General features: G+C 43.7%; 1 protein-coding gene and 1 pseudogene across 1 annotated transcript; both read left to right on the forward strand.

Moving 5' to 3' along the window:
* Positions 1 to 5,280: 5,280 nt before the first annotated feature.
* LOC147611954 (uncharacterized) lies at positions 5,281 to 6,743 on the forward strand (annotated as a pseudogene).
* A 15,182-nt stretch (positions 6,744 to 21,925) lies between these two features.
* Positions 21,926 to 23,880, forward strand: LOC147611955 (uncharacterized). The gene has a single exon (XM_086784240.1). The coding sequence runs from the start codon at positions 22,025 to 22,027 to the stop codon at positions 23,711 to 23,713; it is 1,689 nt and encodes a 562-aa protein (XP_086640366.1). The 5' UTR covers positions 21,926 to 22,024; the 3' UTR covers positions 23,714 to 23,880.
* The last annotated feature ends 48,209 nt before the right edge of the window (positions 23,881 to 72,089 follow it).

The following is a 72,089-nucleotide window of genomic DNA, read 5'->3' on the forward strand; positions in this document are numbered from 1 at the left end:
GCATCGATCCCCCCCGCATCCCAAATCGCAGTACAACTTCATCCAAGCTTATTCCATCTACTACTGCTGAGTCTCCTTGTGCCAGCTCCAAGGACAGATGTGAATTAGGAAGGGGGTATGCTACTCACACTGGTTAACATCATTTCTAAGAATGATTATACTTCTTCTAACTCATTTTTATGTAGCCACGCTAAGCGCTTCATGTAAAAGATATATGGGATGACTAAGCTTACGACTTGTGTAATGTCAACCACAAGAATAAGCCTAGGTGTACATAGAGCTCGGAAATCAGTTTTGGGCCCCCAATTGTTAAATGGGCGACCAACCATTGTAAAAAGAGAGATCATGTATATAGGTGGCTTATGAAATATGAAAAGAGACAATCCCCTTATCACAATTGAGTTTGCCTTCTCTCTCTCTTGTGGCTATGGTGGTAGGCTTGTGTTTCTTTATGCTTGCTTGCTTGATTGTGGTTGTGCACATGTAGGCGATGATTCTTATATGGCTTCCTCTTCTCCCTCTTCTTGTCTTCTCCTTGATATCACTCTTGCACAGAAAGGCATAGAGTATAGGTTGAGCTCTCCATAGCTCTCTTCCTCTTTGTTCACTACCTTGCTTGTGGAAGCTCCATTTGAGTGACACAAGTGGAGGTGGAGTGAGCCCCTAGCGGCCTCACATAGGGGACTTAACCCTCATTAGGGTTGGCTAAGTGCTAGCCCCCCAGAACCTACCCTTGCATGTTCTTCCTTCTCTTCTTCTCTCCCTCTCTTGTGTAAGGTAGCATGTTTGATTTGGTGAACAGTTGTCCTCGTCATCGTCCCTACATTGCTCTTCCTCATCTTTGTATATAAACATTCGGGGGGATAAAAGATAGCAAATCTTGCACAAGATTGAAGCCAAACATAGTTTTCATTACTTATCATTGACGAAGTATATCTCGAACTATGGCAACAAAAAGTAATCCCTTATCATAGGCAAAAACAACTAAACCCTTATTATAGGCAAAACACAAGGATAACAAAATAAAAGTCCAGGGAGAGTTGGCATTGAATCAAGATCCTCATCATCATCTTTGCTAAATACTCTCACAAATTCTGATTATTGTCACCCCTTTGCGCCTTTAGTTGCCTCTACTCTCACATTTCCATTGTGTTTTGGTTGCACATGAACACGCTTTTTTGTAGTAACTTAATCCTATTATACAATTTAGAAAAAACAAAGATTAATGGGTTTAGGAATATATTTAATTGCCATACTAACCAACAAGGTCCTCCAAAAATAATAATAAATCCTTCTTCTTACACCCTTTCAAAGAGAGCTTGTATACCCCATTGTAATGCAAAATCGTATTCATCTTGTGTAGGGGAGTGGTCCACTGTTTCAAACAAATAGACATTGATTTAATGTTATTATAAGGTAATCTTTATTTCTTAAAATATAAGATGCAATTTAAGGTAGAATACTTACAAAGACTCTTGGGATATCTACTGCACATCGTGCTGCAAATTGTTTGCCATCTATCCATGCATAAACATAAAAACTTACAAAGACTCTTGCAAGTTGTTTGCCATCTACCCATGCATAAACATAAAAACTTAAAACTCATATGCATAAGACTATATGTCGTAGAGCTCTGTTTATGAATTAGCCTAAACTATGCATAGAGTTCTCTTTATGCATAAGCCTAAACTATGCACATAGCTCTCTTTATGCATAAGCCCAAACTCCTATGCATAAGACTATCTGTCATAGAGCTCTCTTTGTGCATAAGCCTAAAACCGGTTGCAAGCTCTTTGCTCTATGCTCTATGCTCTATGCTCTATGCTCTATGCTCTATTCTCTATGCATGCATATCATTATGCATTCTCTCATTATGCACAAGAACCATTACGTATAAAGCCTAATCCCATAGAGCATAGAGCATAGAGCATAGATCTTGCATACTCTATGCATGCATACTCTATACTCTATGTATGCATAGATCTTTCATACTCCATGCATAAGCCTAAAATCCTATGTATTAAACTTGTGTCTTAGAGCTATGTTTATGCATAAGCCTACATTGAGTCTCTCTCTCTCTCTCTCTCTCTCTCTCACACACACACACACACACACACACACATGCATGCACATGCAAGTGTAGGTGCATGTGCACACATATACACACACACATGGGACACATGTTTGTATGCACATGCACACATACACATAGTAAACTCTCTTCATATACACTATAAAGCAAGATTAGAGAAGCCACAGAGAACGTGAGGGTAGAATGTAAGAATGGAAAGTGGACAGCCCTTCGTGAACGGTAGCCTCAATCATGAGTTTCAAACCTCAAAATTGAAAAACCCTCAATCTTTGAATGATGAATCTCCGAGCCATGACAATCCCTTGAGTCCCTAACTCTCAATCTTTGATTGATGAATATCCGAGCCATGACAATCCCTTAAACAACTAGTAGGATTTTCATTTTGCTTATGAACACTGAGTCCCTAACTAATGTATTACTAATGACTTATACGTGATCCCAGAGGTCATATTTGAACTCCGTGGACATTTAACAAATCCCTCTCTCACTTTTTGTTTGTTTGTCTATCTCTCTCTCAGCGCGCAGAGACACCCACACACACAAAGAGACACACACAAAAGGAAGACATTACAAAGTTTTAAAATACCAAAAAATCCTTAAGGGCTACACATTAAAAAAACAAATAAAAGTAAAGATAGCTAGATGTGGATGCCCAACTTTAGATGTGAAATTTTTTTTTTTTTTTAAAGATGTGGATGTACATAATGCTCAGCAGGGTTACATATTTTGTGCCAAGGATGCACAAGGCAGACCAAGGTGTTTCAATTGCAACAAGTATGGACATGTTGCCAAGTATTGCAGGTCTCCCAAACGTCCCCGCCCAAATGTACAAAATGTTCTGGTCGTCGGGGGTTTGGATGCGGCGGCCATGTTAGGCGCAATTCTGGAAAATTAATGAGCGATTGGGTTCTGGAAGAGGCCCGCCTGCATGTCCAAGCCACTCAAGCCTCCAAAACTTTAGTTTGAACAGTTTTAGCTCTAATTTACAATACAGATGTTGAGGTTTTGCTGGATACATGTAGGTCATTTTCCTCCATCAGCAATCAATTGGTGGAGCAGTAGTTGCAGGTGCCAATTACTTCATCTCCAAAGAGATCTTTGTTCTTTTTGGTGATCACACACAGGTATACAAATCGAGTGTCGTGGTTGATGTTCCTTTGCAGATGGTGTATACTATGTTCTACCAGAAGTGTTATGTCTTGCCAAGGAAATTATTCAAAGCCAAGCTTCTATAACAAATGCACTGAGTCCAGCATGTGATCAGAACAGGGGATTAGAAACCGCGGTCCCCGAAGGAGAACCAACTGAAAGAGGAGGCTGTGCAAGATATGCTCCAAAGAGGTGTCATCAAACCGTTTCAAAGCCCTTGGGCATCACAGCTCCATTTAGTGAAAAAGCCAAATGAAGATTATTGGTTTTTTTGCATCAATTTTCATCCCTTAAGTAAATTCACTATACATGATGTTTATCCGATGCCCAGATTGGATGATTTATTGGATGAGTTGGGCCAATTTGTGTACTTCACATCTTTAGAAATTTAGCCTCAAGCTACTGGCAGATACCACTTGATCCCCGAGATGCACAGAAAATAGCTTTTCGGGCATCCAATGATTGTTTGAATTCGTGGTCATGCCATTTGGGTTGTCATATGCTCCCAACACATTCCAGAGGTTAGTTAATACAATATTTTTAGACCTAGCCAGTAGAAAAGTGTTAGTGGTGTATTTGGATGATATCATGATTCATACCAAGACATGCGTGGAACGCGTTGAGGTGATCATGGAAGTGTTGAAGAGAATGCAAAAGTTCAATTTAAAGCTATAGTTCAAGAAGTGCATATGGACAAGAACAAAGTTGAAATTTTGGGTCTCATTATTTCTCATCAAGGGGTACAAATTGATCCAGAAAAGATCTTAGTTATTCAAGGGTTTCCTCAGCCCAAAAATTTTAAACAGTTACAAAGGTTCATTAGGATGTTGAATTTCTCCTATAACTACGTAGTGTATTGAAAACACTCAAATAGCTATTGTGTTCATTACATAAGCTGTCATTATATTGTCATGGTCTGGAATTAGCGATCCATGATTCCTAATATGTAAAAAGTCTTGAATGCATCATGAGCTAACTATAGAAAGGCTGGGGCTGTTCAAGGCTGATTCTAACGCTAGAAATAGAGCAAAGAGAGGCGGACCTCGGTATAATGGTGACGACGATGAGGCTTTCTTCACTTGTCAAATTCAAGCGACCTACGATGGGATGCAAGCCGGAGAGACATGTGGATCTGGTTGGCGATGGTAGAATTACTCACAAACTGTGGGAGTATTGAGAAAGAGCCTGCATATTCTGCACATCCAAGAGTAGTGAGCTCATCTGCAGTTGGCAAATTGACAAACACATCAAACCTAGCTTCCATGCCCCGTTCCTTGAATCCCCTCAAACACAAGAGTTTCATGGCCACCCCTTAATGATGCCTCTGTCAATAAGCTTGATTTTGCCTGAACTGGTCTGATCACCACTAAAGAGCATGGTTGAGAGAGAATCTCTCCTTGTCTGCACAAATTGGCTCCCTCAGGGAGCACAGCTGTAGAGGCTCGGGTACTGCATTCGCTCATGGATTATCCACTTGTTCATAGGTATAACCAAGCTTTGCACTGTCAAGAGAGTCTCTCACCCTCACATGAACAAGCCGAGCATCCTCATTGTAGAAAGAGAATCCAGAGTCTAAGTAGTCAGGGTCATCAATGTCTGTGTTGTTTGGGGTTTTTCAGAAATTTAGTTATATGCCCTTCCAATCTCTTCATAAAGAAAAGCTAGTTAAAGAAAATTCTTTCATCAAAAGAAAAAATAGGCATACCCTTCAAATTCTAGGCCTGCATTGAATCCTTCAAATTCTTGGCAGCTTGGTCCTGACCACTGTTTTTTTCCAATGCGTCCGTTTCACATTCCATACTCCTACCCACGTCTGCGTCCGTACATGTCCGTTTGGATATTCCGTACGGTGCCCTAAATGTTGGGTCGTTTGGGTTTTTGGTCTGCCCGGCGCGCTGACAATGATTTGACGCTTTCCCTGCACGGCTGCGTGTACCCGACGGTGGACTATTGTGACCTGTCTCGCCTCAGGCCTGTACCCGGTTGCTTTGGTGGATGATATGGGTGGAGATGTATCTCAGGGTGCAGGGTCCGCATCAATGGGCACACAGGGAAGTGCACAAGTTAGTGGTAGTGCAAATGTTGGGTCATCATGTAAGAAGAGAAAGATGTCTAAAGGGAAGGGGGAGTTGGCAAATGCATGGAATGTACAAGCAAGAAAGCAAGCAACCATTGCAGTGCGCAGATTCTTTTATGTAGAGGACATTCCCCATTGGAAAGTGAGGAGTTCTTACTTTTTGGAGATGGTGAAGGCAATTGGACATGCTGGTCCTTCTTATGTGCCTCCATCTTACCATTGCTTGCGCACCACTAAGTTAGTGGATGAGGTCAAATGCATTGATCATGAGATCATGGGTGTGCGCGAGAAATGGAAAAAATATGGATGCACCATTGTTTCTAATGGATGGTCAGACACTAGGCGCAAGCCTATCATAAATTTTCTTGCATGCTCCATTCATGGCACTGCATTTTTGAAATCTGTGGACACATCTGGGGAGTTCAAGTCAGGGGAGTTTATTTTTCAGCATTTAAAGCAGATTATCATTGAGGTTGGCCCAGCAAATGTTGTGCAAGTATGCATGGATAATGTATCGAATTGCGTTCGGGCTGGGGAATTGGTTGAGCAAGAGTGGCCGACCATTTTCTACACTAGATGTGCATGCCATTGCTTGGACCTCTTGTTTGAGGACATTGGCAAAATTTCTTGGGTTGCAAAAGTGCTAAACCAAGCAACTCAAGTTATCACATTTGTCACAAGGAAGTCCACAGTGTTGGCATTGTTTAGAAAACTCAGCAACAAGAAGGACTTGGTGAAGCCTTCTACAACTCGGTTTGCCTACTTTTTTATTATGCTAGTTACTCTCTTGGATGAAGATGTATGCAGGGTGTGCGCAAGCTAATGATTGATGATAAATTTATAAAAATGAAGGCATCAAAGACCCCTCAGGCAATTGAGGTGTCAGACATTGTGTTCTCTGCATCTTTTTGGCAAGAGGCAAGAACCATTGTCAAGATATGTGCTCCCATTTTGAAGATTCTCCGCTTGGCTGACAGGGAAGGAGCCACCATGGGCCTCATGTATGAGCTTATAGATCGTATGGTAGAGAAAGTGCAAAACATGCAAGGCATTGAGGCCAATAAGATAAAAGAGATCAAAGATCTATGCATTGGTAGATGGGGAATGATGCACACACCATTGCATGCTGTGGACTATATCTTGCACCCTGTATGGAAGGGAAAAGAGCAAGATAGTGACTCAGAGGTGCATGATGGATGGATGACATTGTTGGAAAAATACACTAAGGGTGATTTGGCCTTGCAAGGAGATCTCATTGATGAGCTGGACAAGTATAAGCAAGAAAGCGGCACGTTTGCTCTTCCCATTGCAAAAGATGAGAAAAGAATGCAAGAGGGTGTGAAATGGTGGGAGACATTTGGGACTTGTACACCCAAATTACAAGCTCTTGCACTTAGGGTGCTTTCTCAAGGCACTAGAATTTGAAGGTTGGAGGACCATTCCAAGGGGGTCAAAACCTTCATAAGAAGGGTAAAAATAAAATTAACCTTCAAAAGAAGGGAAGGGTTTTCGGAAATTTAGTTATATGCCCTTCCAATCTCTTCATAAAGAAAAGCTAGTTAAAGAAAAGTCTTTCAAAAGAAAAAATAGGCGTACCCTTCAAATTCTAGGCCTGCATTGAATCCTTTGAGCCATGAGTCCTGTCCTACACTCCTGAAATTTGAATGCTCGTAACATTTTTTTTCGCAGTACTCCTATCCTGAGTGTACTCTTGAATCAAATTGAAACATTTTATAACTAAAATATATAGCAAATGAATCCATAAAATAAGGGCAATGAAAAATCTTAGGCATTTTTTCAAAATTCTACCCGATAAAAATACACTAAGTTCCCTTTTTTTATCCGATTCCATTAATTTCCTCTATTTTTCAGTACAATTGCTGGCTATGATTTACAATCCAAATATTTACTCTCTTTTTTATTAAAAAAATTCTCGCTACAATTTGAGCATTGACCATTCATTCGGAAACGTGTTTGAGCACTCCTCCAAAAAAGTCTTAAATTTCATGACGTAGGTACTAGGTAGGTAGTCCCAAAGAAATATTTAAAATATTTTTTTTGCAGGCTTTGATGTTGTTGGTTCCTTTATGCTACTGTATTTGGAACTTTATGACTTATATATTATTTATCTATATATATATATAACTCTTTTCAAGTTATTAGTAAAACGAATCCATCAATCTCTCTCTTGACTCATGAGACTGGTGTATGGTAAAATCAAACCATCAATCTCTTTCTCTCTCTCTCTCTCTCCACACACACACACACATTTACAAGGTGGGAGCAGAGGTAGTGTTGGAAAACTTATTTATAAACTTTACATGAATCCTTTTCACCATGCATGCATTAAAAAGACAATCATAATTATATCACCCCCATGCATGATATAGGACAAAGTTGGATAGTCAGGTGCTGGGGGTGATACATGATGTATTTTTTTAACACTATTGGTTTTATACTCAATACATGCATAAAGTGCTTTATGCACGCTCTCTTTGAGAATGCATAGAGTATAAAGCATGCTTTATGCATGCATAGAGCTTGCATACTCTATGCATACATAAAGAGAGCATGCATAGAGTATGCAAGCTCTATACTCTCTTTATGCATGCATAGAATATAGAGTATGCATGCTCTCTAGACTAGGCTTTATCTATAATGGCTATTATGCATAATGAGAAGAGCTTTATGCATGTATAAAGCGTATGTATGCTCTACACATGCATAGAGTATGCAAGCTCTAAGCTCTATGCTCTATGCTCTATGCTCTATGCTCTATGCTCTATGCTCTATGCTCCATGTTCCATGCTCTATGCTCTATGCTCTATGCATGCTCTCTAGATTAGGCTTTATACATAATGGTTGTTATGCATAATGATATGTATGCATAGAGCATATTTATTGTGTGAGAGTGATATCGAGAGAGAGAGAGAGAGAGAGAGAGAGTATGTGTGAGAGGAAGAAAGATGAGACAAAGTTGTGTGTGTGTGAGTGAGTGAGAGACAGAGAGAGAGAGAGAGGTTAGTTGGTGACTTGGTGTGTGAGCTAGAGAGTAATAGAGATATAGGTGCTTTAATGTGTGTGTGTGTGTGTGTGTGTGTGTGTGTGTGTAGAGTCTAGACCAGGTCGTTCTCTAATAATATGGAATCGATAGGATATTAAGTGACATAGGTTGTGTGTGTGTAAGGTAGATATGAGTTGTGTGTTTAAGCTAGAGATGGGTTGTGTGTGTAAGATAGAGATGGGTGTGTGAGGCATAGGACATGGAAGATAGGTTTGATGTGTTTGTCAACTTGCCAAACTACAGATGACATCACTACTCTTGCATGTGTAGAATATCTAGGCTCTTTTTCCATACTTCCATAGTTTGTGAGCAATTCTACCATCACCAACCTGATCTCCATGTCTCTCTGGCTTGCATCTCTTGATCCCATCATATGTCACTTTAAATTTGAGAAGTGAAGACCGAATAAGAAATCCTCATCATCACCATAATATCGAGATCTACCTCTTTTTCCTCAATTTCTAGCATTAGAATCAACCTTGAATAGACCTAACCTTTCTATATAAGTTAGCTCATACATTGTTATGTGGGTGAACTTTCTTGAGAATTTAAAATTGTACCCAATCTAGCATCAACAAGGGGGAGCATTGAAATGAGTGATGCTAGAGTGCCAAGTCACCTAGTTATCCCACATGAGCTAACATAGCTTTGTTGTACTCTCCTCATATAAAAGGGGTTCATTTCAAGCAATGAAAAATATAGCAAGCTCTCAAGCCTCTCTCTATGAGTACAAGTATCAATCTTTTAACCTAATTGTGCTTGAGTCTTAAGCTAAATTAGCTTAGTTCATTCATTATGTTTGAGTTGAAGGGATAGATGCTTTGTCTGAGTTGGCCATTGACACAGATGGTAGATTTTTGTGTAGAGGGGCTTCCGAGAGGAAGAGGCTTGTAGCATTTTGTGTTCAACATCATAGAAATCCCTTAGGTTTGGATCCTCTTTCTTGTAATATGTTATAGTCAACTTTATGTCATTGACCATCATGATGACCCTGTCGTTAGCAAAGCATAGTGGTGCTTGGGCTACAATAGTCCATTTATACCTCAAGATCAAATTTGCTTCCAACACATACTCAACTACAAAAAACTTACAAGTAAGGGGGTTAGATTATTTATACATTGTTTGTTCAAAGTACCCCAAACATGGCATGTTCATGTCTTTTGTGAATCGAATTCTTTCAAGATGAGCCTTTTGTGTTGATTGACCTAACAAATCCCATAAGTCGAGGGTCATGAGATTGTGTTCTCATCGTATTATAAATTTCAAATCCAACCATAACTCTTGGGATATTCTGAGTAAGATATGTTAGGAGTTCTAGCTCCTCTAAGGTCTCTTCCTCTTGTAAGAGCAATTTCACAATGCCTGTAGGAGTGTTCAAGGTGACTGTTTGCATGGCTTCATCAATTGAATACCACGAGTCACGTGCCCAAGTTCCACCAAGGATGACATCATATTCAAGAAAATTTGGGGTTACATGGAGGTCAAATTCTATAATTTGACCGACTGTTTGAGTAGCATAGCTAAAGCAACCTGGAACTTCAATGTTTTCTCCATTGGCACCTACTGCAAAAGAATTTTCTTTAGGGATGATTGTAGGTTGACCCAATGATACCCAAGTGCCTATTGTCACAAGGTTATGTCTTGCTCGAGGGCTAATCAAGGTGAGTTTGCGCTTAACCTTATTTCCCATATAGGGAAATCCAACCATACCATGATAGAATCCTCAAGCAGAACCATGTATGTTTCAATTTTTGTTCCAGCTTCGATATCCGTTTTAGTTTCGTATTCCCATCCACACTTTCATCCTCTTTTTGTGACTCTTAGTTTTTTCAAGAGTTCCCAATGTGTACAATGGTACCTTAGGTCCACTAACCATTTTAAATGAGGTCTATTTGGAAACTTGCAAATCTTGATAGTCATGTTCTATGTAGCTCTTGAGATCTTGGTATAACTCATGTGGTTAGACTTTAAAGGTGCAAGGGTTGAAGCTATGCTAGCCTCACCTCGAGAGAAGAGTAGTCCTCCAAATGAGGATTTGAGAGACTACTTAAATTTTGTAAGGGATTCATCAAATTTCTCACGTGCTTTTTTCAACTACATCATTCATGCAATCTTCCTCTGTTGACTCTTCTTAGCTTGATGACTACGTCTTCCTCTTGAAAGGGAAAGCGATACTTCTCCGATTTTTATATTTTGGTTACTTTTTTAGGTCTGACATTATGAGGTTCAATCACAACCAGTGATCCTGGTGACACTCAACAATGCTAAGCATGCTCTCTTGAGCTTGCTTTTTTCATTCCTCATATGTCAAGTGATCATGGTTGTTTAATTTGGTGTGGTTAGATGGGTTCTAGTTTCTTGATTGGACTGTGAGGTGCATTGAGTGACAAATCAAAACTTATTTCATCCTCACTAAGTGACGTACTAGAACTTGTTTCATCTTTTGACTTTCTTTAATTGTCAGGTTTTCATTATGTTTGCCCATGCAATGAGAACGAGCTTTCTTTCTGGCTTTTGTATCATGTGTAGCACATGTGGGTTTTATGATTTCAGGGGTAGCTTTTGCGTTGGATGCATTGGCATCATGTGTAGGTTTTGGCTCTTTTGGGGTTAAGTCTTCCATAAGCTCCTTTTTCTTATCTTTTATTTTAACCTTGGTTTCAATAGTTTGTTGGCCCTTGTTCTTCTTGTGTTTAGAAGATTTTGTTTCATCTTTTGGTTTCTGTTTTAAAACATGATCCTCTAGCCATTTTAAAGTGTGTTCTTTTTCATTTTCTTTTACTATTTCTCGTGCCTTGGCTTGCAAAGCATGTAAGCACATTCAAGGGCACCGTAGACAATTGCCCATTTTGCACACTCAAGATGTTAAATGTTGTACCTTGCGAGGTAGGTTGCACTAAATGTGATCGAAATAAATGTTGCAAAGTACTTTTCTTGGAACATGTGATCGATGCAACAATATTTACATATGGGTTGCAAAGTGTCAGCAGTGACTGTGGGAATGGAAGTATTCCAAACTGTGTTGTTTGCCACTTTGTAGATTGGGTCCCAACGTCCCCCCCCCCCCCCCCCCAAGCATGTGCCAAAAGCATCTCCACTTGAGTATTTTTATTCCATCAAAAATAGATTACATGGCTATTTTAACCCAAGCTTCTCTACAAGCTTTCTTTTTACAAAAATTGGATAGTAAAATATTTTAAAAATCTCACCCATATGACAAAAACTCATGAGAAAATCCATCTTATGCTCCTGGACTACACTAACATGCATCCTATTGCATAGTTGGATGTATCGGTGGGTACATTGAAAGATTATACTATAGTTGGTATGCATTAACATGTACTAGATTTACTAGAAATTGAAACATGTCAAAGTATACTCTAAAGCCACACACACACACACGCACACACGCACGCACGCATGTACGCATGCATGCATAATGAGAGAGAGAGAAAGAGAGAGAGAGAGAGAGAGAGAGAGAGAGAGAGAGAGAGAGAGAGTAAACACATTGGACGCCCCCACATCTTCTACAAAACATCTCTCTAATAAGAAAGTAGATGCCAAGTGTTTTGAGTGGAGCCCGGCATGCCCCACAATAGAAAGGTAGGCACCTGAAATGGATTCCAAGCTGGATCCTAGCATGCCCTTCTTTTTTACTGTTACAGGAGCCCTTTTGGTTTCCCTAGTCAAGAAGGGGTGTTTTCTTATCTTTCATAGGAAAGGGCATTCTTATTGCCAGTGGCTCGTCATGTGAAGACGCGGGGAAGAACTATTGCCCCTTTCCCTTGCAAGGAGGAAGGTCTTTTTTAGAATATAGTGGCCCCAAGAGTGATACAAATAAAGAAAGCATGCCATCTTTCTCTCTCTCTCTCTCTCTCACACAAACACACACACACACACGCATGTACGGATGCATGCATGCACACACACACACACACACTAGTAGGGGGCTGTTCACACGAAAGTAGTTGGCATCCCTCTAGTGGGTGGCTAGCAGGGAGGTGATAGGGGGAGTTCAGGCCACGCATGCCTTATTCCCCAGCTAGTCACCTCTAGTGTGGGTGACATTTTATTTAGTCTTTTTTAAATTTGAATGGTCACGTTTAGAAGGTGAAAGCGAGAAGATGAAGGCGAGAAGGTGAAGGGTCTTGATGAGCGAACTGCCTTTAGCTGGTTTTGCTGGCTGATGGTAGATGTAACTACTCGTTTCAAACTGGAGTTCAGTACATGCATCCGTGTTAAACAATAGCTGGCATCGTGAACTATTAATAGGACCCCCACAGTGGACGACCAGTTAGCCTCTGTTAACCCAATTCTAGGGTAAAAAGATCTACCGCCATTATCTTACATCAAGGAGTTACGATAGATACACCAAAGGGTCATACATTCAAGATATGAAGCAATAGTGTCCAAAGCTACAACTTGGATGGACACCCGTAATGGTGTGACAGAGTATTATGGCAATTCCTGCTTCAAGAGAGTGTGGTAGCAAGTTAGGATAAAGTCCTAAGTGATGTACTTTCTGGTTATATTTTCTGGTTATGTTATGAAAGTAGTCATTGTAATAGCATTATGCCTCTTATAAGCCTAAAGTGCCCGATCGGTCATAGTTTAAGTGAGTGTGAACACTTATGGCCATGTATATAAGTGAATATCTCTCATAATACAATATACTCTCCCGTTGTGCAATTGAGTCTTGCTCTTGCTAATCTCTCGTGTGTGTGATTGAAGTGAGGTGAGAGGAGAGACGAGTACCCGTAGTGCAACGCGTCGGTGTGACAAAGCTCGCGAGAGGCACGGTGGAATTACTTCTGAAGGAGTTGTAGAGCTTGGAGACCTCAAGGGTTACGAGCTCGGCCATTGGAAAGATCCTCACAACAGTTGCGGTTCACTAGGTAATCTCTTTTTGGATGTGTTTCAAGGAGGGTTACAGTGAGCCATAACATTTTTGGCGCCGCTATCGGGGAACCATACCTTGGCTTAATCTACGTATTACCCATTGCCCATTATCTTGATTAATGGTTTTCCATGAAAAAGATGTGGATTTGGTGATTTGGTGTAGAATAGCTATCTTTTTTGTTTTTGAAAAGAATGTTTTTTGCTTAATTTTTAGCTTAATTTATTGTTTTGGTTGTTGTTATTGTGATTTTTCATGTTCTTAGGGCTTGCACATAGATTGTATTAGGCTTAGTTTGCATCCATTGCATCAAACAATACAATAGAATGCAATTTTTAGTGAATGTCAGCTCTCTTTAGTGTTAAACATAGAACTAAGATCATTAATTTTAGTTTAATTGTGTGTTTGTTGTTGAAATTGTTTAGATTAGAGTGTTAGCAAGCATTAAGAATAGCTTAATCTTTCAAAAAATTTCTTAAAACCATAAAAAAACCCTTGAATTTGACTAATTTCTCTTAATAGAGTGGTTTTTGTCATTAAGGGTGATTAATCTTGTTCAAGAGGCAAAAAAAAAAAAAAAGAAAATGTGTTAATTGGAGTCTAAATTGATCATATGAGTAGTCGAAATTGGTGTTTTTGAGCTTTTTAAGAGCATCAAAACACTTAATTACATCAATTTTTCATTAATTGAAGAAATTTGACTCTCTTTGCTTAATTTTTCCTTAAAAGGGGAGACCATAATTAAGAGTCTAATTAATCTCCTATTTTAGATTAATTTACACAGTTGTTGATGCACAAAGATTAGTATTCCCTTGCTCTATCCAATGATGTGCTCAATTGTTTGAATTAATTAGAGATTAGTGGTTAATTAGAGTCCTTGATTAGTGTAAAAGAGTGAAAGAATTAATCTTGGATTAATTTTTAATCACTTTTTTACATAACTCATTAAGGATAATGAGCATTCAATGAGTAGATGCTCATGAATTGTCAAATTATCCAGGGGTGTCATTAAAGGTTGACTTTTTTTATTCCCACTTACCTTTTTGGAAAAATGCCCATATCTCTTTCATTTTAAATTCAAAAAATATTTCTCCCAAAAAGAAAAATTCGTATTTCCTACTATAAAAAATAAAATAAAATTGAATTTAATATTTTCGTGAAGTCCATCCGGTTCACGGAGTGAACTATTTTCTACAACTTCACAGCCCGAGGATTCATGCCCTTGGAAATCGTGCCAAAAAAATCGAATTTAATATTTCCGTGAAGTCTGGTTCACAACGTGAACCATTTTCTATAACTTCACGGCCTAAGGATTCACGCCCTTGCGAACCGTATCCAAAAAAATCTAATTTAATATTTTTGTGAAGTCCGATTCACGACGTGAACTATTTTCTAAAACTTCACGGCCTAAGGGTTCATGCCCTCGAGAACCGTGCCCCAAAAAAATAAATCGAATTTAATATTTCTGTGAAGTCCGGTTCACGGCGTGAACCATTTTCTACAACTTCACGGCCTAAGGATTCACACCCTCGAGAACCGCAGAAAAGAAAAACAAATTTGATTTTTTCGTGAAGTCCGGTTTATGGCGTGAACTGATAAGGGTTCACGATGTGAGACCCTTCGTTTACGCGACAAAAAAAAAAACGAATTTAACCTTTTCATGAAATCTGATTCATGGCATGAATCAAGAAGGGTTTACGACACGAGACCCTTTGTTCACGCAACCCAAAAAAAATCAGTTAAAATTTATAAAATCTGTGAAGTTCGCTTCACAGCGTAAAAAGGGGTCCGTCGGCCAAAAAAACAAACACCCCTGTTTGGAGGCCCGTGGGCCATATCTCCTAAACCGTATATCCGATGAAAGCACTCTAGGGCTCATCAAAAATTTGACATTGAGCTCTTCGACTTTAGATGTGGCCGTCCAAAGTCAAAATCAGTCATTTTGGCCTCCGACAGCCAGCAGCCTCAAAATTTGACTCGAAAGTTCAGGCAAAAACAGCCCAAAAATCACAAAATTCACAAAAAATAGCGCGAAAATAACGACGAGCCGTATTCGGGTTACTTTTTGAGGGTCCAAACGACAAAATCATGGACAACTCAGGAAAACAAAGTTGTAGTACTCCAAAAATACTATAACTCCTCCATATAGAGTTTTTCAAAATTCCTTTTGGAATACCCTCAAAAACATGTTGCGAAATAGGGAAACAATTCTCGAAATTTTTTCCGTCTTGAGACTGATGGAAAATAGGTTTTAGGATCTCCTCTTCCATCTGGGAAGTTAGCATATGCTTTTTTCAAAAAATTATCTCTAAGGTCGTTCACATACGTATAGCGCCTAAGTTATTTAGGGTGAACGGATACCCATTTGACCCAACGAAGAGTACGCCAAGCCTCTTGAGGCTATAATGGGCTTTGGGAGAATATAAAAAGCAAAAAAAAAAACATGTGGTTGCTCATTAAGGAGCATTTAGGCACTCTAACATGGCCACGATAGAGGGATTGCCGGGGATCACACAAGGCCTGAACCCAATGGCTGTCATCTTCGAGCCATTGAGATCTATGTCGCAAATGCACCTCCCGATACCATTGGCTATTCCTATAGCTGGTGTGTCATCGGGTTTTACACTCCCTATCACTTCGATCCCACCAGGCTTTGGTCCCTTAACATTCCTGCAAATGCTATAAGTACCAACCCTTTCCTAGATGCCCACACCCTGGACATACTAACTAGTCTAAGAAGGGGGGTAGCCCAAGGACTCAGTGAGTCTCTCCCAACAACAAGAGCACTCACATACGGCCTTATAGTGACTCATACAGAAATACGACCGTACAAATTTCTAAAATTATGGGCAAATACGACGGAACAACAGACCCTATTTAATTCATTCAAATGTTTGAACAGAGATGTGAAGCCTTTGGAAATCCAGACTGTCCCACCAAGGTACATGCGTCGAACCTGTGCTTAGAGGGAAAAGCTTTTCGATGTTTCATCACATTGATGCCTGCGAGCGATCAAGACCAACTTCAAAACCTTGAAATCAGTCTTTATACATTGCTTTTCTCCAGACAAGGTGATCGGTGGAGTGCAGCAATAGAACTCTATTCAATTGAGCATTAACCAAATGAATCCATTAGAGATTTTATCCTTCGGATAAAACTCTTGAACTCACGTTGTGAGTCATGGGAAAAATTAAACGATGTTCAATTGAACAGATGTTTCATGATGGGCTTGAAGAATAACATCTTACACAACTTGATCATTGTATCCAATCCGGAAACATTCGATCAATGTTGTAAAGAAGCAATACGTTTAGATAACAACATGCTGGAAGAAGATGATCATGCTATGAGGTGTTCCTCATTTAAAACAAGTGAAGCAATGGCAAAAGAAACTTGGAATTGACATTCCCCGAACTCTATGTAGCCTTGCTTAAAACCTTCCAATCAACATCTCTAAGAGAGGATGAGAACCTTCAAAACTAGACATCCTTAATGCCTCTACAAGAAGTGAGGAATGAAATGCCTTGTGTTGAGTGCAATCACTATACGACCATCCCAATCCCCATTATGCATACAAGGCACCTGTTCTTCTATACTGCATATATTGTAAGACCTTTGACCACGATACTAAAAAGTGTCCCGCTTCATCTACAATTCACTCAAAACCTCCATCTCTCATGCACCAAACAGAAACAATACAAAGGGTAGAAACTTCACAGGAAGCAATTAATCGAACTTTAGTGTTTCTATTCTTGTGGACCTCACAAGGTGGCAGACTGCACAGTTTGGAATACTTCCATGCTGCCCATAGTCACTGGCACCTTGCGATCCATGTGTGAATGATGTGGCATTGGACACATGTTCCAGGATTGCCCAAGACGAGTTGCGTCAATGTAACTTGTCTCGCAAAATACAACTCTTAATATCTTAAGTGTACAAAACAGGCAATTGTCCATGGTGCCCTTGAATGTGCTTACACGTTTACAAGCCAAGGCACGAGAAACAGTAAAAAGGAATGCAAAAGACAATACCTCAACATGGGTAGAAGAACATGCTTTAAAACAAAATCTAAAACAGAAAACAAAACCTTCTAAAACCAAGAAAAACAAGGGACAACAAACTATCGAAACCAAGGTTGAATTAGGCAGGGAAAAGGAGCCTATAGAGGACATAATCCCAAAAGAGCTAAAATCTATACATGATGTAGAAGTATCCATCTCGAAGACCACCACACAAACCACAAAACCCATATGTGCAACACAGGATACAAAAGCCTGAAAGAAAATTTGATCTCATCGCATGGATAAACATAATGAAAAACTGACAAACCAAAGAAAGTCATAAAATGAAACAAGTTCTAGTACGTCACTAAGTGAGGATGAAACAAGTTCTTACTCTTCACTCAGTGTACCACATAGACCAATCAAGAAACTAGAACCCACCCAACCACCCCAAATGTATAATAATGATCACATGACATATGTGGAACACAAAAAGCAAGCTCAAGAGAGCATGCTTAGCTTGGTTGAATGTCTTACAGGGTCACGCCGATTGTGATTGAGCCTCATAATGCCAATCCTAAAACAGCAACCAAAATACAAAGCCCAGAGGAATATCGCTTTTCCTTTCAAGAGGAAGACATACTCTCTACAAAAGAGTCATTGGAGACAGATTGCACAAACTATATACTTGTGAAGTACGTGAGAAATTCGATAATTCCCTTACAAGATTAAAAAAGTCTCTCAAAACCTCATTTGGAGAAATGCTCTTCTCTCATGGTGAAGCTAGCATAACATCCGCACTAGCACCTTTAATTGCTCTACCTGGGTTAGTGGAGAAGCAGCTACTTGTAGCTCAAGGCTACTATGAAGGTGCCAATCAAATTTGGGTGCATTGATAGTCAAAGCCTCTTTCTCAATGCAACACTCGGAGGCCAAGGAAGAAGAAAAGTACTCTCCACAACACGTCCACAAAAACCTATACGAGTTCCTCAAAGAACTCAACCAAGTCAACAAGTGTGGGTACCAAAAACACTACCGCCGCACGCACAAGGATACTACCAAAGAAATACCAAAGCTTGGGTACCCAAGCGCATAACAAAGTCCCCTAAGCTTGCACAAAGAAGGAAGCCTCAGCACAAAGCACATCGGCCACTAGTTTATAATGTTCATCAAAGATGGGTGCCTGTGCATGTGCTTCAACAACAAGGATACTATCATGGTAATTCCATCATATGGTTGCCAAAATCTCATCACTGCCAAAATCGAACAATGTGAAGAAAACCTCATCACTCACTGACTTCAACCCTAATAGCTTCACCTAAAGTTTGACAAGAATGGAGGCCTAAGAAACAACAAGCAAATCACTCAACCACTCTCGTGCATTGAGCACCAATACAAGAGCTTGTGTGTTCAAGCAAACAATCAGCAGTCTTCTCTACTGCCTCGACAACATTTGAGCAATAAATTCAAGAATTAATACCCATGCCTACAATAGAGACTTATGAGTGCATCAAGAACAAAATAACAATGCTCTTATCACCCCTCTGGATGTGAGAAATAAGTGCACAAGAACCTGTTGCTCACAAGTCATGACCTAGCTGTCCCATAAAATCAATTAAAATAAAAAAACCTTCGAGGTCAAAACCTGCAACTTCACGAGATCAGGGCCTGTGGCTTCACAGAATTCCATCTCACGGCGTGCACTTTCATGGAAACACCATTTCACGGGATTAACTTTCATGGGTTTAGGCCATTTCACGAAATATCCCTTAACGGCCAAAAATTGGAGAACAATTGCACCAAAGCCTCACCATCAACAACTTCCAAGTATATCTTTGAATGAGGGGTGCCATGGTGAGCAAAAGCCCGATCAATGGTACAACCCATCGCCTGGAATTTTCCTTCAAATTACAAACCTCTCCAAATGACGCCACCATCTTCACAAATCAATGATCTTCAATCTTTAGTGAAGATATCTATATTAGCCTCGCAAGTCGATGTAATTTTTCCAATTCTTACCAACAAATGGCTAATTCAACACAAAGCAGTTCAATAAGAGTCTATATGACTCAATTCTTGTACTTCATGTAAATATGCTTCATAAGAGCACTTAAATATATATAAAAATATAAAAAGCACATGGACAGAAGAAGACAGGAACAAGTCCTACTCAACAACATTTGACAAGAACCCTGTCACACAAAGGAACATCATCAAAGGCCAGTTTTCTCAAATGATGAATGTCACAATGAATCAAATGAGGAACTGAGAATCACCATCTCGTTCTGATGATTAAGTCTGCGTTCCTCTCTCGTCTCTCCCATTATTAACATCTCTTAACATCCCCACTAACATAAATTCCATGTAACATTGCTTATGATTACCAAAAACAAAGTGAGCAAACAATTTAAAAAAAACATGCTCACACAAATATAAAAATGTAATCATTCGCAAAAAACCCCACCCCCCACCTCGTTAGGAATTCCTAATAAATCACTAACCTCTTCATTCATTAACTAGCTTTTCTTATTCCTTCCTCTCCGGAGGAACAAAGACCATTGAATGTCACTCAACATCAAAACCATCAACAAAGCTTGATCATTCTCCCCACACAAAGGTCTGCAACGCGATCACGAGGATGCGATGGCCATTAGGAAGGGAGGAATATTAACCCAATTCTAGGGTTAACAAGATCTACCGCCATTATCTTACATCAAGGAGTTACGATAGATACACCAAAGGGTCATACATTCAAGATATGAAGCAATAGTGTCCAAAGCTATAACTTGGACAGGTACCCGTATAATGGTGTGACGGAGTATTATAGCAATTTTCACTTCAAGAGTGTGTGGTAACAAGTTAGGATGAAGTCCTAAGTGATGTACCTCATGGTTATATTATGAGAGTAGTCATTATAATAGCATTAGACCTCTTATGAACCTAAAGTGCCCGGCCAGTTACAATTTAAGTGAGTGTGAACACTTATGGCCATGTATAAGCGAATTTCTCTCATAATACAATATACTCTCCCATTGTGCAATTGAGTCTTGCTCTTGCTAATCCTCTTACTAATCTCTCTCCCTAATGCATGCTAGTGAGTGTGTGATTGAAAGGAGGTGAGAGGAGGGACGAGTACCCATAGTGCAACGCGACGGTGTGGCAATGCTTACGGGAGGCACGGTAGAATTGCTTCTCAAAGAGTTGTAGAGTTTGGAGACCTCAAGGGTCACGAGCTCCACCATTGGAAAGATCCTCCTCATCACGACAATTGCAATTCACCAGGTAATCTCTTTTTGGATGTGTTTCAAGGAAGATTAGGGTGAGCTATAACAGCCTCACTCTTTCTCATGTGAACAAACCCTAGGATGGTAGAGAACAAGGTCAAAGAGCCATATGTGGCTATTTATAAGGACCAAACGTGGACATTGCTCCAAACTAATGTCTTTTTTAACTCTTTTAGTTTGACCAAGCAAAAGGAGTGTGATGAAAGAAACAAACCTCAGGCCAAAAAAAGAAGAAGAAACTCTTTTTTTGTTTGATCGAGCAAAGGATGTATTGTGCCAAGGAATGGTGACAGCAGAAAGAAAGGGAAATGGTGAGGGAACCTCGGCAAGGAAGTGGAGTGAACACTAAATAAGGTAAATATATATTAAAAATCCCCTCTTATCCCTTGGACTCACCAACTTGTTTCAATAGTTGGGGACTTGGCAGTTGGGAATTGTGGGGGCAACACTCATTGAGGCTATAAGCAAATCCCAAAACAAAAAGAGAATATATATACATTTTTATTTTTCCTTGAAGCTTGAAAAATTGGGTGCACGTTTTTGTTTAGGGAGAGAGCTGTAAAGTAGAGAGAGATTGAAAAGAATCCTGTGAATGAGAGAGACAGAGAGAGAACTCTGTGTGTTAAGAGCTGTGAACTAGAGAGAGAGAGAGAGGATCTACTGTAAACTAGAGAGAGAGAGATTGCATGTGAACTAAGAGGGTCAAGAGCTGTAAACTAGAGAGAGAGAGAGAGAGAGGATCTACTGTAAACTAGCGAGAGAGAGAGAGAGAGAGAGAGAGAGAGAGAGAGATTGCACGCAGCTGCAACGAAAGCATCATTCAATTGTAAAAAATCTTAACTCAACCCGAAGAAACGGAGTTGCCGGAGCCTGCTTTGCCTTTGATTTCGCTTCTCTTTAGACGCCATAGCTGCAGCTCAAAAACGGTGTTTATCTCACACCAACACAATCCAGTTGAGATTCTCTCTCTCCCTCTCTCTCTCTCTCTCTCTCTCTCCCCGTTTGTTGCCACCGAAATTTCTGCAAGAGGAAACTGTGCATGAATTGAAACACGCCTTCTGTGCCCACAACGGGGAAGTGTCTTCCCTTGTTGCTGCTCAGAGTTTCCTCAAGGGGAAAGTATTGCGCTTGGCTTTTCTTGTTGCACTAACAGATTTTCACAAAGTCCAGCCTGACATAAACGATGGCTTTCTTCAGAGTTTTGAAAGGGAAACTCTGCAAGGCCCTAACGCAGCCCTTCTTGTTGCCTCAGTAGTTTCCATTACAGGAAAGTTTGCATGACCAGCTTCTAGAAAGAAGCCTTTTGCCTAACTGACTGAATGTTGATACAAAACAGCTTGGCCTCTCTCTTCCCTCCGCAAGAAGCTTTTCTGCCTTCCATTTTCTGCAAAGTATTTCTCCTCATCTTGTTGTCATTACAGCACATTTATACTTTAGCTTGTCGTGGCTCTATCAAAGCTATGGTGGACCTGCAAGATGGCAATGGTAGAAGCGTTGTTTCCGGCTGCAAAACTAGGCTCAAACAAGTGCAGGAGTTGGTAACTTTGGCCACTTCCGATGCGGCCAAGGTGAAGGTCTTCACCGGTAGATGGAGCACCATACGCAGGAAACTGGAACAGCTTCCATCACTGCTCTTAAAGCTTGAAGACAGCTCCGGCTCCATCAACAATGACCTGTGCAACGAGCTCCTGCAGAACATTGTCAAAGGCTTGGTAGAAACAAGGGATCTGGCCGAAAGATGCATTGAAGAAGCTTTTGGAGGCAAACTTCAGATGCAGAGCAGCCTTGATGCCCTCGCCATGAAGCTTGGGTTGCATGTGCAGGAGTGTGAGCTCCTTGTAAAGAGCGGGGTCGGGAGGGATTGTCCTCCAGCCCGGACATTCTCGGGTGGAGCCAGCAAAGAAAGTGTCAAATGGACTGTAAGGGATTTGCTGGCCCGTGTGCAGATTGGGAGCTTAGAGTCCAAGCAGAAGGCTTTGGAGGCCCTTGTGGAGCTCATGGATGAAGATGACAAAAATGTGTTGGTTGTAGCAGGTGAAGAGGGAGGGGTACCAACCCTGGTGCACCTGCTAGATGCTGGGGTGACTAGGTTAAGAGAGAAGGCCACAGCTGCGGTGCATCGGCTTGCACAAACCGACAGCGCCTGTGCGCAGCTTCTTGCCACGGAGGGCGCCCTTGCACCTCTTGTACGGCTTTTGGAGTCAGGGAGCCCATTTGCAAAGGAGAAAGCGGCCTCAGTGCTCAAGAACCTCACCTGCACCTCAGAGAATGCTCGCCTGGTCTCGGGGCATGGTGGAATTCCGGCATTGCTTGCAATCTGCCAAACTGGAACCCCTGCTGCACAGGCAGCAGCTGCAGGTGCTGTTAGGAACCTTTCCAGCTTACCAGAAGTCAGACAAATTGTGGCAGAGGAAGGCACAATACCTGTGCTGATTGGGCTTATCAATTCCGGAACAGTCTTTGCACAAGAGTATGCATGTGATGGGCTCCAGATCTTGTCTTCCTCAGATGAACACCTCAGACAGGAGATTATAAGAGAAGGTGCCATTCAATCTCTACTCGTGTACTATGATACGACACGATCTCCGAAGGGTAAGGAAGTTTCCATGGGAGCTCTCAGCAACCTTGCGGCCTCGGGAGCCAATGTGAAAGAGTTGCTAACTGCTGGCTTCCTTCCTAGGCTTGTAGCAGCCCTCAGAAATGGCCTCTTGACCGAGCAACAATCAGCTGCCTCTGCAGTTTGTCATCTTGCAAGATCAGTAGACCTCCGGAAAACTCTCTGTGAGGCAGGCTGTGTTCCACCGCTTGTTAGGATGCTGGAAGGCAAGACAAGTAATGCCCAAGATTTGGCTGCACAGGCTATTTTCCATCTTATTCTTGTGGACAGCAATCGCAGGGCTTTCTGCGAGGAGGAGAGAAGCATCTGGAGGATGGTTCAGCTGCTGGATCCGAGCAACCAGAGAGTTGCCAAGAAGTACCCCATCTCTGCTCTCGTGTGTCTGGTGGGGAAGAAGAAGTGCAGAAAGCAAATGGTTGCTGCAGGCGCTTGTGGCTACCTCACAAAACTGGCTGAACTCGAAACTCCTGGTGCCAAGGAACTCCTGGAACGGCTTGAAGGCAGCAAAATGTGGAGCCTGTTCAGGGTTTAGAACCCCCACGCATCAAGAGAACGTCTCTGTTCAAGAGGCATAATTTCTTTCATAGCCATGTCCACCTCCCAAGACATGACTGATCTCGTGGTAGCTGGTTCAACGTTCATCTCTCTCTGCACATCTCTCTGTTGTATTATGTCACGCATTAATCTTTTAAATAATCTAGAATTTAAGTGTGAATAAATCTTTTATAAGCCATTGCTCACAACTATCTTTTCATACATTATCCAAAGTCTTTGCATTATCATTCAAAGTTATTTACTTATTTATTTTTCGTCATGGCATCCTCACATACTCTATGGAAACTTGAAAGACTAACTTGCACAAGCCATAGTACATGGGCCGTATGGATGGACTCATCCATTGTTCTGAGTTGTGAAAATATGTGGACTGATCTACTCCATGTTCCGTACCTGATATACTACCAAATTCACTTGCACGCACCTCCCTTGGAATCTTAACGATTCTAAAGCTCGCTCAAATATAATTCTTAATCTTGGGGATACACATTAGGCAAATTTATGCAAGTATTGAGGAAGAAGAGGAGAAAATAGTCCAAAAAAAAAAAGAACAGGAGAAAATAGAAGAAGAAGAAACCAATGACAATGATGACAATCACTTCGATTATTTTAAGCTCTAAATTATTCTCATGTAGGCAAAATGGACTAAGGTGAAGACCTTGGGATTGTAGCTAGCCACTATGCAAGTGTAAAGACCAATAAAGTGCTCGTGGCCCAAGAATTTGTGTTGCAGTCCATGATGAAGCATTAACCTATGGGAATGTTAGAGAGCTCTATGTGAGCACACAACTAACCAAGCTAGTGATCCAAGGATGACAAAGCTTCGCATGAGAGTGTGGATAGAGTTGTTGAGATATCGAGCTCAACTAGGGTTACGAGACGAGTGGCGGACATTGATGAGTCATGACCCACTTGGGTGATAGCCTCCACACTTATACCATTGGAATGGTTGGTGAGATTATGGTTGATATGTTGCCTTGTGAATGACAAGTTGTGTAACAGCCACTTTGGAGTACTAGAGTATGGCATAGTTATAGCATCGGTTCATATAGTTGGGTTCACAATATGGACCGACCATTGCATGTTATTGTAGGAGAGTACTTTCCCTTTATGTATGAACTCTTATCTTTTAGTTATATGGTTATAAAGAAGAGAAGAAGATAGAATAAAATTCAACCATCCATCTGTCTCTTGTGTCTTGCACTCTCTTGTGTGTGTGTTTTCTTGTTGCAAGGAACTTAAGCTCTCCCTCTCCTCTGTATTCTCTTTATTGTATTAGACCTCTAGTTCGTGTGAGAGATAAGGAGGCAAGAACAAGCAAGGAAGGAAGCGGTACATGGGTAAGAGCATCATCATCTCTTCCCTTTCTTGTTTAGGTACAAAACCCCCTTGATAGCTTCGAGAGCTACACATCTCTGATTGAGGAGATGTCTTCATAGGCTTGGAGATGTCTGTGTGGTGTGCAGTATTTTGTATTACAGTTTTATACTTTGCACTGAAGTTTTGCGACGAGCTTTGCTTTTCGGGCACGTTTCGATCTTCGTTCTGTCTCACTGTAAGGTATTTTCGGCAGTTTCAAGAAGTTATGGCACTTAACTATCTCTGGTCGAAATCTGGTTATTGTAATGCAATAGTGCATTTTGGGAGTGTAGACAATGTTTGCACATGTATTATTGATATTGGGTGTATATACATGTACTCTGGTCAGATCTGGTGACATACAGGTTGTGCTGGAGTACCGACAGTCACAGAAGATACTGTTGTATTACAGATTGCATACAGAAATTGTCTGTTTATTATAGGTTTATGATTGTTGTAGGCAAATATGTCTGACGGACTCAATCAGATTGTTAATAAGAGAAGTTAGACAAGAACAACTTCCATGCTTGGAAGTTCAGAATGACCAATTTCTTAATGGGTAAAGGATTTTGGGACTATGTCGAAGGAGACAATGAGGAGCCTCCAAAGTTGTCTGAAGAGAATGCCACTCCAGTATATATAAAGGTATTCAAGGATTGGAATGAGGGTGGAAGAAAAGTCATGTATTGGCTTTCTATTAGTGTCACAAACATAATGATAGGACACATACATGATGTAGAATGACATTAAAAGTGGAAAGTTATAGTAAGGCAACTATACATCATCTAGTAAATAGGGCGGTGATGATAGAAGTGAGCAATTGTTTGTGATGCAGCACATGCTCAGTTTCATAACAGGAGATATGTCAAGATCTCAAGATATATGGTATGTGGATTCTGGTGCCTCTAACCACATGACCAGTCATGGTGAGTAGTTTAGAGACATGCAAAAAATGAAAAACCTAGGTTATGTAGAAACAGGTGATAATAATGGGTATCCCATTGCGTATGTTGGTAAAGTGACATTGTCTATGCAGAATGGCAAAATGAAGTATTGGAACGTGGTTTTTGTTAGACAGATGATTGAGTAGGGTCTGCAAGTGGGGTTTAATCCTTAAGGATGTTTTGTGGATGATGGAGTAGGATTTGCAAGTGGGGTTTAATCCTTAAGGATGTTTTGTGGAAGACTTCAAAAATGAGTGTTGCTTGGTTGTAAGGGTAACAGAAATGGAAAGATGTTTACTTTGGATGTGAATATGCATGAGGTAAAGGCAGCCATGTTTGCACATGGAACAGGTGTCAGATATTGACATATGGTAGAAGCGAATTGGTCATGTGAACATACAATGATTGAAGTCTATGCAAGTCCAAAATATTGTTGCAGGTTTGCCAAAGTTTAAGGCTGATGGTATACATAAAGTATGTGAAGCATGCCAACTTGGTAAGCAGGCCAAACATGCTTTCCCACATGAAAAACATGTCAATGCATGGCCATTAGATGCTATACATTCAGATGTATGGGGACTGACCAAGACTACAACAATTCTAGGTTGCAGGTATTATGCTACATTCATTGATGACCACACTAGGAAAGTGTGGGTTTACTTCATGGAGGAGAAAAGTGGAGTGTTTGCTCACTTTCAGAGATTAAAAGTCTTGGTTGACAAGGAAAAAGGCATACAAATAAAATGTATGAGATCAGATGGTGGGAGAGAGTATTTCTCTAACGAGTTCAGCGATTTCTTGAGACTATACTCTTAGTACACCCTTCATCTAGAGTCTGTCTAGATTGTTATCTAATCTCTACATAGGGCACATGGGTGGACAACACCATCATATTGTACCTATCTCGGTTTGGTATAATCAAAATTTTAATATTCTCTCCATTTTCTCTATTGCATTATCTAGTGTACTTTCTCTTGCTGTATTTGTTTTCGTTGTGCCATATTCTTACATTAGGTACCCTATTGATAGGTTGAGATATAATGGATATACAACCCATCATTATGCTTACTTGGTTAAAGCAACACAGGAGTTGGAGCCCACTTGTTTTGAGTAGGAACTTGGAAATAAGAAATGGGAAGATGCCATGAATGAAGAGATGGCAACATGGGATGCAAATGCAACATGGGAGTTAGTGACTTTGCCTAAGGAAAAGAAGGAAATTGGATGTAAGTGAGTGTATAAGGTCAAGCCTAATTATGATGGTTTAATGAGCAGGTACAAGGCAAGATTGGTTGTGTGAATGGCTATGCGTAGACTTATGGCATTGACTATGAGGAGACATTCAGCCTAGTTGCAAGAATGGCAACCATGAGAGCTATCATTTGCTATGGCTATAACAAAGGGTTGGTCTTTACATCATATGGATGTAAAGAATGCCTTCTTACATTAGATGGATATAAAAAATGCCTTTTTGCATGGTGATTTACAAGAAGAAGTATACATGATGCAACCACCAGGTTATGAGAGTGATGCACACCCAAATTTTGTGTGTAGGTTACGCAAAGCCTTGTATGGCTTGAAGCAGGCACCCAGAGCATGGTCAAACAAGATCAAGGATTTCAGATATTCAATGTAGATTTTTCACTTTATATGAAAAGACAGTTATAGGGATCATGCTATTAGTTATCTATATGGATGACTTGATTATCACCGGTGATAGTGATGCTGACATACATGATGTCCATAGGCTTTTGAAGAAGAAGTTTGAGATGAAGGATTTAGGTGAGCCACAGAATTTCTCGGGCATAGAGGTGGTGAGATCATCTCATAGCATTTTGTTATCACAGAGGTAGTATGGCTTGTACATGTTGTCCAAGTATGGTATGATAGATTGTAAGCCTATTTCATTGCCATTGGAGCAATACACAAAGCTTTCTACAGATACATGTGAGATTTTGGAGGACACCACTACGTATAGACACATAGTGGTTAGATTGATGCCATAGCAATGACAGCTCTCACGGTTGCCATTCTTGCAACCAGGCTGAATGTCTCCTCATAGTCTATTCCATAAGTTTGTGCATAGCCCTTGGCAACCAATCTTGCCTTGTACTTGCTCACTGAACCATCAGCATTGTGCTTGACTTTATACACCACATCCAATTGCCTTCTTTTCCTTAGGCACAGGCACTAACTCCCATGTTGCATTTGCATCCAATGCTGCCATTTCCTCATCCATGGCATCTTCCCATTTATTATTTCCAATTGCCTGATCAAAGCAAGTGGGCTCAACCTCATGTATTGCTTTTACCATGTAAGCATAATGATGGGTTGTATATCCATCATATCTCAACCTATAAACAGGGGTATCGAACCGTCATAGTCCTGCGTACACTTGGATCACTGCCAAGTGTCCTCAAAACAGACCTGGTTCTCCTTACACCAGGAGTAACCACATATGGAATGCCAAGCTCCTCATCAAGGCTCTGCTCAGAGCACTAGAGTCACCATCCACATATGAGTGACCTGCTGACAGATTAGGCACAAAAGGTTGATCTACCTTTTCCTTCCCTTTCCATGATACATGTGTGCTTGCATCATTCCTCAACTTGCTTGACCATGGGCTAACATTGGATCCACTGCTCAAGGACTCCCTAGGTCCACTAAGAACCTGTGATTGTTGCTCTACATGTGGTGTAACATCAGCACTTCTTACATCTGCATCTTCTGTTGCCTTCACTACTGGTGCATACCAGCTACTCATCTCATCGAAGACAACATCTTTGCTTACTCGCATCTCACGAGTGGTAGGGTTATAGCATCTACAACCTTTTTGCTCCATAGCATAACCAATGAAGATGCATTTCTCTACCTTTGGATCCAACTTTGTTCTCACTTACTTTACCAACATGCGCAATGGGATGCCGCACAGTTTCATCACCTATTTCTACATAACCTGGTTTTTCCATTTTTTGCATATCTCTAAACCACTCAGCATGACTGGTCATGTGGTTAGAGGCGTCAGAATCCATATACCATATATCTTGAAGTCTTGACACATCCCCTGTTATGGAACTAAGCATGTGCTGCATCACAAACAACTGCTCACTTCTGTCATCACCTCCATGATTGCTATATGATGCATAGTTACCTTGCTGCAACTTCCCACTTTTAATGTCATTGCTGCTTTTTGTAGCAATCCTTTGCCATGTGTCCTGGTTTGCCACAGTAATAGCACTCTATGCTATTTGCATTTTTATTTCTTTGCCACAACCACCTTGGCCTCTTTGGCTCCCCCTACCTCTAGACTGGCCTGTGTATGATTGCTGCTGTGAATCATTGGACTGTTGTCCAGAATTCTGATTTCTTTGTCAGCCACCACCTTGGCCTCGACCATGACCTCTACCTCTGCCTCTACTTGAATTAGAGTAGAAGGCCTGTTTTGATGTGTTCTTGCTTTGTGAAGAAGAATCCTCACCTAAAGCCTTTTCTTCTATGATCAGCATCATAGATATCAAGTCCCGAAAGTTAGGAATATTCTCCCTAACTGCAATGGAAGTCTTGAATGGCTTGTACTCTTTGCCAAGCCCATTCAGACAGACACTCACCAAATCATCATCCTCCAAATGATACATTGATAGACCCAAGGGATTCAACAATGTCGTTGATCTTTAAGGCATATTCATTGATGGACATGCTTTTCTTTTCCACCCCACAGTATGTAACTCTTTCTTTAACTGCAACTTCCTTGCCTTTGTGTTAGTCTGGAACATCTAAACTAGATTCTGCCATGTAACTGCTGGAGTGTTTGCATCCTATATGTGTCCTATCATCATAGTGTCTGTGACACTAATTGAAAGCCAATACATGACTTTTCTTGCACTCTGATTCCAATCCTTGAATGCCTTTATATCTGCAGGAGTGGCATTCTTCTCAGATAACTTTGGAGGCTCCTCATTGTCTCCTTCTACATAATCCCAAAATCCTTTACCCATTAGGAAATTGGTCATTCTGAACTTCCAGGCATATAAGTTATTCTTATCCAACTTCTCACTAACAATCTGATTAATTTTGTCAGACATGTTTTCTTGCAAACAGTCAACTTCTGTATGTAACTTATAATACAGAAGTGTCTCCTGTAACTGCTGGAGCAGTGGTACTTCAGCACAGCATGTGTGTCACAAAATGTGACCAGAGTACATGTACATACACTAGTATCAACAATACATGTGCAAACCTTGTTTGCACTTCCTAAATGCACTGTTGCACTGCAATAACCAGATTTTGAGAAGAAACAATTCTCTACCAGAACTTTCAAAAACTGAAAAAATACCTTGCAGTGACGAAACGGGGCGCGTAACGTGAATCTGGCTGAAATATTTATCCAGTAGGACAATATACTTGCCCTGTAGCTCCGCTCCCGTGAAGAAAGCTCCTCAATCGGAGATGTATAGCTCCAAGGGGGTGTTGTACCTAAACCAAGAATGGGAAAGAGATGATGGTGCTCTTACCCATGTAGTACCGCTTCCTTCCTTCCCATTATACATGACACGTAATATGGCATTCATATCATCACTCTCAAAGTATTTTCCCAACTTGTTTATGGGGACTTTCGGATATTCGTGTTTTGTCTTAGGTTCATATGAATTTTGTCCCATTGGAAATGGTTGAATCTCATCTAGCTCTTCCACATGGGCTCTTAAATTATCGTTCATCCAGTCTGATAAGCATCTCCATAATTGCATGTTACCATTCAAAAGAGAACTTATTCGGACACGGGTTTTCGAGGACAAGAAGGTTTAGAGACCTACTATATCCTATGGTTGGTGCTCACATTCACTCGAAGGTGGGTAGGACCTACAATCATTTGTTAACCTATTTCTAGAGTTAACAAGAGCTACTGCCATTATCTTGCATCAAGGAGTCAAGGTAGATACACTAAAAGGTCATACATTCAAGATATGAAGTAATGGTGTCTAAATCTACAACTTGGACGAGCACCCGTAATGGTTCGACAGAATATTTATGGCAATTTTTGCTTCAAGAGCATGTGGTAGCAAGTTAGGATAAAGTCCCAAGTGATGTACTTCATGGATATATTATGAGAGTAGTCATTGTAATAGCATTAGGCCTCTTCTAAGCCTAAAGTGCCCGACCGGCCATAGTTTAAGTGAGTGTGAACACTTATGGCCATGTATATAAGTGAAAACCTCTCATAATACAAAGGACTCTTCCATTGTGCGCTAGAGTCTTGCTCGTACTAATAATCTTGCTAATCTCTCTATAATCCATGCTAGTGAGTGTGTGAGTGAAGTGAGGTGAGAGGAGGGACGTGTACACGTAGTGCAACGCGACAGTGTGACAACGCTCGTGGGAGGTGCGATGGAATTACTTCTCAAGGGGTTGTAGAGCTTGGAGACCTTAAGGGGTACAGCTCGGCCAATGGAAAGATCCCCACGATAGTTGCAGTTCGCCATGTAATCTTCTTATTAGATGTGTTTCAATGAGAGTTTGGGCGAGTCATAACATTTTTGGCACTACTGGTGGGCTGGGGAACCATCCCTTGGCTTTTTTCATCGTATTTCTCTAATCTACACATTACCCATTGCCCATTGTCTTTAGTAATGGTTTACCATGAAAAAGATGTTGTTTTGATGGTGATTTGTGTATGATTTTGTGAGAAACAGCTCTCTTCATTAGGACTTGTTTGGGGTCTTCTTGGGCCCTTTAATTTGCCCCAAGCCTAATGACAGTCATTAAGGAATGGTGCAATGGGAGAAGGCCATGTGGAGAAAAATGTTGGGTTTCCCTGCCCCTAATATGTAGGGGTCAAACTTGAATCATACGTTTTTTTTTTAAAGAAATTGGGCTGAAAATGCAAAATCTTTCAATAAAATCAGATTTCCCACCTTTTTTTAATAAAGACAGCTCAAACTGGCATAAATGACCCCACCTCAAAAAGTGAGCTAGGGCCAGAAACGCCCCCCCATCATTATCCCTCATTTTCCCTCTCCCCACTCCCTCTTCCTCTCTCTAAAACTAGCAATTCGGTTTTGAGTCTCTCTCTAACTAAAAGAATCTTTTTTGGCCTCCTCCCTCCCCATTCTGCCTTTCCCTTCCCTCCTAAAGTTAGATCTATCTTTCTGTGCCTTCTTGGCTATGGAAAGCTTGGAAAACAATCCACTTTTTCCCCCATCAAGTCCATCCTCTCTTGCTTGCACACATTCTTCACTCTCCTCTTGCTAGCTTATACACATTCTTGACTCCTCTTGCCAGCTTATATGCTCTGCTAGCATTAGGTTGCAGAGATCTTCTTGGCTATGGAAAGCTTGGAAAACAGTCCTTTTTTCCCCATCAAGTCCATCCTCTCTTGCTTGCACACATTCTTCACTCTCCTCTTGCTAGCTTATACACATTCTTGACTCCTCTTGCCAGCTTATATGCTCTGCTAGCATTAGGTTGCAGAGATCTTCTCACACACCTACAACTTCATAGCATTTAGCTTAGTCGGTTAGCCAAGCACAATGAGTCGCCGACCTCGTTCAAGGGTGGAGTCCTTTAGCAGCAGCAACGAACAAGACGACACTGGCTTGTGGGTTACAAGCACCTTTGCAAAAGGAATGTGGGTGACGATGCGTCCAAGCACAAGGGGAGCCCACAAAGTCTCTCGCAGATACATAGGGTTAAAGTCACACCATTGGAAGGGTCGCATAGTGAATCTCAAGCAGGGGGCTGACGGAAGCAAGCAGGTGATGATCCAACACGTCTACAAGGCATCGCAACTCCGTGTTGACAATGCCAATCACAAACGCTTTCCTGCAAATTGTAAGTTTTATTTGTGCTTCTTGTTTTATGGGCTGCACTGAGACATGCTAATATCATTTCATGTTACGGAAGCTTGATTTTTTCAAGTGTGTTCTTGTAATGTTCTGTGCAGACATCTTTCCGTCGACATTTGTGGAATGGGAGCCTTTAGAGGCCCTTTCTGGAACCTTTGAGGCGCACCACTTTGAAATCGGCAAGCTACTATATACTGGTTGTTCAACATCAGAGCTTTTAGAGCGCTCAGTTTTCTTCTTTCATGCAGAGTATATTGTACCCACGTCAAGAGATGGTTCTGGGACTCTACGGAGGCTCCCTACACCAAGTCTCACGGACCATGACTGGCCAAAGCCCGACAATACTTTGGTTGCACTAACCAGACGTCGGATTGAGATTGATGTGTGCAATGCAATGAAGTGCACCTATGGGTCACATCGTGCGACTCTCACGTTCTTCATACCTTTACATTTGTTTGTGTTTTTGTTCAAGGAGGCTGATGTTCACCGGACTCCTACAATGTGGATTGCAAAGGGAGGCACAGTAATGAGTGCCTTTTTGCCACCTTCGTGGGATTTGAAGGTTATTCAACATCAGGGTGACAAGATAAAGTGCATGGTGGTGTCGGAGAAGATGGTCGTTCGGTACCAGCTTGGAAAGCAACAACTCTCTATTATCTTTCCTTACAGATGTTGGTGGAAGCTGACTGGAGGCGAATGGCAAGCACTCGATTCGGACATCAACGATGCAGAATAGCTTGATGTACATGTTAGCACGCAAGCTGATGTGTGGGATATCGTAGTAAATGCTGATTGGAATATGGCGAACCTAAGGGAGTACTTAGGCCTTAGTTGCACTGAAAGGTGACTTTTCAATTGTGATTGATAACACACCTCTACGTAAGAGGAAAGAGGCATCTTACTTTTACAACAATTACATGCAAAAGACTACAATTACCTTGACAAGACAACAATCACTTGCAATAGAAAATAACTTTTTTGAAAATAGACATGGTTTTTCATTAATCAAATTGAGATTACAAAACACGGTTTGTTGCATTACAAAGGCTTCCCCTATCTAGTGAAAGAGAGCTTCCTCTCCACGGATACGCCTAGCTAGATGAAGATCAGATGGCTTCAAAGTGACACGTTTTGCATGCACCATGCACAAAACCGCGTCTTGGAAAAGCGAAACCAAAATATCCTCGACACCTTATTGCAGAGCGCCTAGTGCCGCCGCTTGCACACGATTGACATCTCGGCGCTGGTCGTGGATAATCTCTTTGACGAGACGCCCAAAAGGTGCCTTTGGAATAATTGGTGTGCAGGTCTTTTGATATTTGCAAATTTCTCTAAGGGCAACTGTCCCTGGTCTCCACCTTTGCTTCTTCAGCGTTGTTGGGGGCGGTGGTGCTTGCACGTGGCGAGTCCAAGCTAGCGTGTCATTTTTAAACTTCTATCGCTGCTCTTGGAAGTTATTGGAAGGGGGTTCTGTGCGTTTAGGAATGGTTTTCCCCTTCTTAGCCTTTGCAGGTGTTGGAGTTTTCTTTGCCTTTGCAGATGGAGTCTTCGGAGCTGCTCTCTGCTCTGCCTCCTTCCTTACTCGCTCCTCTTCATCTTTCCTGTCCTTTTCCTCACGAAGCCTCCGTGTGTTTGCTGCCCTGGCTTCTCGTTCAAGCTTCTGTCTCTTATTTTCTACTTCCTCAGCTGAGAGTTTTCTCTTTCCTTTAGCAAGTGCACGAGCCAAGACTCTGTCTAGCATTGCATTGACAATCCTATTGCTCGGCAGGTGCTCCCTTTTTACTGTGTCTTCATTTCTCCTCTTTGTATATTCTGCTCGAAGACTTTGTATAGCCGCTTCCAAAATTGTGTCATCTTCGTATCCGGCCATTCACAGGTCAGCAACAAATCCGTGAGCTTTTCTGTTAAGCCAATCCTCCTCCGCAGCAAAGAATGCTAATCTTCTCTTGTTGCTTGCGGCGGCCTGAGCTTCTTCTACAGCCTTCTTATCTGCCTCCGCCTTCCTAACTGCCTCGTCTTCTTCCTCCTTCTTGGCAGCCTCATCCTCCTGTGCTTTCTTTGCTGCCTCGTCCTCTTGAGTTCTGACGGTCTCTTCGGCTTCTTTTCTTGCTCTCTCAGCTGCCTCCATGTCCTCTGCTTCTTTGTGTAATCTCTTCGCTTCTTGGCATTCTTGGGCTTCTTGGGCCTCTCGCTCAAGCCTCACACGCTTAGCTTCTAGATCCACTTGGGCTTGTGGGTAAATGTTTGGGATTGCAGTTCTATGTGCCACCTGTAAGGGCCCAAGGTCTTTGAAAATGTCATCCTGCGTATTGGAGGGAGGATCATTTGGGGGCTCCATGTGCGTGAGATATTAGTGCACGAGCGAGAGAGAGAGAGAGAGAGCGCGCGCGAGAGAGTCAAGGGGAGAGGAAGAGAGAGAGCTCACAAGTCAAGACTTTTAAAAATGACTATAAAACTCACTGATATTTATAGGGGGCCAAAATTATAAAAAAGTCAATTTACAAAATGAACGCGCCAAAAAGTGGCGAACAAGAATTATTGGGTGGGTAACCACACACGGCCATTTCTTAGTCGACCACTGTGCCATTGCCTCGCTCTTTCACGTGCCATTGACGCATTGCACCCTTCTCTTTCGCCTTGCACCTAACACCTTCACGATTTTGCGCCTCAAAGACAAATTTCTGGCTCGCTTTTGGGCCTTTCTCCCAGTAAGTGCACGGTAAAACCAATTGAACATTTCCTGAAACGCATTGCTGCGAACCTTGCCACCGCCATGACCCGTGTTCTTAAAATAGGCCGCCTTGGCTTGGTAATGTGATCGTTCCATGCCTTGGTTGCTCCAAAGTGCAAGAGACCCATATTCATCTAGAAAGAAGGAACTGTGCGCATAGAGAATATGCATGTAGTGTGTTATATGAGTTTCCCCCCAAGCATCGATCATTTCTTCTGTGAATCTGTCAATCGAAGTCTTGAATGTAGCTATCTCTGCTTCATCAAGATACGAGCGCTCAAGAAGCCTCATCATCTCATCACAAGCTTCTCACACATGTGCACGCTTCAATCCTAGTGTCGCCTCATTGCCTCGATAGGTTGTTACATCACAAATCTGCTTCCATAATTCAAAATGTGTATGGCTTTGAGCCTCACCATAGTTTGAGAGCAGGTGTCTTGCTTTTGCACCACCCATACATATCTTATTAGGGTTATCTTGGGTGCTTGATGGGTTTTTGCGATCCTTAGAGAGGGTGACAGCACCTGCGTGAAGCCCCACGGATGATAAAACAACTTCAAGCTCTTGGATGCCCTGTTCTCGCCGTGACTCTGGCTCCATGTTCCAAGCATAATTGATGTGGAGCATCAACAATTTGTCCAAAATTCTAAGTCTTGCGTGCAAGGTACACACATGTACTCGCGACAGTGGAATTGAAAGAATAGGGTTCCAAGTAGCATCCTCCTCTGCGCGAGATGGTGCCTTGCACTGATTGCAGCTCATAATTCCATTGAGCCAGACGTGCATACCCTTCCCTTTTTGTAATTGATTTGAGCCCTTTGCACTTGCCTGCTTATTACGACCTTTCACCTTGGTTGCTTGTTTGGCCTTCCCCACTGCGACACTTGGCATCCTTGGATGACAACAAAAGATGCATGGAAACAAAGTGTTAGCACCGCTTTTAGTTCCCAACATGCATTTGAGGGTCTTGAGATCACCACCAAGGTGCCACTCTATTTCAAAGTGACCAGTGCCAGGCACATGCAAGACTTCACCATTTGATTGCCTGTGTATCACTCCTTGAATACCTGTACGGGTGAAGTACCACCTCAGATTGTCATGGTCCTCGTGCGGAAGGGTCCATGCCGCCTGCCACCATATGTTCTTCTCAGACTGCACTCCAAAGTAATCTTGCTTGCGTCGCTTTGTGTGCAAGTTATTCTCCGCATCACCCGTTTCATCTTCGCCATCTAAGCTCTTTCGCTTCAATGCCCTGCTCATGAGTGTCAGACTTGTACGTTCCACCCTTTGGCCCTTTACAACCTGACATTCATCCAATTTGAGGACAAATATAGCCTTTCCATCCGTCTCCTCTAATGTCATATCATAAAACTGAATCATAGCTCGTTGAAGCGCCTCCACCTCGACGTAAACATTGTTAAACTTGTTGTAAGCAAAATCTTTTGAATTTGACATTGGCATGCTACCATCCACCCATCTGTAGCCGCCTAGCAAGTCGGCAATATTGTTGTTTGCTGACTTCCTTGCCATAACTATACTGTATGGTGTTGGAAGTATAGATCGTGTCATTCCTTTGCCTCGTAGACGTGCTGTGATGCAAGTATACAAAGCCCTGTATCCCTTATCACTGATACCTGCTGTGTCGCACACAGTGAGCATGTCAATGGGACTGACAATCTGCTCGAATTCCTTGAGAAAATACTTTTGAATCCTGTCACGCAACGCACCATTTACTGGATTGGTTATCATATTGATTACTTTCTGCTCTGGAATAATGTGCTCAAGGATAGACTCCTCAGTATTGGAACAACCTAATATTGCTTTAGCACATTCCCTGGACATCACATAGTTCAGAGTCAATGACATAACTATATGAAAAAGGAATGTAATGCTAGTTTTGAAGCTGTGATTACCTTGTTTGACGCACACGTCGCTTGCGAGCCCCCCCATCTTTGGAAAGAAGACTCAGAGGCTTGCGCTTTCGCTGCCTTGCATTATATCCCACGGGGAGGTGAGTGAAATGATCAACACGTCGGCGAATGTTCCGAGTTGAGTTTCGAAGACGGAGATAGTTCTCTATAGCTCGATCCCTCCTTTCCACACCTTTATCAAGCTTCATCTTCTGCTTTGCATCCTCCTTCTCTAGATCCTTGACTCGAGCCAGCATATGTTCCTTTGTGGCCATGAAAGTTGACGCACATTCTTCCTTTTCTGCCTTGCATAATTTTAGAAGCTTCCTGAGGTGATTTTGATTTGAGAGTTCCTGCAAGTACAAAGAATAGAGCCTCTGACAGTACCCTAAGAAACCATTATAACCATCACCCAAGAAGCATACGACCTGCGTGATATTACGAAAAGGGGGAGGTGCACCAATCTGTGGATCAAGGGGATAAATGCTTCCATCAGTCCAAAGATCAATGGCTTTTGCACCTTGAAGTCGTAGCACCTCAGCAGGAATACATCCCTTCGTTCGATTACTTCGCATTGTGGCATACTCCTCGTCTAAGTCCACGTGCAAGCGAAACTTTGATTGCTTGTTGGTGATGTCCCGTAGAGCCATTGTACCTAGCAAATGGAGATGGAGATGTAGATGGATACAGAGATGGAAATGTGGATGGTGATGGAGATGGAGATGTAGATGGATACAGAGATGGAAATGTGGATGGTGATGGAGATGATGGAGATGGAGGATGGAGGTGGAGGATGGAAATGTGGATGGTGATGGAGGAGATGAAGATGGAGATGGTGATGGAGATGGAGGTGGAGGAGATGCAGATGGATATAGAGAAATGGAGGCCTTGAGGAGATAGATATGGAGAGCTTGCTAGTGATGGAGATGGAGAGCTTCAGCTTGCAAGGATGTGTAGATCTGTACCTTCACAGGAGGGGATGGTGAGCTCTTCCATGAGAGCTGGTGGAGAGGATGATAGATATGGAGAGCTTGCTAGTGATGGAGATGGAGAGCTTCAGCTTGCGAGGATGTGTAGATCTGTACCTTCACAAGAGAGGATGGTGAGCTCTTCCATGAGAGCTGGTGGAGAGGATGATGGAGTAGGAGGTCCAGATCTGCAGGCCATGGCTCCTAGAGAGAGAAAAAGAAGCCCTTACCCAAGTAAAACACCCTAAACGCATTTTAGAGAGAGAGTGGGATCTGCAGCACCTCCAAAAAGGGAGGGAACAAAGTGACGAAAATTTTCAAACATTCTTTGTGAAAGGTACTTCACTACAAGACAGAAAGGCAGTTAGGTCCATATTCCTTCCCAAGGACAGAAGATCTAATGATTAGATTACCTTTAGGCCTATTTTCTTTTTTGTAGAAAAGGAAAAATGCATTTTCAGGCCTAGGTCACTAGCTTGGTCAAAGCTTGATTAGCATTTTAAGCATTTCACTAAGTGTCCAAATAAAAGGGCCCAAGAAGACCCCAAACAAGTCCTAATGTTTCTTTTGAAAGAATGATTTTTAAGCTTAAATGTGTTGTTTTATTACTTTTAATCTAGTTTTTAGTGTTTGCTAAGTGTGCACATAGTGTTAGGTTCAATTTTCATCCATTGCATCAAGCAATACAATAGATTACAATTTTTTGATTTTTAGCTCTCTTTAGAGTTGAACATAGAGCTAAAATCATTAATGTTTACTCGATTTGTGTGTTTTTTTGTTTGATTTGTATGCATTAGCATGTTACCAAGTAATAAGGGTAGCTTAATCATTTAAAAAATTCACAAAACATCTAAAAACCCTTGAAATTGACTAATCTTCTTTAATTTATTGGTTTTACTAATTAAGGGGTAATTAATCCACTTCAAGAGCAAAAAACTAGAAAATGTGTTTTGGGGGCCAAAATCGATCATGTGGGGTGTCAAAGTTTATGTTTTTGGGTGTTTTGGGAGCATCTAGATGTATCAAATTATTTAATTGCATCAATTTCTTCATTAATTAGAGAATTTTTGCTCTCTTTGGCCTAATTTGTATAAAGAAAAGATCCAAAATTAAGAGCTTAATTAATCTTTGATTATTAGTTAATTTACACTTTAGATTAAGCACAAAGCTTAGCGATCCAAGGATCCATCTAATGATGTGCTCAATGGTGTGAATTAATTAGTGATTAGTGGTTAATTAGAGCCTTTAATTAGTCCAAAGGGGGAAAGATTAGTGGTTAATTAGAGCCTTTAATTAGTCCAAAGGAAAAAAGATTAGTGAAAGAGTTAATCTTTGATTAATTCTTAATCATGATTTCACATAACTCATTAGTGGCTAATGAGCATTTAATGTAAATATGCCAATGAGTTATCAACTTGTTTATTTTGGGGGAGTGTAAGGGGGTGTCATAAAAGTGTTGACTTTTTAAATTCCAACTTACCTTTTTGGAAAAATGCCCATATCTCCCCAATTTAAAATTTTATAAAAATATTCTCTCCACACAAGAAAACTCAAAATTCTCTCTAGACTCCAAAAAAAAAAAACAGAAATACCCCATTTCATGGCATGAAAAAGAGTCCGCACAAAAAAAAACCCCGTGAAATACCCCATTTCATGGCATGAAAAGGGTCCGCATGAAAAAAAATTCCGTGAAATCCATTTCACACGTGAGATTCTCTGCATTTCATGCATGAGATCCATTTCAGGGCGTGAGATTCTCTGCATTTCACGGTGTGAAAAGGGTCCATTGGGGGCAAAAAAAGAGTATAAAAAAATAGCCCTATTTGGAGGCCCGTATGTCCTAAACCGTGAGTCTGTTGAACATGTTCTAGTTCTTATCGAAAAGCTTGTATCGAGCTCTTCAAAATTGTTTTGAGCGTCCGAGGGCAAAATCCATCGTTTTGGCCGCTAAACAATAGCCTCAAAATTCGACCCGAAATCGAGGTAAAAACAAGCCTAAAAGCACTAAAAATCCCCCACAATAGCCCGAATAATAGTGTGCCATATTCGAGCTACTTTTTGAGTGTCTAAACAACAAAATCACGAAAAAGTCAGAGAGACAAAGTTGTACTCCAAAAATACTACAACTCTCTCATACATCATTTTTCCAAATTCCTTTTGGAACACATTAAAAACCGAACTATGAAAAAGGGAAAAATCTTTCCACGGACATGTTGAAATATACAAGTGAATAGAGTGTGTGCGGGAACAAGCCCTTGGCTAGAGGCTGTAAAAGAGAATCTGTAAATGTGAGAGAACCTGTGAAAAGGTGAGAAGAATCTACTAGGAGAGAATAAAGGGTAGCATGAGAAGATTTAGGAAGTGTGAAGAATAAAGGGTAGCATGAGAAGATTTAGGAAGTGTGGAGATATTCTGGGAGAGGTGGAGAGAGTCAAGCAAAAGAGGTGGAGTGAATCAAGGAGAAATCAGTGGGATTAGATGCTTGGATGTAAACTCTATAAATTGAGGCATTGGCCTAATGAGAATTTGCTGGTTTTTGATTATCCATGCCTACATTAAGCTATTAGTTAATTTCTCACTAATCACGTCTTAATTATTTGCTAATCACTTTGTTAATGATGTTGATTCTAGTATTTGATCCACCATAGCTCATCACATTGCTGTAATTTTAACATGGTATTAGAGCTAAGCCTAGAATCCATCAAGTTTATGAGCCCATTATCTAGTTAATTAGGATTAGTAGATAATTAGAAAATAATCAAATTTTTAGTTATTTTTCAACTAGCCTCTGTACCCCTAGCTAGTGGAGGAGCTCTATCTCCTTGCACACTCAACATTAGCCCAAACCATTCTAGCCCAACATAGCCAACTCAATGGTGCTCTAGCCAGTCGAATCAACGCAGCAAACTGCCCACGCAAGCGCCCGATTTTTGCTGATTAAGAAGCACCCCTTTTTCTGCAGCAAATCAATGATTTCTACTTCATCAAATCAAATGGGTCTAATTCCTCTTAGCCCCAGGTGTTTTCAAGCATGCTCTACAAGCTGGTGAAGTCAGAAATTGATTTGATCAAGTCTACAGTGAGATCCAAGCTCTTCATCAAATCTGCAGGTGACTTTGGTAAAACATAGATTAAGCATTCAATATTTGGTCAAATCTTGTGTTTCGTGCCAATTGGTACTATTCTCTCTCACGAGACTGATGACCTCGCCTACGAGCTCCGCTTCTCCCCCCCCGCTGCTTCTCGCCATCGCGCCCCCCTCTCCCCCCCACCAGTCCACCGCTTTCTCCTCCGTCCTCTCCCTCGCCTCCTTCATTGCGCCCCTCTTCGCCATCTCTCCCCCGCCTTCTGCCTCGCGTCCTCCCCCGCCTTCACTCCCCCGCCTCCCTCCTCATTTCCGCCTTCTTTCCCCCCGCCTTCTCTTCCTTCGCCACCTTCCACGCTGCCTTCCCCGCCATTCCCCCCGCCGCTTGCTTCCTTCCCCCGTCATCTTTTCCTCCGCCTCTCTAACCCCTTCGCCTCCTTCTCCCCCGCCTCTCTTCTCTCCCCCACCACCTCTCCCCCCTCCGCCTTCTCTCTCCTCCCTTCCGTCTCGCCCCTCCGCCCACCGCTAACTCCTCCCCGCCTCAGCTCCCCCCCCCCGCCTCGCCCCCGCTATCCTGTAGCCCTCCGCCTCTCTTTTTTCCTCGCAGGGCTGTGTCCCTCCCGTTGGTGACCCCGGTTTCTGGCCTTTTCCCTCTGGAGGACTCCATGGAAGCCGCTCCGACTAACCCTGTCGATTCCGGTCTCCGTCTGGAGTTCACAGCTGAAGATCTTCAGTTGTTTGTTTCCACAGTTTCCGCTCTTGAGGCCTCCTCCTTGGTCTGCAAGATAGTGGGTAGCCGTCCGATGCGGAGAGAGCTTCGCGACCTTCTGCAAGGCAGCCTTGTTGGCATGCCCGCCAAGATCGTCAGCGTAGATTTTTTGGGACGAGGCTACTACCAAGTGGATTTCGAGTCCCCACAGGCAGCTCAGTTGGTGCTGGCTCGGAGCCCCATTGCCCTCCGCTCATCCCGGGCGTTCCTGGCGCGATGGACTCATGGTTTCGACCCCGCTTCTGACCCGCTAGCAGGCGCGACAGGTTTCCCCATCACTATCTGCTTTCCTGGACTCCGTAGGGAGTACTTGCCCCTCTTGTCATCCATTAGCAAGGCATTCGGGTAGGTGGTGGAGACGCCTCAGACAGCGGCTTCAGTGATTGCTCGGGCAGCAGGACTCCCGGCCATTCGGGTTGTGGTTCCGTCACTAGAGTCCCCCCGAAGACGATCCTTCTCCCTTGTCTTTCTGGAGGACATATGATACAGCACGTGGAGTATCCTCCCCGGCCAGTGTTACACATGTCGGGAGATGGGCCATCTCGCACGCGCCTGTCCCCGCAAGGGGGCTCATCCTTCACGCTATGCCGCCTCTGGACCCCCTGCAGGAGACCCGAGGGGTGGCCATCCACTTCAGAGACCGGACATCCCTGGCTCGCCACAGCAGGCGCCATCATTTGACGAGCAGGCCCCGGCGGAGGATGCCGCGCAGTCCCAGGAGACTGGCGGATGGCAGGAGGTTCGCCGGCGGAAACGCCCGGCCTGCAGGGACCGTCGTCGCAGACGCCAGTAGGCAGCACAAGCTGGCGGACAGGCGACTCCGATTGGCGTACAGGCACCTATTCGCACTTATGCTCCTGTCAGGGATAGGCGGCCAGCAGGTCCCACCCTGATGGACGAGGATTCAGACTCAGTGCCTGTTGAGGCCGCTGGTGGAGCCTCCCACGTGGAGACCCCGCTCCCGCCCCCCCCCCCCCCCCCCCGCGGGGGGCCCCGCCCCCTCCTTGGAGCAGATTCCTGAGGATCGTGGGCCGCACTCTTCGACCCCCGGCTCCCCTTCCCCTCACCCGGAGAGCACTCCTTCCACCCTCCCCTCTCGCCCCCCAGCCCCCCCCTCCCGCCTCCCCCGGCGACCCCCCCTGACACCTATCCTCTGGCAGATGCCTCTCCATCCTCTCCTCGCTCTCCCCCCTCCTCGCCGCGAGCCCCCATCCCTCCCTCGGCCTCTCCAGGATACTTTGCCAGACCACCCACTGCCCCGGGGCAGCGCAGCTGGGTAGGCCAGAGCTCAATCCGGCGGCTGTTCCACCGCCACTCCGGGCCGGTGGAGATGGCGATCCTTGCTTCGCCCGCCACAGAGTTCTCTCCAGCCTCCCCTGGGGGGCCCCCGCGAGTGATGGGGCTACCAGTGGATTACGGTTTTTTCAGGTGCCTCCAGCTGGATGCTGGCCCGTTCGAGACACTGGTCGCGCCCTTGCGAGTTTGCGTGGTGTGCCATCCCTCTCGTTCTCCCTCTGTGGTGAGCAGCATGGTGGCTTTCTCCTTTCCTCTCAGTGTTGCCCCAGACACAGCATGGGATTGCAACTCTGTAGAGGAAGTTTTGCGTGATCAGATACTGGAGTTTTCTCACCACTTCAGTGACGGGACTCACGGACCTATTGCAGACCCGATTACACTCAGCCCGCATGAGCTTGTTTGGTATAGGAGACTGGCGGGCGGATCCGGTCCACACCTCAGTTGAGGCGGTGCTTCTGATTCTCCTCCATGCCGCCCCGAGGGTGCAGCCTACCTTTAGATACATATATGCAGAGGATTGGTCTCACGCCTATGCCCTGGACAGGGCGAAGGCGGAGTGGGGTGGACACAAAGACAAGTCACCCTCTTTTTGGAGAGACTCCGCACCCGGACAAACAGTGATTATTCTCCCTCCAAGCCGGCGCCCAAGACTCACAGAGTGGAGGGCAGATCATCCGGGCCGGCTGAGAGGGGTGAGCCAGTGGAGGCTGCTTCACTTGCCATAGCTCATCCATGAGGATCCTCTCATGGAACATCCAGGGTCTCGGTGGACATCGCTGCTACATTGGTCGGGGCAGACTTCGCCAGGAGATCCAGAGGGCTCTCGTTGGAGGACCCATAGATATCCTTTTCATCCAGGAGCACCACCTTTCTGCCGGGCGTACCCGCACCTGCGGGAAGATCTTGCCAGGCAGGAGTCACACTTTTTGGTCACCGGCATATGGCTCCCAAGGGAAACCAGGGTGGAGTATGCATCTCAGTCAGCGACGAGCAGCTTCTATCCGAGGTTGTGGACTCTGGCATTCTGGTCCAGGGTCGTGCGTAGTGGATCATCCTTCGGGTTGGGGAAGACCGCATTGGCTTCCTCAAATTCTACGCCCCTAATGGGGCGACCGGGAGAGCCGAGTTCTGGAGCACCATTAGGCAGTCCCTCCCCTTGTTGGCAGACCACTGGTGCCTCGCGGAGGGGATTGCAACATGCTGGAGGATGTAGAGGACAAGATGGGGGGCAGCCAGGAGACCATTCATGGGCCGGAGCTCGCTGCCTAGGAGGAACTAGTGCTACAGGTGAGAGGCCAGGATCCGTGGACTCTCTCGGAGTTTGGCAGGTTGCAGGGGAGTCTATCTTTCTCGTGCTCGGATAGACGGGCCACAGGAGTTAACCTTTCCCGCATCGACAGGTTTTACATTGATGAGTGGGCCTGTGATAGAGGTGGCACAGTGGGCATACTTGCAGGCTCCTCGTTTTCAGACCACTTTCCAGTGCTTCTCCAGATCGAGGACCCCACAAGAGGAGAGTAGGGCCAGAGCGTCCGGATTCCAGATTGTCTCATAGAGGAGCCCGAGATTACGATCAGAGTTGAGCAGGTCTGGCAGGAGCTGCAGTTCAGGAGAGGATCTGTAGCCAGCGATCTTGCCAGTGGCTTGCAGGAGATCAGCCAGATGCTCAGACAGGCTGCCTTGGACTGGCTGGAGGCCTTCAGAGAGCAGGAGAGGAGCCTACGGAGGAGTCTAGCGTCCCTCCAGAGACTCCAGGAGAGGGATCCTACGAGCCCTTGGATCTCAGAGCAGATGGAGTCAGCTCGCACTGAGATCAGATCCATCGAGGAGAGGAGGGTGGAGTTTCGATTCCACGCTCGGGCTTCTTTTTGGACGACACAGGCTGGAGACAGAGTGGCTCGAGATTTCTTTGAGGCGACAGGGCCTCGCTTCAGACGAGAGGGTCTCAGGCGTCTTCAACAGGCTGATGGCCAGGTTGTGGTGGATCCCCCCAGGGTTCGGGCTATAGCCATAGATTTTTACAGGGATCTTCTCTCTGCTGAGCCAGCAGATGACAGGGTGAGAGAGGCTCGGGAGGCAGTCTGGAGCTTCACGAGACCGGTTGTGCCGGCCCATTTGCAGCACTCCCTTCTCGGATATGGAACTGGAGGAGGCTCTTCAGGCATTACCTCGGGGCAAATGCCCAGGAGAGGACGGTCTTTCGGTGGCTTTCTTCCAGAGGTACTGGGGCCTCTTACATAGGGGCTTCAGATTGGCATTCCAGGAGATTATGGAGTCAGGAGTCATGCCGAACAGCATGGCAGAGGGGTTGATCCACTTGATCCCCAAAGAGGGAGGAGACAGACTTGAGATTAGACAGTGGAGACCGATCACCTTACTAGGCACGGCCTACAAGGTCCTAGCTAAGGCGATCAGCAGGCGGCTTCAGCCTCACCTTCCGGACATCATCCACTCCACGCAGACAGGCTTCATCCAGGATAGGAGCATTCTGGATAACATTTTCTCTTTCTGGGAGGCTACGGCTCTGGCTAGATTTCGACAGGAGGATCTGGCAGTGCTCCTTCTCGACTTCGAGAAGGCATATGATCGGGTGGACTGGGCCTTCTTGGAAGGCACTATGGAGAGGATGGGCTTCCCCCCTCAGTAGATCCGTGGGGTCTCTGCACTCTACACATCGGCTGGTGCTGATACAGGGCGCGCACGGAGAGAGGTTCCAGCTCTCGCGCTCGGTGCGGCAGGGGTGCCCCTTGGCGCCCTTTCTTTTTCTTTTTGTGGCGGAGGCCATGAGCACTTTTTTGACGGCACAAGATACAGGTTTGCAGGGCCTCCAGCTTCCCATCCGCACCTCGGAGGAGCTCCTAGACTCGAAGTTTGCGGATGACACTGCTGTCTATCTTCAGGGAGGTGAGGAGAACCTCCGCCGCTTCGCCTTAGCCATGGACAGGTTTTGCAGAGCTTCGGGCGCTTTGATCAATTGGCACAAGTCGTGTGGGTTGTGGGTCAGCTCTATGCCCCCCTGACTTGGAGGCCAGTTGACGGTTTTCAGTGGCTGCCCCCCGGCACTACAGTGCGTTATTTGGGATGCTATGTGGGCATTGACATATCTCCGGAGCAGCAGATAGCCCCCCTTCTTCTGAGCATTCGGAAGAAGCTTCTGTATTGGAGTACCGCTCATTTATCTCTAGCTGGCCGAGTAGTTGTGGCCAACCAGGTTCTGCTTGCTACTATGTGGTACATCACTTCTTGCTGGGCCTTCTCTCGGGCGTGCATTGGCCAGGTGCAGAGGCTCATCAGGAACTTTCTTTGGTCCGGTGGCGACGGGCGGCCCGCCAGGGCCAAGGTGGCATGGGCGGTGATCACTCAGCCGAGGGAGAGAGCCGGCCTGGGCATTGTTGATCCTATTTGCCAAAGCCGAGCATTGCTTGGCAAGTTGGTAGTTCGTGGCCTCCTGCCAGGCGCTGAGCCGTGGAAGGAGTTTCTTGTTTCCACGATGCTCAGCCGCACCCCTTCTCTTAGCGGCCCCCCTGGACCCCCAGCATCAGGTGGATCTTTACAGAGCAGCAATCCAGAGGAGTGGGCCTTGGCTTCGAGGAGCGTTTTGCAGCTAGCCTTCTGAGGGCCTAGTCGCATCTGAGGCCGTCACTCTTCCAGACTCCCCCGGGCACCGATGAGGAGCGCCTGAGGCAGCCTTTGATCTGGAACCCCTTGATTCATCTCCCCAGTGGCCATATGGTTGGATCGCGGTCTCACGTGTCATGGAGCCCGCTGAGCTCAGGCCCAGCCTAGTCCCTAGACGACTGGATAGGTTTTCCGCAGCTGCCTCTAGAGGCTCAGGAGAGGAGACTCAGTGGGATGAGGGGCAGAGAGTTGATGAGACAGGACACTGAGGCGGCCATCCCCCGGGAGTGGCGGACCCCAGTACAGGACCCTCCACCTCCACAGTGGATGGGTGTCTTTACTCGGCATGAGATCCTTCTAGCGGTCAGCGGAGAGAGTCGCCCCACTCACTTTCGAGGTGGGAGAGGGTGGCCAGCTTCAGAGGACACGACTAGATTTGGATGGGCTCCAGGGATGTATTCTTCAGAGGGTGCGGATGGTCGGCTTTCATCAGAGACAATGGCACGTAGACAGCATGCCTCTTATTCGCCAGGGGAGTGGTTTTGGTGAGATCCCTACTTGGCCCCTACCAGCCCAGGCATCCCCTTTTTTAAGTACACAGCGAGGCTGGGGCGACGGATTCAGAGACACAGGATAGCGAGCACCCCGGCGGTCGGCGGCCGAGCATTGGCGGCGAGACAGGGGCTCTCCCCTGCCTTTCTTAGGGACTTCTGGCAGCGCCTTTGGGCCAGCTTCCGGCCTCGGAAGGTGACGCTGTTTCTCTGGCTCACAGCGCATAGAGGACTGGCTGTGGGGGCTTGGCTAGCTTTCGGCAGTCACCCAGCGTCCTGCCCTCGGTGCGGCCATGCACAGGAGTCGCAGCGGCACTGCTTATGGGATTGCCCACAGGCACAGCAGGTCTGGCAGCGCGCTCTCAGGATGGTTTTTGCAGGCTCACCAGGTGAGATGCTGGTGACGTGGGGTGCGGTGGCTTGGGCCACGGACAGCGGCCCGGCCCTTGGATATGAGGACGTCCCTGGTAGTGCGACCATCCAGGTCTCTGACAGGGTGATGGCGGTGGTTCCGACGCCAAACTTCTCTTCGACAGCCCCTCAGGAGCGGGTCGGGCACAGATGGGAGTTGATCAGCAGCATGACGGCTTGGCACATTTGGAGAGCCCGATGCAGGGAGGACATTGACCGCCAGGCGACTCCACCGGCGGAGGTCATACAGGCCCTCTGGGTGGACATCATTCACACCTTGGGGGAAACTCCAGGGCGACTCGGATCGCATGAGAGGGTGCCGCAAGGCTTTCCTCCGCACTTGGCAGCCTGGCCCCTTCCTCACCGCGAGGGGCGAGGATGTTACTTGGCACTACAGGCCTCCAGTTTGGCTTTTCTCACCTCCCACATGTACTACTAGGTAGCCCCCCCCAGAGAGCGACCAGCCACGGGGGTGGAGCTCAGGAGTTCACTGTGTTTTTATCCCTCCTTTGCGAGGTGAGCTTTGTAGCCTTATGGCGTTTTCTCATTAACTAATAGAAGGATCTTTTTTTCGGAAAAAAAAAATCTTGTGTTTCGTGGCTTAATCCTCTACTAGAATAATTGCTATTGATGGCCTTGAAAGCATTTGAGCTCATTTGAACTCTAAGACCTCAGATCTGGGCTCCCCGCATACTCTGTTTTTTGCACACAAAACAGAGGATTAATTTGCTAATCAATGATTAATCATTGCTAATCACTATATTTTGGTACAATCGAGGGTTCAAATCAACCATTAGGTATCTGATACAAATCCCTATAACTTCAGATTTCAATTCGGAGTTGGTTTGATACTCCAACCATTCCGTACAAATTGGTTACCCTTGATTTAATGTAATTTCTAGTAAAATTATGCTGATAAATTTATGGTAATCATCATTTTGCATTTAACCCTTGGTTAATGCCTGTAAATCTCACTCAAATTCAAAATTATTCACAGCCAGAGTTGCATTTGGGAATGTGCATAAGAATGAATGCTACATGCATTATGTATTGGGCACATTACATCACTGTGAAAATGGGATCAGACACTGCCCTTGTCCAGAATAAGGCAAGCGGTAAGACCTCCCGCATAGATTTGGGTTTGCATTGCATAATGATACAAGATAAACATCAAAAGCCCAAAAGAACTGTCAACAAAACATTTAAACATGTTGCTCACATGGAGCAAGAAGAACTGACAGACAAGCTCATGGCCCCAGCCATGAAAGAAGAAGAACATCTCTTTCCAAGAAGAGGATCCACACCGAGAAGAAGATCTAGAGGAAGCATTCAAGGAAGACATGGACACGAGAAGAGAAGCTGCCACAAGAAGACTGAAAGAAGAGGAAGACACGGACGCGTGGAGAGAAGCTGCCATGACAAGAAGACTGAAGACAAGAGAAGATGTGAGGCTCCAAAGAGTGAGGAGCCATGTGAAAATCTCAGAGAGAGAGAGAGAGAGAGAGAGAGACCCCACAACCCAATGTAACCTGCCCCAACAAAGTAAAACCACCTCTGAGCCACCGCGATGATGTAGGCCACGTTGTAGATGTATGTGTGATCACTTTAGTCAAGGTCGCGGGTGTGAGGTGAAAAAAAGAAAGAAATACCTGCCTCTATAGCTCTTCCACCTCCCAAACTTGGAAAAACTACCACGAACGGGGCACCACCAGCCACTGGCTGGAACACTCTTTCACCATTCGCCACCCACCCACACCATAAGACAGCTCAGAACCATGAAGGACAGATGATCATTCAACAAAAAAAATATATACAGCATCAACCATGTACAAACTCAGCAAATACACCAAAGACCAGGACTCTGGCCTGGATTTACTGCTAAGGGAATCACCCTCGCGTCTGACGACCAAGCCTCTGTCTCCCGGTCCCTGTAATCTCCAGAGGGCGCCCACACCAGCAACCCTTCTTCACTTTCTCTGTAGCCTGGCTACTCTCTGTCTGCTGCTACCTGCCAATTGTCGTAGGCGAGCCCCACTGTCTCCAGCCCACACATCAGCACCTCTTCTGCATCCCCAACACACACAAAAACCCAAGGCTCCCTCTCTGGTCAGCATCCACGCACTGCCTGCAATCACCGCCCACACAAGACCAGCTACTCTCACCAGAAGGCGCCCACACCAGCCAACCTTCACTCAGCAGCTCCCACACTCTGTATGTCATGACCAGCAGCTTCACCAACCACCAGAGCCTCTGCACAATCCTCAGCACCACGAACCACTGCTCACCGCAGCATCACAGATACCTAGCCCAAGCCACATCTCATGTACCCTTCCTCACAGCAGCCCTCTCTGCTGCTTCAATCATCAACCCATACTAAACCATCACCCATAGGCCTGCAGCCTCTTCTCTACAGTCATCAACCCTTTTATATCCAACACACAAGGCCCATACCAGCCTCTGTATTTTCCTTTATCCGGCGGCCAGTTCACTTTGGTTCTCTTCGCATATATGGCTGCACTCTAGCCCTTCACACGTGGACTGTTCCACGTTGGTCTCCAAACGCCTGTCTGGCACACGGCGGCCCTCTTCATTTTTTACATGCCCACCCAGTTGTCTCCACCTTAGCTGCACATCAACCAGGCGGCCTTCTCACCTTTCTTTACAAACACTTCATCAGGTCGCCAGCCTTTACCTCCTCTTTGTTGCTCCAGTTACCAGGCGGACCTACTGCTACAGCCACTTCGCAAGGCCACTCGTCCTCTCTGCGCCTCTCACTGTCCAGCGACCTTGGCACTAGGCGGCCACTTTACAAGGTGGTCCTCGAAGCGATCTCTGCAGCGCCTCTTCTTTTACCCAGTCGGCTGCGCCTCTCTACAGACCTGCGGCTGCTCCAGCCCTTCTACTTTGACGCCGGCACTTCACACACACAGCAGCCGCTCCGCTCTCCCCTGGCGTCCTTTTTCTGCAAGGCCTCGACCCCTTTCTGCAGCCAGGCTCTCCACAAGCTTCTCGAAGCGGCCACACCTCCACGTTCTGACGAGCTGGCCGCCACCTTACTATTCCAAGTGGCCTATCTTCATTGGCCAAGTTATATATATTTTATTTTATTTTTAAAAGCCTCCAAACCACCAAGTAATGGCCACCACTACTATTACAAGAGCCCCTTTTTCTTATACTTTTCCAGATCATACCACCGCGCCGAATCTTCCAAAAAATGCGAGAGTTGCCTGCATTCTCGTCAGCTGCATCATTAACTTACTAAACACGATGATTACCCATCAATTTTCCAGTCGGTGCTCTGCTTAGTAACCATCTGCACACCACACAGTTGCCATAAAAACTCCAAACTCCAGCATCTCCTCGGAAAAGAAAACACATGCATATTCCAGCTTTCAACAAAACCACCCAGCCTGTACACTTGCCAGGGCATTCAGGGCAAAGTTTATTCACACACCACACGCACCATATGTACACTGACCAAAAAACCCTTTCAGATTTTAGCCTGACATACTTTGCCCAACCCCTAGCCTGCTGAATCATTTATGATCAGCAGAAAGCATATGACCACGTTTCCCTCCATCAATTCTCTGAGCATCATACAGTGTAACTAGCACATCTCTATTCCAAATGATCCAAGAAACACCGTCATTCTCCCAAGGCATAATTTTCCATCCCATATCCCACAACACAACACCAGAACCTCTGGAGACAAAGCTCCTGACATACACACCATCCTGCCTCATCTCAAACCCAAAATCCCTGATACGATCAGCATCAATATCGGAGAACCAACACAGCAACTCCTGCTGAGGGTAAAAGTTGATGAAAGCTTCATCAAGAAAAACCTGCTGTACCATAACACTTTCCTGTCCATCCACATAAGAAGCCTCACCATCAAAACCAGCCACCATAGGCAAAATAAACTCCTCTTCAACAGGCACCATTCCCAAAGCATCCACCTCAATTCCTGTATGCTCATCTTCATCAAGGTCACCAAGAGATTCACCCATTACAGCATCCATAGACTCATCTATAACAGCAGCATCATTCAAAGCCTTCTGTTGTTTCTCTTTCTTCATTGCCTCAATTCTGGTCATGGCTTTTTTAACATTAATACACATCTCATCATCCAACTCCAACTCAGGCTCATCATCCTGTAGACTGTCTATTTCCCACTCATCCCACACAGGTTCATTATCCAAAGACTTAAAAGCAAGCTCTTTCACATCACAGGCATACCTTTGCTCATGATCCACTTGTACCTCCTTGCATTCCTCATGTATGGCTTCTTCCTGTTCAGCAACCTCATCAGCAAGCACTTCCTCATCAATAACCACAACATCCATCTCTGCATCCTCCTCACTCGATGAAGTATCCTCTGTTCCCTCACTAGTAGTGGTGCTGGTCGTGTCATCACTCGAATCAGCTTCACTCTCTTCTTCATCACGAACAGGCTTCTGGTTATCCATATTAAACTGCTTCTTATCCCCTCTCCTGTCATACAGAGTAATGACCCCTTTCCTCCAATCCTGAACAGCCTTCACCGTTCTCAGCCATGGTCTTCCCAAAATAATGGGGAATGCACCCATTCCTGCAGGCATAACATGACAATCCACAAGCACCTTCACATCAAAAGCTTCCAATTCTAATTCCTTAACCATACCTAAGCATTTGACTTTCTGATGATTAGCCAGCTGAATACGAAATCCAGATGCTTCAGTGAAATCAAGACCAAGCCTCTCCACAGCTGCTAATGTGATCACACAAATCTGTGCTCCACCATCTATGTATGCCTCTCCCAGATTCTTCCCTTTGTACCACACATTCACCACAGGACATATATCAGGCAATTCCTGGACAGATAGAACAGTCACTATCCCTTTAGCAGGCTCCTTCTCTCTCGGGTTCACAAGTCTCTTCCACTGACGCTTCAAATTGGGAGCTAACTCTATCAATTGCCCAAAAGTAATGTTAGCCTTCCTTCCAGCCATGTCCTCCTGCAAACTGTAGCTATCCTGCCCACCCCCTAGTGGAAAATCAGTTACCTGAAACTTCCTACGAGGCTTCCGCTTCTGCTTGACCTTCACATCTTCTCCTTCCTTTACTTTTCCTTTCTTCTTGCTGGGCCCTGCAGCATCCTTGCTTTCCCTTTCTTGTGACGTTCGTTTCCCTAAAGGCATCACATCAGCTTCTGCTTCCTTCGTCTTCTCAAGGGTGACCACATCTATCACCTTAGTTTTTCCTTTCTCTTTAGCTGTAATTCCACTCGGACCTGCTTGATCCCTAATATCAATACCATAATCATTCGACCTATCCGGTAACTGCGAAGGTAGTGGGTACATGTCACCACCCATACGTTGAGGTTTATCACAATTTGTACTCAGATGACCAAGCTCACCACAGTTCCAGCATGTAGGAATGAAATGACGGCCCCTACCGCGACCACGTCCATACCCTGCTTGTCCATCTCCCCCCTCATAATTATTGCCACGGCCTCTACCACGTCCACCACCTGTACTTCCCATTAAATTTAAGCTCAAATTCTTCATAAGGTCAACCATCTGTTTCATATCCTGCCGCAATCCCTCATCAGAACCTGCAGAAACCATAGGTACTCCCTGACTAGCTTGAGGCACCATCTGCATAGCTTGGGCTTCAGTGGGCTTCATCCTCTCAATCACTGCACTCATGGGTGTAGCTTCCACTCTACGAATCTCCGGCTGTGCTACAACTGGAATCATCCCCAGCTGATTCATCCGCTGCAATTTCCAATCTTTTGACTTAGCAATCTCCACCGCATCCTCAAAAGACCTAGGCTTCTTCAATTCCACTTTCCAACGAATACTCCTCTTAAGTCCAGCTACAAACTTGTTCTTCTTCATCATATCAGGCGGCACCTGGTTTTCTCCCAAAGCCCTGCATAGAGTCTCCCATAGCAAAGAAAATTTCTTCATATAATCATCTATTGATTCAAACTCACCTTGTATTAGAGCTTGCACCTCATGCCAAACCTTGTCGGGGTCTTCCACCTTCTTGAACCTGTTGCTGAGTGCTGTCTTCAATCCATCTTCAGTCATCTCAATGCGTGGAACAGCATCCCTCAATGACTCCTCATAAGCCCTGTACCAGGTCCTTGCATCCCCTTTCAAACAGATGCTCAGCAGCCGCAACACCTGTATCTGCTCACTGATATGGTTGCTTATACATGCAACCTCCATCCTTTCCAAGAAATCTGCCACATCCTCATTCGGACTACCATAAAACTCTGGGTAAGACATCATCTTAACCCCCAAAACCTCTCGTCAGATCCCAAGCAAAAACCCAAAAACACCTTCCTTCAATCTCTCACTCTGGGGCATACACCCTCGTAAGAGAAATCCCTGAGCTATCCTCTGTCAACTGAGCCACTCCTCAGTCACACAATGCCTGAGCAACTCCTCAGTGGCACTATACCAGAAAGAGCCACTCCTCAGTGGGGGCACCAGAAGGATGTGAGGTGAAAAAAAGAAAGAAATACCTGCCTCTATAGCTCTTCCACCTCCCAAACTTGGAAAAACTACCACGAACGGGGCACCACCAGCCACCGGCTGGAACACTCTTTCACCATTCGCCACCCACCCACACCATAAGACAGCTCAGAACCATGAAGGACAGATGATCATTCAACAAAAAAAATATATACAGCATCAACCATGTACAAACTCAGCAAATACACCAAAGACCAGGACTCTGGCCTGGATTTACTGCCAAGGGAATCACCCTCGCGTCTGACGACCAAGCCTCTGTCTCCCGGTCCCTGTAATCTCCAGAGGGCGCCCACACCAGCAACCCTTCTTCACTTTCTCTGTAGCCTAGCTACTCTCTGTCTGCTGCTACCTGCCAATTGTCGTAGGCGAGCCCCACTGTCTCCAGCCCACACATCAGCACCTCTTCTGCATCCCCAACACACACAAAAACCCAAGGCTCCCTCTCTGGTCAGCATCCACGCACTGCCTGCAATCACCGCCCACACAAGACCAGCTACTCTCACCAGAAGGCGCCCACACCAGCCAACCTTCACTCAGCAGCTCCCACACTCTGTATGTCATGACCAGCAGCTTCACCAACCACCAGAGCCTCTGCACAATCCTCAGCACCACGAACCACTGCTCACCGCAGCATCACAGATACCTAGCCCAAGCCACATCTCATGTACCCTTCCTCACAACAGCCCTCTCTGCTGCTTCAATCATCAACCCATACTAAACCATCACCCATAGGCCTGCAGCCTCTTCTCTACAGTCATCAACCCTTTTATATCCAACACACAAGGCCCATACCAGCCTCTGTATTTTCCTTTATCCGGCGGCCAGTTCACTTTGGTTCTCTTCGCATATATGGCTGCACTCTAGCCCTTCACACGTGGACTGTTCCACGTTGGTCTCCAAACGCCTGTCTGGCACACGGCGGCCCTCTTCATTTTTTACATGCCCACCCAGTTGTCTCCACCTTAGCTGCACATCAACCAGGCGGCCTTCTCACCTTTCTTTACAAACACTTCATCAGGTCGCCAGCCTTTACCTCCTCTTTGTTGCTCCAGTTACCAGGCGGACCTACTGCTACAGCCACTTCGCAAGGCCACTCGTCCTCTCTGCGCCTCTCACTGTCCAGCGACCTTGGCACTAGGCGGCCACTTTACAAGGTGGTCCTCGAAGCGATCTCTGCAGCGCCTCTTCTTTTACCCAGTCGGCTGCGCCTCTCTACAGACCTGCGGCTACTCCAGCCCTTCTACTTTGACGCCGGCACTTCACACACACAGCAGCCGCTCCGCTCTCCCCTGGCGTCCTTTTTCTGCAAGGCCTCGACCCCTTTCTGCAACCAGGCTCTCCACAAGCTTCTCGAAGCGGCCACACCTCCACGTTCTGACGAGCTGGCCGCCACCTTACTATTCCAAGTGGCCTATCTTCATTGGCCAAGTTATATATATTTTATTTTATTTTTAAAAGCCTCCAAACCACCAAGTAATGGCCACCACTACTATTACAAGAGCCCCTTTTCCTTATACTTTTCCAGATAATACCACCGCGCCGAATCTTCCAAAAAATGCGAGAGTTGCCTGCATTCTCGTCAGCTGCATCATTAACTTACTAAACACGATGATTACCCATCAATTTTCCAGTCGGTGCTCTGCTTAGTAACCATCTGCACACCACACAGTTGCCATAAAAACTCCAAACTCCAGCATCTCCTCGGAAAAGAAAACACGTGCATATTCCAGCTTTCAACAAAACCACCCAGCCTGTACACTTGCCAGGGCATTCAGGGCAAAGTTTATTCACACACCACACGCACCATATGTACACTGACCAAAAAACCCTTTCAGATTTTAGCCTGACAGCGGGCACTTATAGTAAGCCTTGGACACATAGAGAGAGTGTCAAGGACTATGAGTTTAGGGACTTGAGGCACTGGTCGCTCGTGGACTATCAAGTAAGAGAGAAACTTGGTACAGGGTCCAGGTGTGCTAAGTTAACTTGAGGGGAGGTGTGCTAGATACTGGTCGCGGACTATCAAGTCGGACTATCAAGTAAGAGGGAAACTTGGTATAGGGTCCAGGTGTGCTGGTAGGAGTATTCACTTGAGGGGAGGTGTTGAAATATACAAGTGAATAGGGTGTGTGCGGGAACAAGCCCTTGGCTAGAGGCTATAAAAGAGAATCTGTAAATGTGACAGAATCTATGAAAAGGTGAGAAGAATCTACTGGGAGAGAATAAAGGGTAGCATGAGAAGATTTAGGAAGTGTGGAGATATTCTGGGAGAGGTGGAGAGAATCAAGCAAAAGAGGTGGAGTGAATCAAGGAGAAATCGGTGGGATTAGATGCTTGGATGTAAACTCTATAAATTGAGGCATTGACCTGATGAGAATTTACTGGTTTTTGATTATCCATGCCTACATTAAGCTATTAGTTAATTTCTCACTAATCACATCTTAATTATTTACTAATCACTTTATTAATGATGTTGATTCTAGTATTTGATCCACCATAGCTCATCACATTGTTGTAATTTTAACATGGTATCAGAGCCAAGCCTAGAATCCATCAAGCTACATTAAGCTATTAGTTAATTTCTCACTAATCACATCTTAATTATTTGCTAATCACTTTGTTAATGATGTTGATTCTAGTATTTGATCCACCATAGCTTATCACATTGCTGTAATTTTAACATGGTATCAGAGCCAAGCCTAGAATCCATCAAGTTTATGAGCCCATTATCTAGTTAGTTAGGATTAGTAGATAATTAGAAAATAATCAAATTTTTAGTTATTTTTCAACTAGCCTCTGTACCCCCAGCTGGTGGAGGAGCTCTATCTCCTTGCACACTCAACATTAGCCCAAACCATTCTAGCCCAACATAGCCAACTCAATGGTGCTCTAGCCAGTCGAATCAACGTAGCAAACTGCCCAAGCAAGCGCCCGATTTTTGCTGATTAAGAAGCACCCTTTTTCTGCAGCAAATCAGTGATTTCTACTTCATCAAATCAAATGGGTCTAATTCCTCTTAGCCCTAGGTGTTTTCAGGCATGTTCTACAAGCTGGTGAAGTTAGAAATTGATTTGATCAAGTCTACAGTGAGATCCAAGCTCTTCATCAAATCTGCAGGTGACTTTGGTAAAACATAGATTAAGCATTCAATATTTGGTCAAATCTTGTGTTTCTTGGCTTAATCCTCTACTAGACTAATTGCTATTGATGGCCTTGAAAGCATTTGAGCTCATTTGAACTCTAAGGCCTCAGATTTGGGCTCCCCGCATACTCTGTTTTTTGCACACAAAACAAAGGATTAATTTGCTAATCAATGATTAATCATTGCTAATCATTGTATTTTGGTGCAATTGAGGGTTCAAATTAACCATTAGGTATTTGATACAAATCCCTATAACTTCAGATTTCAATTCGGAGTTGGTTTGATACTCCAACCATTCCGTACAAATTGGTTACCCTTGATTTAATGTAATTTCTGGTAAAATTATGCTGATAAATTTATGTTAATCATCATTTTGCATTTAACCCTTGGTTAATGCCTGTAAATCTCACTCAAATTCAAGATTATTCACAGCCAGAGTTGCATTTGGGAATGTGCATAAGAATGAATGCTATATGCATTATGTATTGGGCACATTACATCACTGTGAAAATGGGATCAGACACTGCCCTTGTCCAGAATAAGGCAAGAGGTAAGACCTCCCACATAGATTTGGGTTTGCATTACATAATGATACAAGATAAACATCAAAAGCCCAAAAGAACTGTCAACAAAACATTTAAACATGTTGCTCACATGGAGCAAGAAGAACTGACGGACAAGCTCATGGCTCCAGCCATGAAAGAAGAAGAACATCTCTTTCCAAGAAGAGGATCCACACCGACAAGAAGATCTAGAGGAAGCATTCAAGAAAGACATGGACACAAGAAGAGAAGCTGCCACAAGAAGACTGAAAGAAGAGGAAGACACGGACGCGTGGAGAGAAGCTGCCATGACAAGAAGACCGAAGACAAGAGAAGATGTGAGGCTCCAAAGAGTGAGGAGCCATGTGAAAATCTCAAAGAGAGAGAGAGAGAGAGAGAGACCCCACAACCCAATGTAACCTGCCCCAACAAAGTAAAACCACCTCTGAGCCACCGATGATGTAGGCCACGTGGTAGATGTATGTGTGATCACTTTAGTCAAGGTCACGGGCACTTATAATAAGCCTTGGACACATAGAGAGAGTGTCAAGGACTATGAGTTTAGGGAGTTGAGGCACTGGTCGCTCGTGCAGACTATCAAGTAAGAGAGAAACTTGGTACAGGGTCCAGGTGTGCTAAGTTAACTTGAGGGGAGGTGTGCTAGATACTGGTCGCGGACTATCAAGTCGGACTATCAAGTAAGAGGGAAACTTGGTATAGGGTCCAGGTGTGCTGGTAGGAGTATTCACTTGAGGGGAGGTGTTGAAATATACAAGTGAATAGGGTGTGTGCCTGAACAAGCCCTTGGCTAGAGGCTATAAAAGAGAATCTGTAAATGTGAGAGAATCTGTGAAAAGGTGAGAAGAATCTACTGGGAGAGAATAAAGGGTAGCATGAGAAGATTTAGGAAGTGTGGAGATATTCTGGGAGAGGTGGAGAGAATCAAGCAAAAGAGGTGGAGTGAATCAAGGAGAAATCGGTGGGATTATATGCTTGGATGTAAACTCTATAAATTGAGGCATTGACCTGATGAGAATTTACTGGTTTTTGATTATCCATGCCTACATTAAGCTATTAGTTAATTTCTCACTAATCACATCTTAATTATTTACTAATCACTTTATTAATGATGTTGATTCTAGTATTTGATCCACCATAGCTCATCACATTGTTGTAATTTTAACATGGTATCAGAGCCAAGCCTAGAATCCATCAAGCTACATTAAGCTATTAGTTAATTTCTCACTAATCTCATCTTCACTATTTGTTAATCACTTTGTTAATGATGTTGATTCTAGTATTTCATCCACCATAGCTCATCACATTGCTGTAATTTTAACATGTATCAGAGCCAAGCCTAGAATCCATCAAGTTTATGAGCCCATTATCTAGTTAATTAAGATTAGTAGATAATTAGAAAATAATCAAATTTTTAGTTATTTTTCAACTAGCCTCTGTACCCCCAGCTGGTGGAGGAGCTCTATCTCCTTGCACACTCAACATTAGCCCAAACCATTCTAGCCCAACATAGCCAACTCAATGGTGCTCTAGCCAGTCGAATCAACACAGCAAACTGCCCACGCAAGCGCCCGATTTTTGCTGATTAAGAAGCACCCTTTTTCTGCAGAAAATCAGTGATTTCTACTTCATCAAATCAAATGGGTCTAATTCCTCTTAGCCCCAGGTGTTTTCAAGCATGTTCTACAAGCTGGTGAAGTCAGAAATTGATTTGATCAAGTCTATAGTGAGATCCAAGCTCTCCATCAAATCTACAGGTGACTTTGGTAAAACATAGATTAAGCATTCAATATTTGGTCAAATCTTATGTTTCTTGGCTTAATCCTCTACTAGACTAATTGCTATTGATGGCCTTGAAAGCATTTGAGCTCATTTGAACTCTAAGGCCTCAGATCTGGGCTCCCCGCATACTCTGTTTTTTGCACACAAAACAGAGGATTAATTTGCTAATCAATGATTAATCATTGCTAATCACTGTATTTTGGTACAATTGAGGGTTCAAATTAACCATTAGGTATCTAATACAAATCCCTATAACTTCAGATTTCAATTCGGAGTTGGTTTGATACTCCAACCATTCCATACAAATTGGTTACCCTTGATTTAATGTAATTTCTGGTAAAATTATGCTGATAAATTTATGGTAATCATCATTTTGCATTTAACCCTTGGTTAATGCCTGTAAATCTCACTCAAATTCAAAATTATTCACAGCCAGAGTTGCATTTGGGAATGTGCATAAGAATGAATGCTACATGCATTATGTATTGGGCACATTACATCACTGTGAAAATGGGATCAGACACTGCCCTTGTCCAGAATAAGGCAAGAGGTAAGACCTCCCGCATAGATTTGGGTTTGCATTGCATAATGATACAAGATAAACATCAAAAGCCCAAAAGAACTGTCAACAAAACATTTAAACATGTTGCTCACATGGAGCAAGAAGAACTGACAGACAAGCTCATGGCCCCAGCCATGAAAGAAGAAGAACATCTCTTTCCAAGAAGAGGATCCACACCGAGAAGAAGATCTAGAGGAAGCATTCAAGGAAGACATGGACACGAGAAGAGAAGCTGCCACAAGAAGACTGAAAGAAGAGGAAGACACGGACGCGTGGAGAGAAGCTGCCATGACAAGAAGACTGAAGACAAGAGAAGATGTGAGGCTCCAAAGAGTGAGGAGCCATGTGAAAATCTCAGAGAGAGAGAGAGAGAGAGAGAGAGACCCCACAACCCAATGTAACCTGTCCCAACAAAGTAAAACCACCTCTGAGCCACCGATGATGTAGGCCACGTGGTATATGTTACTTGAGGCACTAGTCGCTTGTGGACTATCAAGTAAGAGAGAAACTTAGTACAGGGTCCAGGTGTGCTAAGTTAACTTGAGGGGAGGTGTGCTAGATACTGGTCGCGGACTATCAAGTCGGACTATCAAGTAAGAGGGAAACTTGGTATAGGGTCCAGGTGTGCTGGTAGGAGTATTCACTTGAGGGGAGGTGTTGAAATATACAAGTGAATAGGGTGTGTGCCTGAACAAGCCCTTGGCTAGAGGCTATAAAAGAGAATCTGTAAATGTGAGAGAACCTGTGAAAAGGTGAGAAGAATCTACTGGGAGAGAATAAAGGGTAGCATGAGAAGATTTAGGAAGTGTGGAGATATTCTGGGAGAGGTGGAGAGAATCAAGCAAAAGAGGTGGAGTGAATCAAGGAGAAATCGGTGGGATTAGATGCTTGGATGTAAACTCTATAAATTGAGGCATTGGCCTGATGAGAATTTGCTGGTTTTTGATTATCCATGCCTACATTAAGCTATTTGTTAATTTCTCACTAATCATGTCTTAATTATTCATAATCACTTTGTTAATGATGTTGATTCTAGTATTTGATCCACCATAGCTCATCACATTGCTGTAATTTTAACAGGACAGTGATGGAAAATAAGTTTTGAGACGACCTCTTCTATCTGGGATGTTACTTACATGCACTTTTTTCGAAAAAGTTCATCCTAAGGGCGTTCACATACGCTTTTGAGACCTCGTCTTCCATCCGAGACACCAGTGGTTGGCACACACATTTTTTGGAAAAATATCTCTAAGGTTCACGTGCGTTTAGCGCCTAAAAAAATCAAGGAAAATGAACCATTGTTTGACCCAGAGAAGGGTGTGCCAGGCCTCCTAAGGCTGTAACAAGTTGTAAAAAAACCTTTTTAAAAAAACACATGGGTACTTGCTCATTGGGGTGTAACTGGCAACGTCAAGATATGGAAACAATAGAGAGATTATGGGAGCCCACACCGAAACTTAACCCAATGGCTGAAATCTTCAAGCCATTGAGATCCATGTCACAAATGCACTTCCCAATACCATTTCCCATGCCGACAACAAGCGTGTCATCGGGTTTTACATTCCCTGTCACATCAATCCCTCTAGGATTTGGTCCCTTAATTAGCACTACCACAAGTCCTAAACCTTTAGAAGTACTGGCCTATGTAGCCCCTAAATACCTAAGCTTTGGACATATTGACTAATCTAGGAAGGGGGGGTTGCTCAAGGACTAAATGAGATCCTCACCACAAGAGTACTCACACACGGCCTCAGTAACTCATCCAAGAATGTGGCCATTGTGATTTCCAAAATTATGGACAAGTATGATGGAACGACTGACCTTGTTCAATTCATGCAGATGTTTGAACAGAGATGTGAAGCCTTTGGAAATCCAAACTGCCCCACCACCACGGTATATGTGTTGAACCTTTTCTTCGTGGGAAAGGCTAGTAGTTGGTTCATCACAGTGATGCCAGTGATGACGATCAAAGAAAACTTTAAAACCTTGAAAACAACCTTTATCCATGGATTTTCACCGACAAGGTGATCGGTGGAGTGCAATAAGAGAACTCTATTCAATGGAGCGTAAACCAAACGAAACCATTAGAGATTTTATCCTTCGGATAAAAATCTTGGACTCACAATGCGAGCATGGGAGAAACAAAACGATGCTCAATTTTGAAAAGATGTTTCATGATGGGATTAAAGAAAAACATCTTACACAACTTGACCATTGTGTCCAATCCAGAAACATTCAATCAATGTTGTAAAGAAGTAATACATTTAGATGACAACATGATGGAGGATGATCATGATATGACATGTTCCTCATCTAAACCAAGTGAAGCAAAGGTTAAAGAAACATTGATCTCGAAATTGTCATTCCTTGAATTCTACACAACCTTGCTTCAAAGGCTTAAACCAAACTGTCAGCAGAGAAAGGATGAGATCCCTTAAAATCAAACATCCTTAATACCTCTCAAAGTGATGGGCAAAAGGCCTTGTGTTCATTGCCATCAATATGTCAATCCCAATCCCCAATGTGCGTACCCTAGGCCTATCTTTGTGTACTGCATACATTGAAAAACCTTTGGTCTCATGACACATCTCAATGTCCTAATTCACCTACAGTTATATCAATACTACAACCTCCCATGCTCCAAACAAACACAGCTCAAAGGGTCAAAACTACTCAAGAAATAGTTCAACGAAGACTGTAATGCTTCTATAATCATGGACCACACAAAGTGGCAGACAGCACAATTTGGAATACTTCCATTCCCACAGTCATGACACTTTGCAACCCATATGTAAACATTGTTGCATTGATCACATGTTCCAAGATTGCCTAAGACAAGTTGCTTAAGTGCAACCTACCTCGCAAGGTACAACATTTAACATCTTGAGTGTGCAAAATGGACAATTGTGCCCTTGAATGTGCTTACACGCTTGCAAGCCAAGGCATGAGAAACAGTAAAAAAGAATGAAAAAGAACACACTTTAAAATGGGTAGAGGAGCATGTTTTAAAACAGAAACCAAAAGACGAAACAAAATCTTCTAAACACAAGAAGAACAAGGGCCAACAAACTATCGAAACCAAGGTTGAAATAAAAGACAAGAAAAAGGAGCTTGTGGAGGACCTAACCCCAAAGAGCCAAAACCTACACATGATGCCAATGCATCCAACGCAAATGCTACCCTTGAAACCATAAAACCCACATGTGCTACACATGATACAAAAGCCATAAAGAAAGCTCGTTCTCATTGCATGGGCAAGCATAATGAAAACCTGACAATCTAAAGAAAGTCAAAAGATGAAACAAGTTATAGTACGTCACTTAGTGAGGATGAAATAAGTTTTGATTTGTCACTCAATGCACCTCACAGACCAATCAAGAAACTAGAACCCGCCTAACCACCCCAAATTAACAACCATGATCACATGACATATGAGGAATGAAAAAAGCAAGCTCAAGAGAGCATGCTTAGCATTGTTGAGTGTCAATCAGGATCACTGGTTGTGATTGAACCTCATAATGTTAGACCTAAAAAAGTAACCAAAATTTAAAAATCGGAGAAGTATCGCTTTCCCTTTCAAGAGGAAGACGTAGTCACTACAGAAATAAACTCATCAAGCTAAGAAGAGTCAACAGAGGAAGATTGCATGAATGATGCAGTTGAAAAAGCACGTGAGAAATTTGATGAATCCCTTACAAAATTTAAGTAGTCTCTCAAATCCTCATTTGGAGGACTACTCTTCTCTCAAGGTGAGGCTAGCATAGCTTCAACCCTTGCACCTTCAAAGTCTAACCACATTTGTTGTACCAAGATCTCAAGAGCTACATAGAACATGACTATCAAGATTTGCAAGTTTCCAAATAGACCTCATTTAAAATGATTAGTGGACCCAAGGTACCATTGTACACATTGGGAACTCTTGAAAAAACTAAGAGTCACAAAGAGGATGAAAGTGGATGGGAATATGAAACTAAAACGAATATCGAAGCTGGAACAAAAAATGAAACATACATGGTTCTGCTTGAGGATTCTATCATGGTATGGTTAGATTTCCCTATGTGGGAAATAAGCTTAAGCGCAAACTCACATTGATTAGCCCTCGAGCAAGACATGACCTTGTGACAATAAGCACTTGGGTATCATTGGGCCAACCTACAATCATCCCTAAAGAAAATTCTTTTGCAGTAGGTGCCAATGGAGAAAACATTGAAGTTCTAGGTTGCTTTAGCTATGCTACTCAAACAGTCGGTCAAATTATAGAATTTGACCTCCATGTAACCCCAGATTTCCTTGAATATGATGTCATCCTTGGTGAAACTTGGGCACGTGACTTGTGGTATTCAATTGATGAAGCCATGCAAATAGTCACCTTGAACACTCCTACAGGCATTGTGAAATTGCTCTTACAAGAGGAAGAGACCTTAGAGGAGCTAGAACTCCTAACATATCTTACTCAAAAAATATCCCAAGAGTTATGGTTGGATTTGAAATTTACAATACAATGAGAACACAATCTCATGACCCTCGAGTTATGGGATTTGTTAGGTCAATCAACACAAAAGGCTCATCTTGAAAGAATTCTATTCACAAAAGACATGAACATGCCATGTTTGGGGTACTTTGAACAAACAATGTATAAATAATCTAACCCCCTTACTTGTAAGTTTTTTGTAGTTGAGTATGTGTTGGAAACAAATTTGATCTTGAGGTATAAATGGACTATTGTAGCCCAAGCAGCACTATGCTTTGCTAATGATAGGGTTATCATGATGGTCAATGACATAAAGTTAACTATAACATACTGCAAGAAAGAGGATCCAAACCTAAGGGATTTCTATGATGTTGAACACAAAATGCTACAAGCCTCTTCCTCGGAAGCCCCTCTACAGAAAAATCTACCATCTGTGTCAATGGCCAACTCAAACAAAGCATCTACCCCTTCAACTCCATCCTCACCATCAAAGTCCAATGCCAAAACCTCTCAATAGCTATTCCTGAAGAAGTCTCCCAAGTGCAACCATCTATCTCTAAACAGGACCTTAAAGGACAAGCCTCAACCTCAACAACTCCACATCGACCCTCACCAAGGACAAAGTTACAAGCTCAAAAGCCTCAACATTAGCAGCCACCACTCCACACGAGACTCCAACCTCATCGTCGACAACAATGCCCATGAGTCTCAAACCTACAACCTTAGCGCCAACCAATGTGGAGGGCCCCAACCCTTCCACTTCATCCACCAAAAAGAAAACTCCACCACGACAGACAAAATCAACGTATCTTAATGGTATCGAGATGTGGATGGAAAAGCGGCTACTTGTAGCTCAAGGCTACTACTTACAAAGATGCCAATCCAATTTGGGTGCTTAGACAATCAAAGCCTCTTTCTCAACGAAAAACTCAAAGGAAAAAGAAGAATAAAAGTACTCCGTAACGTAATCCATAAAAGCCTATGCAAGTTCCTAAAAGATCTCCAGCCACTTAACAAGTGTGGGTACCAAAAATATTACTACAAACTGAAGGGTACTACCAACGTAATACCAAAGCTTAGATTCCCAAGGGCATCAAGAAGTCACCTAAGCCTGCACAAAGAAAGAAACCTCAACACCAAAATCATCAGCCATACCACCAATTCATAAAGTTTATCAAAGATGGGTGCCTGTGCACATGCTTCAACAACAAGGGTATTATAATGATAATCCCATCATATGGTTTGCCAAGTTTAAACAAAGTGAAGAAAGCCTCACCACCGACTTCATTCCAAGGAATTCAACTAAATTTTGACAAGAATTGAGGCCCAAGCAACACCAACCAAGCCACTCAATCCCTCTCGTGCATACAACACATAAGAGCTTGCGTTCGATCAACACATAAGAGCTTGCGTGCTCGATCAACACCAATGGCAACCAACCAGAAGTTGTAGCTACCGCTTCGACAACACTTGAGCCACAAATTCAAGAATCAATCCCCATTTCTGCCAATGAAAACTTATGAGCGCATCAAGAACAAACTCACAATGCTCTTTTCACCCCTCTGATTGAGAAGCATAAGTGTAGAACCTACATGGCAAACATACCAAAAATAAAAATAAAAAAAGGAAAGAAAAAGAAAGAAAAAGACAAAAACACAAGGGGAAAACACAAATGGCCTACTTAAAAATGGTGCAATATCATAACAAACTCCCAAACGATTTTAATAGCCAATACATTTTTATTGAGCTTAAAGCTTACTATTCTTTTGGCTTAGTTAATGACGTAGTTGCTCCATGAGTAGATATCCATACTCATGCACTGGAGGACATTTGCAACAAAGCCTCATCATCGACAACTTTCCAGGCACATCTCTAGATTGGGGGGCCATGGTGGGCGAAAGCCTAGTCAATGGTACAACCCATCGCTTGGAATTCCCCACGACAGTTGCGGTTTTCCAGGTAATCTTCTTGTTGGATGTATTTTGATGAGGATTTGGGCGAGCCATAACAATCGTATACAGTAGACATACTAAAGAATCCTTCATAGATTTTGCCTTAGAAGGGTATTCTATAAAGTCATCACCGTTCACCTCTATGAAGATTTTATGTGGTGGTATTGGAGGTATTTCATGATTCTCCATTGGTGGTTTCATAATTGAGTCAAACAATTTATGGTTTGTGTGAAATGGTTTGGGGGCTGGAGGCTCCTGAACTATAACTTTCTGTGGCCTTTTTAGTATAGAAACTCGTTCATAAACTGCCTTTTCCAAGTCATGAGGTATTCTTGTTGGCTATACAATTGGTTATGGATCAAAACCTATTGTAATTTATTGTTATCTCAGTGGTTCATACTCAACCACTTGTTCCAAGATTGGCTCTAGGTCAGCTTCTTGGACTTGTTGTACAAGATCTTGAGCTTGTTTCAGCCTTTGTTTTTCTAACACCGGGTTGGGGTATTCCTTAAGTTTCTTGGGAAGATTTTCATAATCAATAGGTTTCTTTCGTGTGTTAAGAGCTTGGTTAGAAGGGACATCATTTGTCATTTCTCGATAGAAGGCAACTTCTGAACTCTCATCTGAACCACTTTCAATTGTAATGACATCATTAGCTTTAACAATTGATCGAAAATTTTGTTTTTGTGTGATCTTGGATTGTTTCTTTTTATGACCCATGGTTTCTAGTCCATGAGGTTTTTGTTGTTAGTTTTCTATTGTTTCTTGGGCTTCATCATTCTTAGCAAGTTGTTTTGAAGTTGAGGCTTCATATATTTGTTTTTTACCAGCCTTGGTTGTTGCCCTTGGCTTGGAGCCTAGTTATTGCATTAAGTGGAACCATGTGAATGAGTCTGTCTTGAAAGCTTAACAAATTAAGGCTCATTTACGGTGTAATCTTTGCCACCATTGGGGTGGTTATCACCCCATTGGGACAATCCTTATAATCATGCTCAAATCCACATTTGTAGCATGTACCACCATATGGTATGAAATTTGGGTATGGCACTTGATTATGTGGTTAAGTTCTGTTTGCATCAACTGCTGCGCTCCAGCCCTTCTCACTCATCAACTTCAGTCGCCTCTTTCTGTAGAATTACCAGTGAGCTTCTCGTACCCAAGGCGGCCACACCTACAGCATTCGAACAGCCCCAGCCCGTTGCCTTTGACGCCAGCACGTCTGAGAAGCCCCCCGTCGCTACACAGCAGCTGCACCAGTCATTTTGCCTTCGCCCACTAGCTTCTTCTTACGCGTGCGCTCCACGTCACACACAGCTCTACTCTACGAGGCGTCTCCTAACCACTCGATCACCCTCACCAGCTATCTTGCACCAACCAGCCTTTCCTCTAACTGCACTTCACAAGGGAGGCTCCCCATCTGCTACACGACGGCCTCCTCTCTTTGCTATCCCCAGTCCGCTCTGTAGGCGGCTTCCTTCGCTAGACCAGCAGCGCCACACTCTCCATCCTTCACGCCGTCGCGCCTTCTAGACATCAAGCTGGCAGCCCTTAAAAACTCCCAAGTGGCCATTAATTTATTTGGCCACGTGTATCATGTTTTTTTATTTTATTTTTTTTAAAGCTTCAAAGCCTCAAGAATGGCCACATTTTCTTCTTTATTACCTTACTTTCCTCAATTTCACGTGCGGCACCCATACGTCCAGTACAAGAGCTGCCCACGGCCACCATCATCAGCATCTCAACTTACCAAACATAACCAATTTAGTCAGTGCCCTGCTTTAAGTAATAACTCGCACACCAAATTGTTGCCATAAAACTCCCAGACTCCAGCATCTGCTCTCAAAAAAACACGTGCATAAACCAGCTCACAACAAAACCACTCAGCCTGTACATTTGCCAAGGCATTCAAGGCATGGTTAAGCTTGTGGATGAATCTATCCAATAATTCATTATTCGAATAGCGTTCATGTGGTAGGCAACGAGAATTCAAATGCTTGAGAGATGGCTAATGAACTCTCTAACCGACTCCTCTTTTTCTCTCTATCGGCTTTGTGTAGCTATGAAGCTACGCCTCATAGGACTTCTTCAGGAAAAGAGTGCTTCAAGAATAATCTCCTAAGAGCATTCCTTGACCCTGAGAGTTCTATACCAAGCCTCAGCCTTATCATCTAGTGTTAGACTAAAGGCATTGGTCTTGGAAACCTCATTTGGTTCTCTTAGGGCCTCACACACTTGATCGAATACTTCCAAATGTATCATAGGATCACCATCTCCAGTGGATTAATGAGCTGGCTTGGCTATCTGGGCAGTCTTTCCATGGCTCTGTCAACCACCATCTCTCACAACAGGTGCTATGCTTTTCTCTATCGTTATTTTCAGGGCCTATACAATGCAACTAGGTCTGTGGGTAGAGTTGGTGCTGGCATCACAAGAGAAATGGTAGGAGTAGGTGGAGGTTCAACATATGGCACTACATGAGGATGCATTAGGCTAAACCCTGGTGGGGGTAGATAAGCTACATTGGAAATAACCTGAAAACCCATCACAAACACTATACCTTTCATATCCAGCCTACAGTATCCAAGATCTCATCCAAAAAAGGTAGGGGGTAAGAATCCTTCTTTGTAGCAGCATTCAAAGGCTTGAAATCCACACATATACGCCACCTGCCATCCTTCTTTGGACTCACCACTGTAGGACTTACCCACTCAGCTGTATCCGCTGGTGTAATGAAACCTGCACTCAACAGCTTATCAACTTCCTCTCTCAGGGCCTGCATTTGTTCTCGTCCCATCCTACGAAGCTTCTGCCTAACTGTTTTTAGAGTGATACTGTTTTGTGAGAAACAAAGACTCAATGGAAATTTTGAAGTATGACATGTGTAACCAATAAATTGTTTGTCAATGGATTGTTTTATAAATTAAAGTTTAAAGAGGAGTGTGTGAGTATCTGTTTTCTAAAGCAAAAGTTAAGAAAGGCATTCAATTATGGGTGGGTGAGTACTTGTTTGGATCTACTATTCTAGTGGTTGGGCGGTGGCTAACCCATGGGCCGGATGGGGTTAGGCTGGAATCTATAGAGTTTTAATAAAAAAATTGATTAACAGGATTACGTTTAGAACTCGAGTAGTTAAATAGTAACCTGAAGACTTCTCTAATGAATAGATCAACGGCTGTGTCTGATTCAATCAAGAAAAAAGCGTTGATTCCTTCCTTCAATTCAATCCTCAAATCTGGCCCTTTAAATCCTCGAATCTCCCTATAAGAAGTGATGAACAATTCTGGAAAATGAGACAGCATATTAACATATCTAACCTTTTCTCCACTCGAGAGATCCGGGCTCAGCATTCCTTCAATCAGCTCCTGCTTCTTCTTCACTTCTATCTTTGGCTGCAGTAATTCTTCGATCACTTCATATGACCCCATGGTATCTTCTCCCTCAGCACCCACTTCATGCACTTCTTTATCTTCATTACCTTGTTGCTCTGATATTAGGAAAGCCACATCTGCCTCTTCTCCACTAGAAGCAGTGGTCGATGAATCCATCTCTGATTCAGAAGTAGTGGTGGTAGTTTCCTCTTCACTTGAATCCTGTGGCCTCTCCCACACATCATACAAAGATCTCCTACTATGCATCTCAAAAGATTTTTTATTACCCTGCTTATTATGCAAAGAAATGGTCCCATACCTCCAGTCTTGTACTGCACCCACCACTCGCAACCAGGGTCGTCCAAGAATAATTGGAAAAGCACCAAGACCCGCAGGCATCACATGAAAATCTACAGTAGCTTTGACATTAAAAGCTTCAATTTCCAATTCCTTTATCATACCAAGACATTTTACCTTTTGACGATTAGCCATCCTGATTCGAAAACCAGAAACCCCAGACACCCTCAAGCCTGACTGCTCCACACATGATTGGGTAATCACATAGATTTGAGCTCCTCCATCTATATAGGCCTGACCAAGGTTCCTACCTTTACTCCACACCTCCACAATAGGGCAAATATCTGGAAGCTCTTCTAAAGATAGTACTTTGACTAACTTCTTCTTTGACTCCTTTTCCATTGGATTCACAAGTCCCTTCCATTGCCTTCTCAATTTTGGCACCATCCCTACCAACTGCCCAAAGGTGATGTTTGCCTTCCTGTTCACCAAATCAGATTTCAAGTCATAGCTGGTTTGCCCATCCCCCCAGTGGGAAGTCTGACACTTGGAACCTTCTACGAGGCTTCCGTTTCCTTTTAGCTTTCACATCTTCTCCTTCTTGTCGCTTCCCCTTCTTATGGCATACTTTCTTGAATAGATTCAAACTCTTCTTTTACCAAGAGAGTTTTTCTTATTCTCCAACATTTTTTAGGCACATTTCCAAAGTCATTGGTGCATCGATGAAATTGCTCCTTGCTTCTATTATCAAGTGCGCCGAAAAGTCATCAATCTCATTTGGACCTATAATTTGGACCTATAAAGTCTGAAGAAACTTCACATGCATCTGCTATCAATCCAAGGAAATAGGCTTCTCTTAAATTCAAAAGCTTCTAAATATCTGTGAGGAGTAAAAAATGTTTATTATCCTTGAGTGGGAAGGATGGTAGGCATGGGAGAGTGATCTCCTTCTATGGCACCTGTATATAGTAACATCCTTCTCCTCTAGCACAATTGAGGTTGCCTTAAAATCAACAACATCAAAATTCCTTCTCAATATTTCTTCCTCTTCCTTATACCTCGAACCCTTTCTACATCATCAAGTTCTTCTTGATTTTTACTATCTTCTAAAAATGCTACGGACTGCACACCAAAAGTGTCAAGATTACTCTTCCCAGCATCCTCACTGACTGCTTATGTATGAAGATAGAAAAAAGCAAGCGGCTACATTA

The sequence above is a fragment of the Cibotium barometz genome, chromosome 46 (assembly GCF_041138505.1).
Source record: "Cibotium barometz isolate CiBa-2024 chromosome 46, ASM4113850v1, whole genome shotgun sequence".
Lineage (NCBI taxonomy): Eukaryota > Viridiplantae > Streptophyta > Polypodiopsida > Cyatheales > Cibotiaceae > Cibotium > Cibotium barometz.

Excerpts from the sequence above, each read along its gene's own strand:
- LOC147611955 (XM_086784240.1), top strand. The coding sequence starts at position 22,025 with ATGGTGGACCTGCAAGATGGCAATGGTAGAAGCGTTGTTTCCGGCTGC.